The following is a 70733-nucleotide window of genomic DNA, read 5'->3' as shown; positions in this document are numbered from 1 at the left end:
TGTTTATATTTGTTATATGACTTGTAATGTATTCGTTTATGCTTATTGGTCTGTATCGGAACATGACACCCCGAGTTTTGATTATAATGAAAATACATTTCTTTTATGAAATGCTTCGGTAAACAATGTTTTATCATGTTTTGTTTTTGGGAACAAATTCCGCAACTCTTTCAAATCAAAAGGATTTACTCTGAAAATATTTAAAAGCATAAATGAAAATCGGTCTTTTCTAGCCGAGATTCTTGATAAGAGCTCTTCTCTCTCTGTCTTGGTCGGATCCTTCATCCAAAGATTCAAATTCCTCATTGTTAATCACTTCCATATCTTCAGGTTCATGCCCACCTTCCACATCACTTTCAACATTGAGAGTGAAATCTCCCATGTCCACATCCACATCCTGTATATTGTTGTCAACATCCATTATGTCATCCATATGATCTTCATCTTCTATTTGTCTCTCATCTTCTTCATACTCTGGATCACTATTTTCAGATTCATCATACTCTTCAAAATTTGGATCGCTTTCTTGAGATTCATCATCCTCTTCATACTCTTGATTACCCTCTTCAGATTCTCCATCCCCTTCATACTCTGCATTATCATCATCACTCCCAATCAAATTTTCCATAAGGTTATCAAATAACTCATTCAATTGTTCATCAGCATTATTAACAGGGGGGTGTTGTAGCCTTCTTCATCAAAAGTTGATGCCTCTTGAACAACATTTGCAGCCTCCCTAACACCATCCATCTCATCAATATGAACACAAGTTGCTGCCTCCTGAACATTAGTTGAACCATCCAGATCATCATTCTTTTCCTTTGAAATGTGAACAACCTCATCAATATAATCTAAATTAAGCCTATTGCTACAAGAACTTTCACCTATTTTGGAATTCCCAACCCTACCCCTTCTATACTCTGGTGAGAAACTATCATTCTTACTCCCAAAAAGAATCAGAGACATGAACTCACCAATAGGCTCACCATTACCATGGTTCACATTTTTCATTGGAGAATCTGCATGAACTTGACCCTCAACTTCAGCCCCTTGATCATCATTTTCTGGTAATTCCTCAATGACAACTTTACCCTTTGCATTTGGTGACATGAAGTAAGTCAATAAATTTGTCTTTCCATGCTCTGTGTACACCTCAATCAGCTTGTTATGTGCAATATATTTAGAAAGGTTGATCACATCCTGATCATTCCCTAAAGCTCTAAGACCAAATTGAAAGTCACCATTGGGTATCCTAAAATGGTAGTATATAACTGGGGATTCATCAGCGAATTCATAATTCCGTGGGTCTGGGTAACCTAGGTCAAGCATTATGGCATCAAGTTCATGCACAGAAAACTCATCAATGTCCACATAATCAACATAACGCACTTCACCTCCAATGTACTTTATATCAGGTAATTTAGTAAATTTCCCACCGTGATGAAGCTTAATACTAAACCATGTGGGTGCACCAGCTAAAAATCAAAATTATACATATTAACAAAGTTAAAATTTTGCATTTTTTTGTTCTAAATCAATAAGAAAATGCAAAGTATAAAAGTTAAAGAAAACAGAGCAGCTTACCATATACAGTTGATACATCAACAACTTCGTGTTTTGGTCTGATATGCCACATTACGAACACCATTTCCTATTAAACGTATGCCCTTATATGTGTAGTGTCGATTATCTTGTTTAGATAAGCAACGAGGGTTTTTTGCAGGTTCAATGGAGCAGAAGCAAGAAGGAGGGAGTTGGGGAGTTGACGAGTGTTGGGGAAAGTAAATGAGGGGTAAATGTCAATTAATCCAAAAAACCGTTTATGCAAAAATGGTCCCTGACATGAAATGACGAAATTACCCTCACGTGTGAGGCACGTGAGGGGGCTTAACAGTTCCAACTTAACGGGAGTTAAGTCCAGAGACCAAAACCACATAGAAACCACTCCAAAAGGACTATGGTTCCAAAAAACTCGTGGTTTGGACTAAAACCCCAAAATTTTGCATACCACAGGGACCATTTTTGCAATTTAGTCAAGGAAAATAACATTTAGAATTCAAATAATAAAGTTTTAAGGGGAAACTTGTATATATTTAGTAGTTGCATGCTTAAACTGACAATACCATAATTATTTGTGGTTCAAAGCTGTAAATCTACCGGTCGCGTTAAAAAGACTTTCTCACTGGAATTCTCCGCCTACTCTTTCGTTTACTCGTGCCCACGAAGCAAAACGAAATCCCCACGAAAAGATCAAACCCCAATTCCTTTTTTCAGGTTCCCTCCTTCTCTCTATCTCTTTCGCTGATTTCGGCAATTTATGAAAAAATTTCTGGCATACAAGTTCAATCATCATCTATTTCCTTAATTTATTTGCTACGATTATCTAGATCGATTGATTCATTGCCTCTTAGACTTGGAATTCATCGATCGTAAGAGTTCATCCGCAAATTCCTCATCTTAGGGTTTAATTATATCTCTCGTGATTTCTGTGAGGTAGGTTTCAGCGAGGGTTAATTGAGATACCCTTAGTGGTGTTTCTTATGTGTTTATCTTGTAGATCATCTAATCACGATCAATCCATCACCGATTAATCGTAAAATGCAGAAGCGACTTGAGATGGGCTTTGCGTTCCTCTGTTTTTTTTTATCTCTGCATAAAGTTGTTTGAGAAATTTGAGGCTTTTATATTCTATTTTCAGGATCAACCCCCTCGTAGGGCGAATTTGGTGAGAAACGATTGATTTGAAGTGATTGGAATCCAAAGATGAGTCAGAAAGGATTGATTTATAGCTTTGTTGCGAAAGGGACCGTTGTATTGGCTGAACACACGGCCTACTCAGGAAACGTCAGCACGGTTGCTGTTCAATGCTTACAGAAGTTGCCTTCGGGTAGCAGTAAATACACATATTCATGCGACGGCTACACCTTCAACTTCTTGCTTGATAGTGGCTTCGGTATGTGCAAACTTATAAACATTTGCTAATACTATTTTGTACTACTGTTTCTGTCAATTTAGCGTTCATAGATCATAACATGGGTGATTTTGTCATCCATTCGATGCAGTTTTTCTTGTTGTTGCTGATGAATCAGCAGGGAGGAGTGTGCCATTTGTGTTTCTGGAGAGAGTGAAAGACGACTTCACAAAACGTTATGGAGCAAGTATTGGAAATGATCACCCTCTTGCTGACGACAGTGATGATGATCTATTTGAAGATCGGTTTAGTATTGCTTATAATCTTGATAGGGAGTTTGGGTATGTTGATCTCATACTATTCTTGGAGTTTTTGTAATAGTTTTCTTTTATCATAATTATTCTTTGCTGTTATTAATAGGCCAAAGATAAAGGAACACATGGAGTATTGTTTAAACCATCCAGATGAAATGAGTAAGCTGTCTAAACTGAAGGCTCAGATTACAGAGGTTAAAGGGATTATGATGGACAACATTGAGAAGGTAAACTGTAAACATCTTTCTTCTTTTTTTCTCGATTGATTTGTATAACTAAACACAAATGCATTTAGTGCTAGTAAATCAACATTTGTGTTTGTAATAAAGGTTTTGGATCGTGGTGAGAAGATCGAATTACTAGTGGATAAAACAGAAAACCTTCAATTCCAGGTATAACTTTTACGTTTCTTTTAAAAATTGTATTTTTTTTTTATTTGGGGTGAAGTAATAAAAGGGAGTTCTTGAAGGTTTATAATTGTTGTGAAACTGGTGTTACATACAGGCAGATAGCTTTCAAAGGCAGGGAAGGCAACTAAGAAGGAAGATGTGGTTGCAGAATCTTCAGATGAAGCTCATGGTTGGAGGAGCTATTGCAGTTTTTATCATCATAGTCTGGCTCATGGCTTGTAGGGGTTTCAAATGTTGAAACTCTTATTTCTAGGGTTTGTCGTGAACTCTAATAGATGTTTTTTTTTTCTTTTTTGATTATTGGTTTTGATGTATAAATCACGTATCACTATCCGCTTTCAGTTTGCTGTTCTTGTATATGCACTATCTATAATTCTGCATAAATGAAAGATGATGAGTGAAGTTAAACATGATATATGCAACCGTTTATTGTCACTTTCTATAAAACACATGCGACTTGATTGATCCTATTTTGTGGGAAAAATGATGCTTTTTTAGTATGTACTAGATAATAGTGATGGGGGTAAGAAACTATGATTTGTTTATATTCACTATGTATCATGTTTCCCTTTTCACGATTGGTTACTTGAGTATGTACTAGACAATAGTGATTAAGATTGAAAAAAACGTTCACACTAGATACGTCTTAAAGCGACATGATAGTATCTAACTATTACAATTTTAATAATTACATCAAGCTCAAAAGAAAAGGTATTTTGTAGAGCAATTTTGAAGCTAAAACACAAAAAGTTTGACAAATTTATCTAAAAGTTCGTTACGTTGGAAGTTGAAATCATGATTTAATATATGGTACATTTTCGACGACTTGAACAATAAGATACTGCAAAAGAATTTAATCAAATTAAGAAAAACATTTGGTCGATGAACAACAATCAGAGTGTCAACAATAATAATATATGGTTTAGAAAAGAATAGCATGTTTATCATTTTTCCCCTTTTTATGTCGTCTGCTTTTTTTGTGTTAATACATCGTTGATTTTCTTTTATGGGTAAATAAGTCAAGTATAAAAAAGTCTGGTGTTTTTTAGCAGAACGTGTCATTTTAGTGATGTTTTTTTGACAGAACATGTCATTTTAACTGTATTTTAAACAAAACATATAGCAATTAGTAAATTGTGTAGAAAAAACGACCAAACAAATAGGTAAACAGAGCATAGTAAATAATTAACCTATGAGATGAGTCATCGGAAACCGGCTACACCGACTATTGCCGGTCTGAAAATGGTGTTTATTGAACGGTTACTTCAATGGGAAACCGTGTACAAAAAAGAAAATGATCAAATATGTACATAGGAACATAATTTCATATCATATCAAGTCCTTAACCCTTATTTTTTTGACAATCCTTCCAAAGCATATACAGCAAATACAATAAAGAGGAATAAGTTTTCTTCTAGCACCTAAATTCTAAATACGTTTGTGACGTTATATTTCCTTTTTCTCCTAAAAGTCGTATTACATTTTAGTGATTTTACAAATATATACATGCTTCCTAAGCTTTAAAAACAATAGAAAATGGTTTGATGATGTTAGGAACTATATCCACCGTATATATTCACTTTTTTGTATACAATTTATCATTAAATTCGTCTTTGTGGTTCCCAACCGACCATTTATTGATTAATGCTTTATTTAGCTTCTACATGGCTATGAATGACCACGTACCAAATTGATAACTTATATACAATGTGTCTTTCCCTTTTAACCTGCTCAATTATTGCTTTAAAACTTAACGATCTAACCAAATTGAACAATGTCTGCTTCCTTGACTTTTCCAAGTCAAATACAAAGGTACAATCAAATTGTTCTTGTGATTATGGCTCACCTTCTTGAATGAGGTAAAAGTGTTGCCGGTGATAATATCGCAGGTAAAAGTGTCGCCGGTAATAACAATATTCGATTAAATATCAAAACCAATAGTGTCGACGCTAATTACAAAACAAACATCCTATTAAATATCAAACATAATAGTGTCAAACAAACATCCTATTACAAACAAACATCCAAAATACAATTAAATATCAAAAGTCATACTATCCGAGTAGCAAAACAACAAAATTTTTACAATCTACTAAGTAGCAAAACGAGACAACATATGCAAATAAAACCCATTCTTACATACCCTCATCGTCGTTCCCATCGTTTCCTTGATTATTTTGGGATTGAAAAAACGAATAAAGCTCATCCCTACATGCCGGGTCGGCGAGCATTGCACGAAGATTTTCCAACTACATAATTAATAACAATATATATAAACTTATAAGTTAGATCGTCAAACATAAACAAAAACTATCAAAATACATTGTTATTTTTAAAGTAAGATAGAAAACCAAAGTACATTGCTATATTTTGCACTTGGGACAAAAACCAAATTACCAAACTTTTTAGCAAATAACCACCACAAAACCAAAACTACCAAATCAACATGCATTTTACGATGCTAAAATAGATTGCTATTTTACCTGTGATGGTTGTGATGGTGGTTGTGATGGTTGCGAAGGCTGTGGAATCATCGGGAGACCAGAAGGTTTGCGGCCAATGCCTCTAATGTGGCCACATCGCTCTCCTAATACTTTCTCGAACATAGCTCTTTCTTGAGTTGGCGTAAACTCACTTTCACCTTGAGTTTGTTCTAGCAGCTCTTCAACTAACCGATTCTGTAACTCCCAAAAGTGAGTAACAATTAAGTATAAATAAACATTTAAATATATGATAAAATTATAATTAAATACTTACATATTGTTGTTCCGATTCAGCAGTAACAAATACACCATTCTTATCGGTATGAGCTTTGCGAAATGTTTCCACTCTCTTAAGGTTCTGTTTAAGTTTAAAAATTAGATTATATTTTAAATAAATAATTACATGTATCGTACGGTACCTTCTTATAGCAAGTACTGCTATACGAGCTCGAACCCCCACGATTCACAATTGTTTGCTTTTCACGGATTTTTTTGTTCCTTTCTGAAGCAATTTTGTGTTCGTCAGTTTGAAAATACTCAACTGTCTTCTCCCAGTTATCAACAAGCATACCATCCGGAGGATTTGCCAATGCTCTCGGGATATCTTCATACCCTCCGACCATCTTGAAATATTCTTTTGCGTCGACTTTACGCTCTCGAAAACCTCTTAACAAGGCTGCTTGAAAACTCTCTATCAATAAAGTAGCTTGTGCATCCTGGTACATTTGATTGAGATCAAACTTTGTCTACAATAAAAAAAAAAGTTAACCTAGTAAGAAACAATTATAGTTAAACCTATAAAATATATTTAAATAAATAATTACCGCTAAATGTTGTAATACAGTGTCCTTTATATCAGGGGAAACTCTTTTCCAACTCCATTTGTCGAAAGGGACCATCTGCCACATTGTTTTCCCAACTTCTCGGGAAAACATGTCTCCCGCCTCTCCTACGGGATTAAATGTGATATCCCTATCAAATTGCATGGCTATTGGTTTCCCCTGGTTCTGCAAGATTGCTTTTTCAAGCTTTATATTTTTTGCTTTTCCTCGAGCTTTCCTTCGGGCACGTCCCTCAACTACAAATGTAATTAAAAATTATTAGAAACGACATTTAATTTATGATAATTGAACAAAAATAGTAAATAAAAATTCATGATAAGACTTACCGTCCTGCTCGTGCTGGCCAGGACCTCTACCACCTGGGAAAGGTGGGTCCTCAGCTCCGTCTCCCCCATGTCCACGACCCATGACAGCAGCCATGGTAAACATAAACAACAGCCACACTCTCATCATTTCCTGAAAAATTATAAGATATACAAATACAATTTTTATTATAGATACACATTACATAGAAATAAACATTTAGATAGGAATAAACATTTAGATAGGAATAAACATTTCCATTTAAACTAGAAATCCAAATACAGTTCATATTACAAACACATATTACAAATACATATTACATAAGAACTATTCTAATCAGAATCTTCCTCATATCCTTCAGTGTCTTCTTCGGTATCATAGTCAGAACCGGTGTCATCGTAATCAGTATCGCAATCAGAAACATCATTGACTCTACCAGTTGGCGGAGGAACTTCAGATGCACTTTCTACATCAACAATGACTCTAGGAATGTTTTGAAAGTACATTCTGAAATCGATAAAAAGTGGAGCATCGGATGAAGAGATATTTTGAAGTACATCGACATCGTCTACATTTTCGTGTGAGACATTGTCAACATTTTGAACAAGGTCATCGTTCGATGGTAGATCCCAAATACTTCGATGATTAACATGCTCGACAACACACCGATGGTTATTGTTTGGCTCTCTGATGTAGAACACTTGTTTGGCTTGTGACGCATATATGAGTTGATCATCTTTGTATGCTTCGCGTCGTGTGTCGATACTGGTGAAACTATCACTAGAAATAACTCATGTTCGAGTATCAAACCACTTGCAACGAAATAGTACAGTTGAATAATCATGTGTATACCTCAACTCTATAATCTCTTCTAACTGGCCATAATACTTCTCGCTTTTCTCACCCACCGCTAAAACCCCAGAGTTTTGTGTTGTACGTTGTGTGTCACGACTAAGTACAGTCGGGTACTTGAAGTAACGGTTATCACATTTTTCACACGCACATCTGATCTTACCATTACTATCAAGGTGCAACTTCGACTTCTCAATAAAAGCTTTGAGTCCTACTTGGAACTCGGGATGGTTTCGATATGGATTAGTAGTCCAGCTTTTATCAATAGACATGATGTTGCTGAAACATAATTTTGGGTTTAGAGTTTAGTATACAGAATTAGCATTGTTTTTTTTCAATCCACATTTTTTTACATCTAAAATAATACAAAAATTAAGTAATAAAGAAATGAAAAAAATAAATTAAAAATTTTTATTTATGCATTTTTTTAATTAATTTTAATTAAAATTACTTGTAAGTTAGCTTGGGTAAAAACTAGAAGCTTTCTAGTTTTTGTATATAAGTTTTTAAACAATTTTATAGTTTTTTTTTGTGTTTTTTTTTCAATTTATAAAAATAATGTATTTTTATTTTTTTTTCAATTATAGCATCCTACTTATAAGAAAACCACATACTTTTACATACGTATTATGTTGTTGTGTTGTTTTTTTTACCGTCGAGATTAAAATGTATATAAGTTTTTAAAGAATTTTATAATTTTTTTTGTGTTTTTTTTTTCCAATTATAAGTTAACTATATAACTTATTGGTTAATTAATTTGGAGTTAGCTTGGGTAAAAACTAGAAGCTTTCTAGTTTTTGTATATAAGTTTTTAAACAATTTTATAGTTTTTTTTTGTGTTTTTTTTTTCAATTTATAAAAATAATGTATTTTTTTTTTTTTTCAATTATAGCATCCTACTTATAAGAAAACCACATACTTTTACATACGTATTATGTTGTTGTGTTGTTTTTTTTTACCGTCGAAATTAAAATGTATATAAGTTTTTAAAGAATTTTATAATTTTTTTTGTGTTTTTTTTTCCAATTATAAGTTAACTATATAACTTATTGGTTAATTAATCTGGAGTTAGCTTGGGTAAAAACTAGAAGCTTTCTAGTTTTTGTATATAAGTTTTTAAACGATTTTATAGTTTTTTTTTGTGTTTTTTTTTTCAATTTATAAAAATAATGTATTTTTATTTTTTTTTTCAATTATAGCATCCTACTTATAAGAAAACCACATACTTTTACATACGTATTATGTTGTTGTGTTGTTTTTTTTACCGTCGAGATTAAAATGTATATGTTTTTAAAGAATTTTATAATTTTTTTTGTGTTTTTTTTCCAATTATAAGTTAACTATATAACTTATTGGTTAATTAATTTGGAGTTAGCTTGGGTAAAAACTAGAAGCTTTCTAGTTTTTGTATATAAGTTTTTAAACAATTTTATAGTTTTTTTTTGTGTTTTTTTTTTCAATTTATAAAAATAACGTATTTTTATTTTTTTTTTCAATTATAGCATCCTACTTATAAGAAAACCACATACTTTTACATACGTATTATGTTGTTGTGTTGTTTTTTTTTACCGTCGAGATTAAAATGTATATAAGTTTTTAAAGAATTTTATAATTTTTTTTGTGTTTTTTTTTCCAATTATAAGTTAACTATATAACTTATTGGTTAATTAATTTGGAGTTAGCTTGGGTAAAAACTAGAAGCTTTCTAGTTTTTGTATATAAGTTTTTAAAAAATTTTATAGTTTTTTTTTGTGTTTTTTTTTTCAATTTATAAAAATAATGTATTTTTTTTTTTCAATTATAGCATCCTACTTATAAGAAAACCACATACTTTTACATACGTATTATGTAGTTGTGTTGTTTTTTTTACCGTCGAGATTAAAATGTATATAAGTTTTTAAAGAATTTTATAATTTTTTTTGTGTTTTTTTTCCAATTATAAGTTAACTATATAACTTATTGGTTAATTAATTTGGAGTTAGCTTGGGTAAAAACTAGAAGCTTTTTAGTTTTTGTATATAAGTTTTTAAACAATTTTATAGTTTTTTTTGTGTTCTTTTTTCAAATTATAAAAATAATGTATTTTTTTTTTTATTTCAATTATAGCATCCTACTTATACCAAAACCACATAGTTTTACATAATACATAAGAAGGTGAAATTCACATACTTTTACATACATATACCACATATACACCAAATACAAATACACACAAAATAACATCCTATTTAAACCAAATACACATAATTTCACATATATACATAATAACATCCTATTTATACTTAATACAAAAGTTTCACAATCATATATCACATTTACAACAAACATACATACATTCACATACACACAATAACATTCTACTTATAACAAATACATATAATTTCTACTAATATACCACATATACATCAAACACACATACATTGGAATATATATACCAAATTCACATATATTCAAACAAATACAAAATATACAATCCAATTTTCACATATGACATTTATCACATAATTTCACATATAAATACAACTTGAAGCTATACAACTAATTGCAATTAAATAACCACAAACAAAAAATTGAATAACTTGCTTCTAATCCAAAACAATACCACCAAAAACAAGAATATGAAGAATTTATTATCATTCAATCACTACATAAAGCTACAAATCGAAATTCATACAAAATAAAAATGAAATCATCAAAAAAAAACTTACCTTTCTTCAAGAAATGGAGGTACCTAGAAATTGATCCCAAAGCTTTAACCACTTGCTTGGAACAATGCTTCTAATCCAAAACAACACCACCAAAAATAAAGAATATGAGCAATTTATTATCATTCAATCACTACATAAAGCTACAAATCGAAATTCATACAACATAAAAATGAAATCATCAAAATAAAACTTACCTTTCTTCAAGAAATGGAGGTAGAAATTGATCCCAAAGCTTTAACCACACCTAGAGACACTTGCTTGGAACAATGAGGGCAGAAATTTGTTTGAAAGAAGCAGATTGAAGAAGAAATCAGCGATATGGTGAAGGAAATTGGAAGCAAACAGAAAGGAATATGAAGAAGGGAGGTTATATGCGTGCGTTTTTTTTTTTTATCTGTGATGACCAATAGCGGCGACGCTAGGGGCAATACCGGCGACAATCAGTAGTAGCGGCGACAAACTGGAGGGAAGGGTACCGCGTCATTTTTAGCAGACTATTAGCGGCGACTTTTTTGGAGTTTTAGCGGCGACATCTGTGTCGCCGGTATTAGGTTAGACCGGATAAGGCACCCCACTCGTTGGATTGGATATCTCATCGAACGGTTGAGATGCAATAGAGGGGGAAAGTGCGGATTCGGGTGACAACCCTTTAGCGGCGACACTATTAGCGGCGACAAGGGGCTTTACCGGCGACTCTAGCTTGAGTCGCCGGTAAAGCCCCTTGTCGCCGCTAAAGGGTATATTTCTTATAGTGATATTAAATTAAAGAATCCAATGAAAAACAAATATTATTTTTATGAATGGGTGGATCCAGATATTCAAAAGGAGTGGTATCATGACACACTAGTTGATCAAATAACAAGGTAAAATCGAAGAAAAATAATGATAAAAAGCTTGTAAATTTGCACTGAAAGTAGTTGCATTGGAAAATGAGATGAACAATTACAAGACTAAGACAAAGATGGATTAGGAGGAAGCTTTGGGTGTTGGACAAGAACTGGACCAGATGAAAAGTTGTTAACTCACAAATGTGTACTGGTTGTGTTACTAGGTATGTTTAAGCTTAGTTTAATGGAGATATATGAATCACATGTATAGCATTTTGCTTATTGACCTTTTTATTGTAACGTTGTTTCTAATTTATTTTTGATTTGCATAACAATAATCGTTTTCTGTAATGTTGTTTAGTGGACATATATGAAACAAGAAAAACGTCATTTGCATATATCAAAAGTTGTCCAAAGTGGTATCATTTGAACATGTCATAAACATAAAAAACAAAAGACTACTTGTTTATCTTAACTGTCAAGTTCACTGGTTTGTCTTAAATGTTTTCATTTCTATCTTTTACTACCATTTGATGAAACCAAGGTTTTGAAAACCAAACCGGCCATCGAACTGTGGGGGCCGGTTCGATTGGTCAACCGGTCGGACCAGTCCAAAAAACCGGATGACATCATTATTGTATTTAAAATTATAAAATATTCAAAAAAATATTTATATAAAAATAAACTACACAACAAAAATACCAATACACATAAGTCTTCACCGTTGAATAAAAATATCAAACATACAAACTATCATGAAAATAATTTACCATACTTTAACTCTAGTCTTCAAAAAAACAAAGTTCACAAAATCAACATCAAAATACCATAAAATGTATCAAAATCCAAACAATATAACATTTTAATCTTCATTTAAAGGAATCTATGTCAATGTTTTCTAACATAACTCCATCATCATCTTCAATATTAAATAGAAATTTAATTTTGAGAAAACTTAAATTGAAATAGAAGAATAACAATAATATTGATAGAATTACATAAAATCTAACCTAAATCTAACCTTGAGAAGCTTGGGATTCAAAAATTGTTGATTCATTGTAGTTTGGTGGTTCTTCTTCAACCATATTCTAATTCGTTATAACTTAGTTCACTTTTCGGTATTTCATCAACCACCCAAAAACCGATTTTATCAATGCTTTCATAATCAATCAGATCATAAGAATTTTTGTTATCCTTAAGCCTAGAAAAAAAATGTTAATATACTTTTAAACATAAATAAACAAAAGTGAAAAAAAATTGAAAGTATAAGTTTCCTATTTTGTAGACGCAAATTATAATGAGCATAACAAGGTCATGAAGCCTTTCATGCTCCAACCGATTCTTTTTTTTTTTTAATGTGGATTCTCTCGAAGACACTTCAATTCTGATCGCCCAGAAGAAGAAACAGTTTGACTTAAAATTCGAATTGCAAATTTTTGCAATAGCGAAGCATCTCCACCATATAATTTCCACCGTTCATCTAATGGAAAAATAACAAAATAATATTATAATCTTTATAATATAACTCTCAATTAATAAAAATCTGAAAAACGTTACCTAGACGAGTTGTATTGCCAGAAAGAAACAAGTGTTCTACCAAAACTACCTTCATTCTCACAAAAGAAGTTTAATTAGCCCAAGAGAGTTAGACCATTGGCAGTAAAGTAACGTAACGCTCAATCATTCATATCAATAACCCCTACAACCACCTCTAGTTTCTTACAAAACTTTTTCTTGATCGTATTGAAAGACCATAAACAACATGAAGACTCATTATTTGTACGAGTGACACTCATTTTGGTAGTGCATTTATCGCATTGAAGAGTTTGTGTGATCATAAACATGATTTGCAAGTTATTGTCACCTCCCCGAATTATTAAAAAAAAAATGATTAGATTGGAAAAAACAAAAGAAATTAAGCTTGTCATATTGAATGAAAGCTTTTGGATTTATTGTGCTATCACAGGAAAGGTGATGACTCCAATGTTAGGACTTTTATGGATTTATGATTCCGGTGAGAAACTGCTTAAAATAATATTTTTTTTTTATATTCTTTAATGATGTTTAAAAATATATTATCAGTTTTATTATTTTTAATGATGTTTTCCTTTCTTTTTTATGTTATGTATACGAAGGTATGTATAGGGGGAAATGATTTAAGAAACTCTTGCGCAACAACAAAGGGTTGCACGACCCTTATACTAGCATCATTAAAAATCGTTGGGATAGGATGTTGCGTAAGAGTCTTCATGCTGCTACTTATTGGTTGAATTCAGATTTTCAATACGATCAAGAAAGTTTTTGTAAGAAACCAAAGGTGGTTGTAGGGTTTATTGATATGATTGAGTGTTACGATACTGTTTGTACTATAAGTGGTCTAACTCTCATAGGCCAACTAAACTTGTTTCGTGAGAATGAAGATAGTTTTAGTAGAACACTTGTTTTCGCTTCTCAAATACTACTCATCCAGGTAACATTTTTCACTTTTTTATTAATGGTGAATTATAGTAAAAAGATTATAATATTATTTTGTTATTTTCCATTAGATGAATGATGGAAATTACATGGTGGAGATGCTTCGGAATTGCAAAAATTTGTAATTCAAATTTTAAACCAAATTGCTTCTTCTTTCGGGTGTGAGCGGAAGTGTAGTATTTTCAAGAAAATCTACACTAAAAGAAAGAATTGGTTGGAGCATCAAAGGCTTAACAACCTTGTTTATGTTCATTATAATTTGTGTCTATAAAATAGGTAACTTATACTTTCAAACTTTTTTTTTCACTCTCTTTATTTATATTTAAGAGCATTTTAATATTCGTTTCTAGGTTAAAGGATAACAAAAAGTCTTATGATACGCTCAATTACAAAAGCATTGATAAAATCGATTTTTGGGTGGTTGATGAAATACCAGTAGGTGAACTAAGTTATAATGAATTTGAGAATATTGGTGAAGAATAACCACCAAACTACAATGATATTATTGTTATTCTTCTATTTTAGTTTAAGTTTTGCTAAAATTAAATTTCTATTTGATATTGAAGATGATGATAGAGTTGTTTTAAAAGACATTGTCATAGATTCTTTTAGATGATAATTAGAATGTGATGAAGTTTGGATTTTCATACATTTCATGGTATTTTGATGTTTATGTTGTGAACTTTGTTTTTTTTAAGACTAGAATCAAGATGTGGTGAATTATTTTCATGATAATTTGTATGTTTGATATTTGAGTAAATTACACAAATCATCCCTCGTGCAAGTGTCTTGCATGTTAGGTCCCTATTTTCAAAAATTAACTCGGATCATCCTCGTTTGGTTAAAAGTTGCACGTTTCATCCCCGGTTAGTTTAAATTTGCATGCTTCCTCCCTTGTGAGACATAAAATGACTAAAATGCCTTTTGCTATTTATTTTTCATTTATTTTTGACATTTCTGATTATATTTAATTATTAAAAAGTATTTTAATTACATTTTTTAAACTTTAAACATAATATCTATATATATTTCTCTCGTTCTTCCTCTTTTGTTGAAGAACACCTAACGAACATCACTGAAAATATACACCTCCACCATAAATCTACACAACCATCATAGGAAATTTACCTCATCCCACCCCACCCCACTCCCAGTTTCAAAGCTCAAAACCACTACCTCCTTCACCGTTGCCACCCTCATTTTATCATTTTTGTTTCACGTGCAATCCTACATTCAATAGATAAGAATCACATCGTACACCTAGTGATGAGAGGTTTCTTGATTGACATTTGCTTCGAAAAGACAAGAGAAGTTGTTGAAAGAAATGGAGGAGTTATTGGAGCATTACAATAGTTTCTCAATGTAGAAAGCATAGGAGAAGAATGGGACTTTGTGATGATGACGGAAGGGATAAGTCCCTTAGATCTAAAAACAGAAGCAGAGAAAGAAGAGATGGAGCGGAGTTGTAGCAATACAACCACTTTTATTGTTAACACTACCACCGGTTGACATTACTACCGTTGACTACCAGTACACCACCGAAACAATCATCCACCATCTCCGCCATCAACATCATCACCCCCGACAACCACCACCGAAAAACCCACCTGCGAGCAATTTAAACACCAGTTGCTCACCTCGATTTCTTCATCTCACTGTTCATGATCTTACATAGATTTAAGGTTCAAGATTTCATCATATCGATTTCTTTTTGAGGTCGATTACAATATTTAAGGTTCTTAACATAGATATAGGGAAAGAGGTTGGGGTTTGATTTTGGTTTATAGATTGGGTGAAGGTGAAGGCGGGAGTGGATGAAAAAGAGGGAGATGAAATGTAGAGGAAGTTGGGTAAATGGAAAGAGGAGGATGGAGAAGTAGGGATATATATATTTTATTTTCTTATTTTTTTTAACTTTTAAATGATAAACAAATAAACAATTTTTTTTTATTGGTATTTTTAGTCAATAGTGAAGACTTATGTTTATTTGTATTTTTGTTTTGTAGTTTATTTTCGTATATTTTTTTTCTCGAATATTTTCTAACAAACTTTCACCAAAAAAAATAACTAATCAATCAACATCCATAAGATATAAACTGAAAACAGATAAAGAGAAACAATGATAAACAGAATTGCAACTCACCTGTGGAGTGTGGTCGAAAAATTGCAGCTCCACCAGCTCACCTGTGGAGTTCGCCGGTAGTGTACAAGAAATCGATTAAGTGTGGGCCAGTGGCTTCGAGAATGGAGTGATGAAGATGAAGGCGTCGAACACAGGTTTAGCATTTAGCCAAGGAGATGGAACTGGAAAAAGCAAAAGGAAAAGCAGTCGACTTCATTAGGTTTTGACTTTAGCGTTTGCGATTTGGGATTGGGTATTGTATTGTCGATATCAAAAATTTCCAAAAAACGGTTCTATAGGCGGTTAAACTGGTACGGTCGAGCCACGGTTCACAGAAAATCACCGGTTTTTTACGGTTTGACATACATACTAGCGGTTTTCGGAGGCTAAAAAACTGAAAACCTTACCGGTTCCCGGTTCGACTGGCCGGTCCGGTTTTCAAAACAGTGGATGAAACAAAACTTTGATTGTTCATAAACATATACAAAAGAACATCCCCAAAATACTTATTTCCGCCCAAAGGGGGAATGTTATGGTGTTTTTTTCAGAGTTTTTTTTTCACAGAGGAACTGCGCAGTTTGAAAATTAGCAAAGAGAAACAAAAACAATTCAAGAAAAAGAAATCAAACACAATATTTGATCTTTCATCTTTGATGATGAGTTAGTCTTCAGTGATCCACACATTGTTTTTGCAACTAAAGAACATGAAAATCAAACATAAAAACTAACAGTTTTGTCAAAACAATTTAATAAACAAATCAAAACATTTTCCATGTATGGTGGAATAGAAACTGAAGGCAAAGATTATCATGGAAACGACAAGGATTTAGGGTTATGAATGGATGTTTTCTCTTAAGCTAAAAAGTGGACAGCTTCTCTAAATGTTTTATCTACAGCTAAAAGATGGAAAGCTTCATAGTAATTGATGTTTGCATATTATACCATGATCCAAAACGATGACATCTAATATGCATCCAATGCGTTATAGTCTCAGTTGACATCTAATATGCAGCCATTCAAATTAAGGGACAGAATCACACAATAACATTAATGACTCCCAATGAGTCGTTTGCAACAAATTGCTGTATCACACGAACAAGATGATGATGTACAACATCTCTATCGAATACTCACACAGCTCAATGATGCCCTATGAGAGTTAACAAAATGAATTCTTGAATATGGACTATGCCAACGTAACAAAGAACCATAAAATTCGCGCATTTGCAAACTTGGAAGCAATGCGTTTAACAATTTAAAAGAGTATAGAGCAAGCTGAAGCCAAAGCAAACAATATTTAAGAATTTAACAGCAAATAACAATCATAGATTTCATGGAAGATATGCAATTGATAACAAGGAGGCAAGCTCCCCAATTGTGTTCATCCATCACAATACTCATCTTAATCAACAATGATAAATTCGATTTCCATGTGATAATCCCATCTATGGAACAACAGCAGGAATAAACAAAAAATACTTTGTTATAATGGAAATAAAAATCCTCACAAATTATATCATTCGAAACCACTAATTAAGCAGAAAAACCTGACCGATCAAATTAGGGCTTAGTGCGGGGCGGCGGAAGATGGAGTGCCGAGCAGGCTAGCCTGTTGGAGCTCCAGCTCGTTCAATTGAGCCTCTCGGTCCATTTCAATGATGAGGGGAACAACGAGGATCAAAAAAGTTGTTCCGGCAATCCAGGCTGCCTTGCCTGTGCTCCTGAGGAGCTTCTTGACGACGAAACCCGCATCTGAAGCTGCGCGCTTGCCTTTGTAGACGATTGGAGATTCGGATACTGTTGATGAAACCCTAGATAGAACGCCTTCGCTGTTGGACTTCTTCGCCGCCATTACTGGCTGAACTAGTAGGCGTCAAGGTTTCGTGATTTTCTCTTTCGAGCTGCTGGTTTGAAGCTTTACTCAATTTAGGGATCATTAGGGTTATTTTGGTTTTGAAACATTGGTATTTTTATCGGCTTAAAAGGGGTAATAAATTATTGGATTCTTATATATTTGATAACTGACATTTTCTTTATCATATTTACCTCTTCAATTTGTTAAACCGTACATATTCAGTCCTTATGACTGGTTATTCAGGTTAGCCGAGAAAAATGATTTAATATGGTAATATATTTCTCATTTTGTACACATTTAGTCTTTAATATTTTTGTACATATTTAGTCCTTAATATTTTTTTGTTTCAAAATAAGTCATTTTTGTTTTTGTACTCGTTCAGTAATTATGAATGATTTCTATAGATTTTTCTCACGACATCTTACATGGGACAATCATTAATGAAATGTGTGGGGCTATTGATGTTTATGTGTAACGTCTCATTTTCACAACCAAAAAAACTTCATTTTTAAATAAGGCAAAACTCTCTAATTATAAATCTATTATTAATAAAAAAACATTTATTCCAAAATACATCGATCGAAAATCAGAGTAATATAGGAAACGCGATATCCTCAATACTGTTGATGAGTGTATACAGTCTTGCCTTCGCCTTCTCATGATCAACGATAGAACCTGAAAACATAAACAACTGGGTAAGCACAAAGTTTAACGAGTTTCCCCCAAAATATCCGATACAACAAACTTATTATCATGCATAACGGGCCCACACTCATTGGATTGGAATACATTGGCCCAATCAGTCATCGAACTGGAATGCCAACATACAACAAATCTAATCAGTCATTAGACTGGAATACCCAGGGTTTGTTGGTCTGTCGCCTTAACCCAACCACTCTTCTCGAGCCTCCGTGTCTACGGCTTACAGCCGGCCCACACCAGGTATCTTGGCCTACAACATATAGCACGACCGTCTCAACCTATCCCACCACCATATGGCTATCTCACGTAAGATGTCGTGAGAAAAACTTAAGAAATCATTCATAAGTATTGAATGAGTATAAAAACAAAAATGACTTATTTTGCAACAAAAAAATATTAAGGACTAAATGTGTACAAAAATAATAAGGACTAAATGTATACAAAAGGAGAAATATATTACCCTATTTAGTTATTTTTACCGGCTAACTTGATGTAGCCGGTCATAAGGACTAAATGTGTACAGTTTAACAAGTTAAAGGGGTAAATGTGGACGAAAAAACTCAGTGACCAAATGTGTACAAATCGAAAAATATATTACCCTTTTAAGTCATTATCCCTTTTATTTGGGTTATTACAATAAAAGTCAGAAGGGTTTGTAATATTTGTGTTATGTTTCACATACTAGTTAAAATTAGTTGAAAAGTAAAAACTAGCTGATAAAAAATGTTGTTTGATAAAACTAGCCGAAAAAATATAAAATGATTTAAAAGAACATTTATATAAATATGTTTCTATAATTAAAAAATGGGTACATTTGGAAAATTAAAAAATAAAATAAAAAATAAAAACTCCTAAAAAACTAATCTAAGTAGCTTTTTTAATAAAACAAACTTATAAACATTTTTTCGTTTGTCAAACATAGGCACGAGCAAATGGACCGAACCGGATGGAACCGGCTCGACCCGGACCCGAACCGGGAACCGGCTCGACCCGGACCCGAACCGGGAACCGGCTTCGGCTAAAATAAAAAACCGAACTGGCCCGACAGTTCTACCGGTTCCGGTTCCGAATCCGGTTTTTACTGGGTTTTCGATTTTGGAACCGGTTTGATTTGACACGCTTTCTTGCGGGGCTTGTAACTCATTCAATTTTTAACCTGATCAAGTGTTTTTATAGTCTAAACTTAAATACAAAACCTAAACTACGTGTAGGGAAAAGATTCACGTAAAAAAAAAACTTAAATTGAGTGAGTTATGTACATGTTAACAACAAAGTCAGATTACGTTTAATTGTTGTAAGATGAAAAAATTTTGATTTGACACTCTTCCTTGCGGGGCTTGTAACTCATTTACTTTTTAACCAAATCAAGCGTTTTTATAGTCTAAACTTAACTAAAAATCGTAATCTACATGTAGGAAAAAGATTCAGTTCAAAAAAGTTAAATTGGGTGAGTTATGCACATTTGAACAACAAAGTCAGATTACATTTAATTGCAGAAACATAAAAAAAAATTATGATTTGACACCCTTCCTTGCGGGGCTTGTAAATCATTCAATTTTTAACAAAATCAAGCGTTTTTATGGTGTAAACTTAACTACAAATCCTAATCTACATGTAGGAAAAAAATTCAGGTAAAAAAAAAGCTAAATTGAGTTAGTTATGTACATTTGAACAACAAAGTCAGATTACATTTAATTGCGGAAACATAAAAAAAAAAATTGATTTGATACCCTTCCTTACGGGGCTTGTAACTCATTCAATCCTTAACCAAATCAAGTGTTTTTATAGTCTAAAGTTAACTAAAAATTATAATCTACATGTAGGAAAAAGCTTCACACCAAAAAAAGTTAAATTGAGTGAGTTATGCAACTTTCAAAATTTGAGTGAGTTATCCGGTCCGGTTCCCGGTTCCAACGACCAGTTCTTACCGGGTCCCGGGTCCAAAAATTGACGAGATTATAGTACCGATCCTAGCCCAACTGTTTCCATCGGATTCCGGTACCGGTTCCGAGACCAGTTCCGGCCGATTCCCTGGTCCATATGCCCGTCCTTAGTCAAACATGACAACTTAATAAAACTCGAAAAATAAGTTAGCTTATCAGCCTGCTGTAGTGCGCCAAACACAGCCTTAGATTCTCATTCGACCTAAGTTTATTTTTTTGTTTCTAATTAGCCTAAATAACTGAGATGATGTTACCTTTCTAGTTCAGTGTATTTCAACTTCAAAATGGAAGTTTTTTGCATGCAACAATGATGTTAGAAACCTTTTTCAAACCATTCTTCTGCGCAATATCATCTACATGAAAAACCTTTTTGATGCAAACGTTTCTTCTAAAAGATGATGTTAGGAGTGTACGAACATATTTTGGAAAATTTTGAATAGTATAAGAGAGTGGTGACCGACTAAGAAGCTTAACCTGTTGTTAACCCACGTTTCAAAATCTTGTCAACAAGCTGGTTAACAACAAGCTAAGCTCCTTAGTCGGTCACCATTCACTTATATTATTCGATCTTTTCCAAAAATACATTTGTACATTCCTAACATCACCTTTAAAAAAACATTTGCATCAAAAAGGGTTTTCATGTAGTTGATCTTGGAGATAATAAGGGTTTGAAAAGGGTTTCTGACATCATTGTTTCATGCAAAAAGCTTCCATTTTGAAGTTAAAATACACCGAACTAGAAAGGTACGTCGATGCCAATGAGAAATCGATGTGTATGTGTGTTGTCATCTTCCATAATCGAGTTCCATAGTGTCACTAACAACTTTGATTTTTCATATTGAATAGATGATTTCATCATCTGTTGCAACATCATGTTTTGGGGGCTAGAAGTTTTGGGCATTTTAGTAAAAATAAAAAGTTTCTTTAATTTAAAATAAAGTAAATTGAAATAAATAAATAAATAAATGTAAATTATTTTGATTGATAACCATAATAAACATTATTGATAAATCATAAATAAAATTTGATAGTGTTTGACCGTCAAATGAAAACTTTTAAAGTTTAGGGACCAAAAGTGTCAAGTTGGAGAAACTTGTGTTTCACCAGAGGATTTGACCAAATGAACATCTAAGATCGATTTTGTATAAGTTAAGATGTGGAAGGACCATTTTTTAGCTAATGTGAGTTTGTAATGAGCATTGAGACCATTTCTGAAAGGATTTTTGGACGAAGGACCAAAACTGTCAATTTGTCGATTTTAAGGGGGAGCATGACGCACTTTTGTTGTTGAACAGTTTATATCAACGTTGTTATGTTGTTATCTTCCCATTTTCACCCATCTTTCTCCCTCTCGTAGTTTTTGCTCCCAATTCATCCTTGAACGAAATTTCGATCTCATAAGGTTTTGAAACTTGAGACTTCTAGATGAATCATTGCTCAAACCTCTTCAACATTTTCATCAAAAGGTAATTTTCTTCCTCTTTTTCCCTAATTTTGAATTAGGGTTTCAATAAGATGATAAATATGAATTTCATTCTTTATTGGTCGTGTTTATATGAAATTAATGTTGTAGTTTCTGTCTTTAATCCATCTCCAAGCTCCAACCAACAAATGGTTGTGAGATTGGAGCTGTTTTGATGAGTTTTTTAACCATCAATGGTGAAATCCGAATTTATGTTTCAATTGGGTGATTATCTTGAAAACTGTTGATGTGGTTTAACTCCTTGATCTATCTACAAACTCCAATTAACAAATAGTTAGAAGATTTGTGAGTTTGGATGTGATTTGGTGGGTTTCTAGAACCCTGGATCTTCAAATCCGAATTTGAAGCTTCAAGCAATGATATGAGCTTAATTTTATGGTTAGATGGTACAATCTCTTCAAGCAATTATCCATTTGTCAACCTTTTGGCTTATGATGAGATTCCATGATGTTTGAATCAAGTTCTAGTTCTAATGGTGGTAATTTGGGTATTTTCATATCTAGAGTTCATTGATTCAAACTATTGATTGCAAGCAGTGATGTGAGCTCGGATTTGTGATCAGGTTGTTTATGTTCCTTCAAATACATGACCCATTTGTTAATTCCTAACTAATGGTGAGAATTGTAGAGTTTGATTCAAGTTTAACTTCCATATTATGATTTCGGTATTTTCTAGCCCTAAGTGTTTTAGATCAAGTTTCATAGTTCCAAACAATGATATGAGTTTGGTGGTATGCCTAGAATATGTATTCCATTCTAATCTATGATCCAATTGGCATCCTTGTCTCAAGGTGATATTATGAAATTTTGAATAAAACTTTACTTTAACTTAGGGATTTCAACTTTGTTGATTAAAGATCCATGTTCCAAGCTTGAATTCCCACCTTAAACGCATCCTCTTGTCTAGTTTTGGTATTCAAGAATTCTTTGAGGAATTGGGAATTATTAAGCTTATTTGGTGTCATATATGGGATTCAAATGGTTTGTGAAATTTCTAAAGATGCGGAACTTGGAATTTAGTTATATACCAAGGTTTACTTTTTTATAACATCCTTATTCCCTTGTGAAGTGGTTTTAGTGTGTTTATTGTAAGCATGGAGTCAAAGGAACTGTCATTTTAAAGCAATTCCTTTAACTTTTGAGTTTTTATCCTCTTTAACGATTAAGATTATTTTTTATAAAAATGTAGACGTTTTAAGGTTATTTCAAGGATATGAACCAATTGATGTTCATTTCTTAAGATATTGGAAGTATTTTAACCTATTTTTGATGTCCTTGAATCATTTGAATTGTTTTGGAGTTTTATTGGAAGTTGGTTGGCATCCTAAATCCACCTTAGATCACTTTAGAGTATTTTGAGCTTAGAATGTTAAGTTGACGTCAATCTCTATTTCCTCCAACACTTCTAGGTTTGGGTTTTCCAATATTGAAAGGTGATCAACTGCCACATTTTTCATTCCCTTTTTGTCCCCAAATTCTTGTAATAGAAGCACCCATCGAATCAGTCCAGAATGGTAAGTAAAAACAATTGTATTGGACAAAATTAAGTAAGGACGACTTTTATCAAAAGCATCTACGACAACCAACAATTCCTTTGTTGTCATGGTGTAGTTCTCTTAAGTCGGGTTGAGTGTTCTGCTAGCATAGAAAATTGGTTGACAACGTTTTTCAACCCTGTGTCCTATAATGACTCCTAAGGCGTAGAAAATGGCAAAATCCAATTCGCGGATATCATGATCGAGGTGGTGTCCAAGGCTTCTTTTAAAATATTGAAAGCGTTTAAACAATCATTAGAATTATTAAAGTTAGAATCTTTCAAAAGCAATTGAGTTAAATGTCGTGATTTTTTTGAAAAAAACTTAATAAACCGGCAGTAAAATTTCATGTGACCTAAAAAAACTTTGCACCCCCTTTCACATTTGTTAGAGGTGACAATTTGGCAATTGTATCAACTTTTGTCTGGTCCACCTATATCCCCGCTTTGGAAACTTTGTGTCCGAACACAATGTCTTCTTTGACCATGAAGAGGCATTTTTCCCAATTTAAAACCAAGTTGGTTTCCTCACACCTATCAACTTATCAAGCATCAAATTGAGGTTAGAAAACAATTATCAAAAGATGAACCAAAAATTGTAAAGTCGTCCATGAAGACTTCCATAAACTTCTCCACCATATTGTGAAATATGGCGATCTTGCATCTCTGAAAAGTGGTCGGTGCATTGAATAACCGAAAAGGCATGCGCCGGTAGGCAATCATACCGTAAGGGCATGTAAACGTGGTCTTCTCTTGATCTCTTAGATCTATCGGTATTTGGAAGTAATCTGAAAAATCATTTAAGAAACAATAGAAAAGGTGAGTCGATAATCGCTCAAGCATTTGATCAATAAAAGTAAGGGAAATGGTCTTTTCAAATGGCATCATTTAACTTGCATTAATCGTTGCACACCCGCCAACTGGTTACCATTCTTGTCGGGATCAACTTGTTCTTCTTGTTTGTAACCATCTTTATCCCCCCCCCTCTTTGTCACTACATGTATTTGGCTCAACCATGGGCTATCGGAAATTGTGTAAATAATTCACGTGTCCATTAACTTCACCACTTCTTCTTTCACCACCTCTTGCATCTTTAGGTATAGTCTTATTTGGAGTTTCACAACCAACTTTGCGTTTTCTTCCATGATGAACTTGTGTGAGAAATAAGAGGGATATTCCCTTGATGTCGGTGTGTAACACCCGGAGTCTAGAAGGTTAATTGTGGAAATATTGCCAATTTCAAGTCGAACTCGGCGAGTTGAAGATGATGAATCGCGAAATTTAAGGGGTCTACTCGACGAGTAGAGGTTGTTTTGGTCGCGAGATTAATGAGGCAACTCGACGAGTTGGACGCTGTTTGAGAAACCCTAATTTCGGGATTTTGCACCCTATTTAAACACCTTTTAAGTCCCATGTGTTGGCTAAGTTTTCAAAGCGTCTAAAAAGCCTTCATTTTCTCAGGGGGGATTCATGCACCTTCTCAGGGGGAGCTTAAGTTTGCAGTTGAAAGAAAGTTTTCTCCCGAAGATACTTTAAATGTTTTGACATCATGAGATAGGGGGGATATTCTAAGGTCACACCTTATGATATGATGAGTCAAACATCATTCACACAATGTCCACAAGTGTCGGCGTCAATGCCAATGTCTACATAGTATCAACGACAACGTGATATTTTGTATAATGGTTTGATACTTTTGTATATGTGACATGCCCAAAATCACGGTCAGAAAAGACCGATTTTGTTTATGCTTTATAAAAATCAGAGTACTTCATTTTATAAAAAGTTTGCGGAATTTGTTCCCAGAAAAACATGGTAAATACGTTATTAAAACATTTTCGAGGAAACATATTTATTTCATTTTAAAACGTTTGGGATGTCATCGTTAATACCGAAACATAAGCATAAACAGAACTTACAATGATTTACACTAGTGATCTACATTTCTTTAAATCTCTCAGTGTAATGCCACTTCACTTCGTCACCTGTGATATACATAAACTGAGTGGGTCAGGTTGGGAAATCTGGTGAGTACATTGGGTTTTCAACCCACAATAATATAATTGTTATGTTCAATCATCAAACAATTAACCCAATTACCCATCGCCGTTATCTTCTTTACTCTTAAGGATTTAACCTAAGAGTCATCTATCCTGCATTCGTTTATTCCGAAGTCCCTTACTTCCAGGGTTATAGGACTGGCACTAAATCCATAGCTGCCGATATTCGTTCGTAAAGCACTAATTCCATAGCTGCTATATCCTACTCATCGGGTACTAAATCCATAGCTACCAGTGTTCAACAGGTACTAAGTCCATAGCTACCAACTCCTAACAGGTACTAAATCCATAGCTACCAGCGTCTGACTAATAGGTACTAAGTCCATAGCTACCAATTCCTAACAGGTACTAAATCCATAGCTACCAACGTCTAACAGGTACTAAGTCCATAGCTACCGGTGTTTGTCCCAAAGGCACTAAGTTTATAGCTGCCAATGTATACTCACATCATCTTCTATCTCTCATCATTCATCTCCCATCATCATACCCAACATATTCGTATAGGAATGGGATATAGAGTGTACTACCAAAGGCACCGGATCTGTGCGCAACCCAAGTAAGAATCCTTGGGGTACCAGGAATCGAGTAGGAATGGGATATAGAGTGTGCGTACACTCGAACGAGTCTCTGATATTTTGTGTTGTATTTCAGAGAGAGACATCATGGTTGGGACACGCCACACACCTGAGAACAGTGGTGTTAGCGATGAGGAGGTCTGCAGATTGATTCACGAGGAGGTGGCTGCTGCCATCCGAGCTAAGATACCATTGATGTTTGGGTCTATCTAGACCACCCTGATCGAGACTTTTGACGAGCGTTACGCTGCTCTTACTGATGTAGTTGTTGTTGTGGCCACCGCAGTCGTTGCTGCTGCGAGGCCACAGGGGGGTGACTCGTTGTTGTGCCGAGAGTTTAGCAACACGAAGCCACCAGAGTTTGATGGGACGCAGGATCCAATCGCTGCTATGAGATGGATTTCTGATATTGAGGGATGCTTCTATACGTGTTCTTGTCCGGAGCATCTGAGAGTTCGGTTCGCGTTGAACCATCTCCGCTTGGGGGCGAAGGACTGCTGGAAGTTTGTGACAACACACTATTCTTCTACAGAGCTTGCCGCGGTGACCTGGGAGAGGTTCACCGCTATGTTTCGTGATGAGTACGTTCCCCCGGTGGAAAGGGAACATTTGGCCCAGGAGTTCTTGACCCTCAAGCATGGTACTGAGTCTGTTACAGTGATCACCAGGCGACCAGGATGTTTCATGAGAGGGCAATGTTCTGCCCTGAGGACGTGTCTTCCGAGCAGGCACGCATGAGTAGATACTTGAGCATTTTGAGGAGAGACATCCGCGAGTTCGTGGCGAACTCGACGTACCGGACTTTTGTTGAGCTTCAGGCGAATGCCTGGAAGAGGGAGATTGAGCTCGAGACTCAGGCCAGGGAGGAGGCGGAGTCTCAGGGGAGGGATCGGTGACCGACACAGTCCCAACCGGCTGCCAAGCGGGCTAAGCCCGCCGATTTGAGATCAGGGAACCAGAAGGTCCGCACTTGTGGCAAGTGCGGGAAGAGTCATGAGGGTTGTGTAGGGCAGGGTCTTGCTACAAGTGTGGCAAGGAGGGGCACATGGCCAAGGATTGCCCCAAGGGGTTTGCAGTCTGTTTTCACTGCAACCAGACCGGACACCGGATGGCCGAGTGTCTGCAATTGCGAGGGTCAGCTCAGGGAGCTTCACAGGGATCTGCCCCTGCTATCATACGAGCTACGAAGAGTCGGTCGGTGAAGGCCGAGGCGCCGAAGGCTCGCGGGAGAGCCTTCCAGTTGACAACGGAGGAGGTCCACGCAACACCCGATGTTTGGCTGGTATGTATTCTTTCATCTGTTTATTTTGTGTTTGTAGAGTTATGCTTATATTATGATATGCGTAGGTACATTTCTTGTGAGTTATGTACCTTCTTTGGTGTTATTTGACTCGGGTTCGAGTCGGTCTTTTGTGTCGTTAGCATTTAGTCAGCACATCAGTATTCGTCGAGAGGCGTTGAGTCAACCTCTGCGAGTTTCTATAGCTGACAAGAGAGCAGTGTATGCCACTGATGTGATTCGAGGATGTGTACTCGCGATCTTTGGTGTTGAGTTTTCGATTGATTTGGTCCCGATTGCTATAGGAGATGTCTGTGTCATCGTGGGCATGGAATGGTTGACCAGATTTGGAGCGGTTATAGACTGCGAGTGACAGCTGGTGACCATACGAGACCCTAGTGGGGGAGTTCTTTTGGTTTATGGCGAGGGTACCCGTTCTGGGTCAGCATTTTGTTCAGCCGCTAGAGCGAGGTAGAGTCTACAGCAGGGCTGTTATGGGTTTGTGGCTTATGTGGTGGATACGAGAGTAGGTGCAGAGATACTGAGGTCGGTCGATGAGGTCCCGATAGTGTGTGCATTCCCAGATGTTTTCCCCGAGGAGTTGCCGGGTGTGCCTCCCGAGAGGCCGGTGGAGTTCCGTATTGATTTGGTTCCGGGGGCAACGCCTATCACCAAGCGGCCCTATCGCCTTGCGCCTCCAGAGATGCAGGAGTTATCCTTGCAGCTTTAAGAGCTGCTGGGAAAGGGGTTTATACGGCCAAGTAGCTCGTCGTGGGGTGCACTGATCCTTTTTGTCAAGACGAACGATGGTTCACACCGGATGTGCATTGATTACCGGGAGTTGAACAAACTGACGGTCAAGAACCGTTACCCCTTATCGAGGATCGACGATTTGTTAGATCAGTTGCAGGGAGCGTCTTGGTTCTCCGAGATTGATTTGAGGTCTGGATATCATCAGATGAGGGTGCGTGATGAGGATATCCAGAAGACAACGTTCAGGACTCGTTACGGGCATTACGAGTTCGTGGTGATGCCTTTCGGGCTCACCAATGCACCGGCGGCGTTCATGGATCTCATGAACAGGGTGTGCAGGCTGATGTTGGATCGTTCGGTGATCCTGTTCATTGATGATATATTGGTGTATTTGAGATACAAAGAGCAGCATGAAGAGCACTTGAGGGAGATCCTCGGAGTTCTGAGACCGGAGAGGCTTTACGCCAAATTCTCCAAGTGCGATTTCTGGTTACGAGAGGTCTAGTTTCTAGGACATCTCGTCAACCATAATGGGATATTGGTCGATCCGGCCAAGATTGAGGCAGTGATGAGTTGGGAGGTGTCGAGATCCCCTTCAGAGATCAGGAGTTTCCTGGGGTTGGCTGGTTATTATCGAAGATTCATCCAGGATTTCTCCACGATTGATGTTCCTCTCACCAAACTGACCCGGAAGGGCGTGGCTTTCAATTGGGGCCGGAGCAGCATGCCTCATTCGAGACACTTTGCCAGAGATTGTGCGAAGCCCCAGTGTTAGCCCTTCCGGATGGAATGGAGGACTTTGTGGTATATTGTGACGCATCGATATCGGGACTGGGTGCGGTGCTGATGCAGAGAGGGCATGTGATAGCATACGTATTGAGGCAGCTGAAGCCTCATGAGACGAGGTATCCTACTCACGATCTGGAGTTGGGGGTTATGGTGTTCCCCCTCAAGATATGGCATCACTATTTATATGGGGTTCGGTGTACCGTATACACGGATCACAAGAGTTTGAAGTATCTGATGGATCAGCCCAACCTGAACATGCGCCAGAGGAGATGGTTGGACGTGGTAAAGGATTATGAGTGTGAGATCCTGTACCTCCCGGGGAAGGCTAACGTGGTAGCCGATGCCTTGAGTCGTAGGGCAGAGAGTGCCCCGATACGGGATGTTTGTATGAGGTTGACAGTGATGACTCCGATGTTGGACACCATTCGGGAGGCCCAGGTAGAGGCCATGAGACCAGAGAACTGCAAGCAAGAGCGGGTGATCGGACAGATATCTGAGTTCATTGTCGATAGATGGGGGCTTATGACCTTCCAGGGCAGGATTTGGGTGCCATTTGAGGTCGGGGCACGTGCCATTTTGATGGAGGATGCACACAGGTCGAGGTTTTCGATCCATCCCGAGGCCACTAAGATGTATTTGGACCTGAAAAGAGACTGTTGGTGGCTCTGTATGAAGAGGGATGTGGTGTGGTTTGTAGATAGGTGCTTGACATGTCGCAGGGTTAAGGCCGAGCACCAGTGTCCACATGGCAAGTTTCGGCCACTTGAGGTTCCCCAGTGGAAGTGGGAACAGATTTTCATGGATTTTATCACCAAATTGCCGAGGACTGCGAGAGGTGTCGATGTAATTTGGGTGATCGTTGACTGGCTGAAAAAGAGCGCTCATTTTCATGCTATCGGTGAGAGCTCTTCCACAGAGAGGCGGGAAGAGGTGTATGTGAGAGAGGTGGTATCGCGGCATGGTGTACCGATCTCGATTGTGTCAGATCGAGATGTGCGTTTCACTTCCAGGTTTTGGAAGAAGTTCCATGAGGAGTTGGGTACTAGGTTGCATTTCAGTACCGCTTACCACCTACAGACGGACGGACAGAGTGAGTGGACGATTCAAACGCTCGAGGACATGCTTCGGGCATGTGTATTGGACTTCGGAGGGAGTTGGGACACGTATTTGCCATTGGCTAAGTTTTCCTATAACAACAGTCACCATTCGAGCATTGGTATGCCTCCCTTTAAGCTGTTGTATGGGAGGAGGTGTCGGACTCCCATCTGCTAGGGAGAAGTAGGGCAGCGAGTGATGGGCAGCACTAAGATAGTGCTTCAGACGACAGAGCAGATACAACAGGTCAGAAAAAGGTTGTTGATGACCCAGAGTCGTCAGAAGAGCTACGCGGATAGACAACGATCCGAGTTCGAGTTTCAGGTTGGAGATTTTGTACTCCTGAAGGTAACTCCTTGGAAATGAGTGATCCGATTCTGGAAAAGGGGCAAGTTACGCCCCCGTTACATTTGACCGTTTAGGGTGATCGCAAGGGTGGGCAGGTAGCATATCGTTTGGAGCTACCTGCGGAGTTGAGCCTGATTCATGATACCTTCCACATGTCTCAGCTGAGGAAGTGTATAGCCGACGAGTCGGCAGTGGTGCCGTTGGAGGATATCCAGGTGGACGCGAGTCTAAATTATGTTGAGAGACCGATCGCGATCTTGGACCAGAAGGTCAAGGTTCTGAGGAATAAGGAGGTGCCTCTGGTTCAGGTCCAGTGGCAGCATCGGAGGGGGTCCGAGCTGACTTGGGAGTCAGAGTCAGAGATGCGGGAGCAGCATCCGGAGTTGTTTTCGGCATGATATTTCGAGGGCGAAGTCTAGTTCTAATGGAGGAGAATTGTAACATCCTGAAATTCAGGTAAAGTTATTTAACCCTTCCCTTTTATCAAGTTGTCAACATTAGTCCCTTGAGTGAATTTTTGTAGCAAATGAGTACGCTGGGCGTACTGGGAGTACGCTCCGTGTACTCATGCGCTTAATTTGGACGCGGACTCGCCTAGGTACGTTGGGTGTACCCAGGGTTACACTGGGCGTAGCGGGCCCATATGCAAAACCTAATATTTGGCTTGTGCACTATATAAGGGATGCTAAGGCTCATTTCTCAGCCTCCATATCTGAGAGTGAAACCCTAAGAGAGCCTTCCATCGTCCTTATCTTGTTTGTGAGTGTTTTGAGCTAAAAGTGCCTTGGTGTGTTAGTGAAGAAGAAGGAGATGAGCTTGTGGAGGCTAGGGCTTGAAGTGTAAGTTTGGATATGAGATCTTCGGAGGAAGGAGCTTCATCTAGAGGTATAAAGTTCAAAACTTTCCTCTTTATTTGGTTTGATGTTGCATGGACCATTTCTAGGGTTAAAAGTCCCAAAGGTGGAGACTTTATGCGTGTAATGGACTCCATGGACCTAGATATGTCCCATTTCAGTGATATTGGTGTTATAGATCCATAAAAATCCCAACTTGGTCGTTGTTATGGGGTCATGCTTGAGTTATGAGATTTTCTAGGGTTGGAAATGGAATGTTATGGGTGTTAGTGACTTGTCCAACCATGCAAAGGATTAAAGTCACCAACTTTATGGATTAAGAGACTTAGAAATGGTCAGATCTAGAAGTTGGACGTATGGCTTAACTGTTTAAGACCCCAAAAGCTTAGGAGTCTGAAACTGGGAGTTATGGGGCGTAATCCCAGTACGCGCGGCGTAAGGGGTCGCGTACCCCGTTTCTGTGAGGTCGCCGGGTACGCCCACCGTAACCCGTAGGGTTGACTTTTGTTGACTTTTAGGGTTTAGTCAACTCTAGGGTCCTTAAGCCATGAGAGGGGTAAAATGGTCTTTTACCCTTCTAAGAGTACTAAGAGAGGGAATAGTCTAGCCTTGAGAGTGGTATTGATTAAGAGTGTTTATTTCATATGATTAGGCGGAGGCTAGACCGGATTTTTACCGAGCTTGAGATTACCGAGTTACCCGAGGTGAGTATTCTCACTATACTTTACCAAAGAGTGGTAATTAGAGTTACATGACAGAGTATCTTGTATGCTTTTGTATGATGTGATTTCTATGTAATTGTGTTATGTATGATTCAGAGTTTACAGAGTTAGGACCGACAGGTCCACGGAGTTAGGACCAGAGGGTCCCACTGAGACACACTGACCAGAGGGTCAAACAGAGTTATAGCCTCGAGTGGCTAATATGTGTTGTATGTGGTATTTTGGGGAACCCGCTAAGCATTTATGCTTATAGTGTTGTGTTATGTGTTTCAGGTACCAATGACAATCGCGGGAAGGCGCCGACATGATCAGTACACACATGAGGAGTTTTTACACATTATGATCCTGGGTTGTGTTTTTATGAAGTGAGATGTGATACAATGACATTTTATAATATTTGTGAATGAAAGTGTGTTGTTAATTTGTGAAAAATTGTTTGAAAATTTTGGGTGTTACAAGAATTATGATTTAGACTCTCACTTATTACCCTAAATAGTGATTAAGGTTGGTTTGAATGTGTTTAGTGTGAGGAGTCGTGGTAGCAGCAGCCAGAGAGTGTGATTTGTGCATCTTCAGATTGAGGTGAGTTTCCTCACTATATTTGTGGGTAAAAGGCACCAATTTCGACCTATTGGATTATGTTGTAGGATGGTAGTGATCTCCGTGACACTTATTGATATGCCTATATGTGTTTGTTATCTTTGTGACTCTTGCTAGTATGAATGTATGTTTAGCTGTCTGGGGTGAAATAAAATCGTCCCAGTTGAAAGATACCGAAAGAGTCAGAAAGGACTCACAAATTCGGAAGGGACTCAGGGGTGAAATAGACCCGTTGTATGATATATATATATATATATATATATATATATATATATATATATATATATATATGATGTATAGTATGTGGTATTTAGGGAAATCACTAAGCTTCGTGCTTACGCCTTAAGTTTATGTTTCAAGTACTTATGTTTCGAAATGGATAGGCCCGACCTGATTGTAGCGAACCCACATATGTTTTCGCAATTTTTATGATTTTGGGATTTGTACTTTGATAACTATTTTTACACTGACATACTTTGATGGTTGTTTGATATATTTGATGAATTTTGGTTGATTTAAAAATGAAATTTTTACTTATGATTTTTGGGATGTTTCACCTACGTTGAGCGTAGGTGGGAATGTTGGACGAGGTTTTAGTGACCTACACTAAGTGTAGGTTAGGCTACGATCAGCGTAGCCGTTTTGGATCAAAACCCTAAATCTAAGGTTGTAAACCATATTTAAAGGCTCTAACTCCTTGAGACCATCCCCATGCTCAACCTCTACCCTCCCAAAACGTCCCCTTGAAACCATACCCACCATTTGTGAGTCTTGAGCCTTTGGAGTGACTTGTGTGATCTTTTGAAGAAAGAAGATGTGTGTAGAACCACTTTGGAGCTTCAAGTTGTGTGGATTTGGGATTTGCAAGCCAACATCTATCCCTAGGAGGTATAAATCTTTCATCTTGATGTTTATTCATGGCAGACCTAATGTGGTTATGTGATTTTATGCATTTTTCCCCATAATCTCGGTCAACGTATGGACTACTCCAGACCATTTGAGTGTCATTTCTTATGTTTTTGAGGTTATAGAATCATAAAAAGGAGAGCTTGGACACTCTCAACCTTCCATGCATGAGTTCTTGAGCAAAAAGATGACTTTATGGACTTAGGGATTGGTTTTGTGCTCCTTATAGCCATGCAAATGGATAAAGTCAGAGACTTTATCCTTTAAGATGTTCATTTAGATCAAATTTGAAAGATTAAGGAATTAACATTCTATATTAAGAGATCAATAGAGTTATTGGGCATCAAGGGTGCTATGTTGAGTGTAGCCTTCTATACGCTGAGCATAGAGCAGTGTGTTACGTTGAGCGTAGCGTCAGATCGTTGACTTTTTGACAAGTTTGACTTTTGGCCAAATTATGATAGAACTGAGTGTTTAGCTAAGAACAAGTTTAGGTTTAGCATTAGGTAGCTTGTGTTAGCAATTCTATTCCTGAGGTTTGCTGTTGAGCTTCTACTCGTTAGTTAAGGTGAGTTTTCTCTCTATACTTTTTACTGGAGTATGTGTCCTTGTATGTAGGATGTTGTTATGTTGTAGTGATTTGTTAAACCTGTAAATCTGCTATGATTACATGTGCTTGCTTGTTATGGTTTTGGTTCATATTTCAACATATTGTGGTTGAGTTAAGGTGGTATTGCTTTGTGTTGTAGGCCAACATACCTAGGAGCGGTCCAACTATTTGTTGTAGGCTCAGGAGCGATCCAACTTTATGTTGTAGGCTTCAGGGGCAGTCTAGCCTTGCGTTGTAGGCCTGATGTGTATGTATTGTATGTGTATTGTTGTATGTGGTATTTTGGGAAATTCACTAAGCTTTGGCTTACAAGTGTGGATTCAAATTTTTTTCAGATACTTATCGTATTGCGAAGGTGGGACTGTACATATGCACATCAACGATTTTATTATTCGAGATTACGTATTGTTTTCCTTATAACTATGATTTTGAATTATGCTTTATGAACAAATGCTTTGACTTTGATGTAACTTTATAAAAATTGGTGTTTATTCTATTTTAAAAATGAAAAATTTTATTCTGTAATTTGGGGCGTCACAGGCAGGTTGATCCATAAACCCAAAATACCTACCCGAGCATGAATCGTTTATTTGGCGGGTTAGATATGTCAATTCAAACTCGTTTACTTTCGTGTCTGGTTCATATCATGTTAAAAATTGGCACACCTACTTTCCGTCATCCAATTTTGGAGTGTGATACGTCCAATGATAACCCTTGTTACATAGAATACAACGAAAAATAAGCCAAAATGGGCTTTATATGAAAAAAATTCTGAATGTTCAAAGTTAGAGGAAAATAAACTAGATTTTTGTAAGCTAAACTGCAAAAATTTAGATATTTTCATAGTCAACGAAACTTTTTCACAATCAGTAGCGACAAAACGGAGTGGTTTTGCTAAAGAAAAGAAAAAAAAGCATGGCTGTCTATGTGAAAATCATAGCTATTTGGAACTTTTTTTAGTTTTATGACTATTTTATCGTAATTGTTTTTAGAAAAATAAATATTGTAATTATTTTCTTTGATATTTTATTATGGTTGCATTATCCTTTACTTACTTTTGCCATGGTTTGCTTTATAACTTGGATAAGGTAGGATATTGGTTCATAATTGGACTGCTGTGAATCCATAAATCCATCATGGATGGCCTTTTTCGAAGGTATACCTAATTTCTTGCTAACTTTTGAAAACGATAACTTGATTTTACCGTCGGGCAATAAAAAACAATTTTATTATTTGTAAAAATATTAAACCTAACCAAATCGAGATTTAAACTCACATTCAAATCTCCAATCAATTAAAACTCAGATTCAATAAAATTGTGTCCTTGGACGTGGTTATCGGTACCGATATCATATAATTCAAGAAAGAAGAGCGAGTAATAATTTGGGGTTAAGGAGGTTTTCACAAAGTAGCATGAGAAGGAGATAATCATGGAAATATGTTGAGTGACGACAAGAGGGATGTCCCTAGTAGGAAAGGGTGCGGGGTTATTTCCACGGAAATGAGAAATATAAGATTATGCGTTTTATGTTTTTAAAATTAACCAAATAAAGCGTTTTCTTTGTTCTTTGGAATTGTGTATCCATATAAAACGATCAAAAATTCATAATGATTGGAAGATATGAAAGTGAATAAATATATATAAAACTTAGTTCAATGGTAAATCTTAAACAAAATGGTAAGTTGAATGAAGTTTTTTTAAGAGTATTTATTGATGAATAAATATAAGTTTAATGATAAATTATAAGGAGATGTACACTAAAATTTAATATTTTAAACAACTTGAAAAAAAAGTTTTAAACTTTATTTTTGTTGATAGTAAAGTCCTAACTACCGGCAGTTTTTGATACACTTACCGTTTTTTGTAACTTAGCCGATAATTAGGACTTTACTATCAAAGAAATAAAATTTATGACTTTCTTGTCAAATTCTTGAAAATATTGGGATTTTAGTGTATAGTCTTGGTTTCCTTGGAAACAAATAATTTTATTGGGATTTTAGTGTATAGTCTTGGTTTCTTTGGAAACAAATAATTTTATCAGCTTCGTGAGACCATTGATCTAAGTTTTAGTATATAGTCTTGGTTTCCTCATAAACAATTCGTAGCCCAAGAACTTTTAATTGTGATTATCGTCGCAACACAACTGTTTTTCTTATTATCGTCATCTTTACTCTGTTACAATCATGATCAGGGTAAACAAATGCAAAAGAGAGAGCGAGAGAGGGTGAGAAGACTTGTAAAGTTTTCTTCTTAGTTCACTGCTAAATCTTGAACTGAAAAGAGGGGACATACTGTACAAACACAAACATACACGCCTTGTCAAAAGGGTATTAATGTGGAGAAGGGGTAAGAATGACAATTTCGTCTATTCCGATTTCTTTGTTCTTCATTTTTATGATTGTAAAAAGCCAACACAACTCTGATTTTTTCTTTCTTTCTTGATTATCTTCATTTTTTTTTTCAATGTCGGTTTGTTGAGATTAAAAAAAACTATTTAACAAGAAACAAACATTAAGAATTTCAATAAATAACTCTTATGCTTAAAGACTATCATACCATTAAATTTCTAATAAAAAAGTATATATACACTAAAATCCTAAATATTTTCAACGATATGTTCACAAAGTCTTAAAATTTATTTATTTTTTAACTGTAAAGTCCTAATTCACGATTTGACAATAAAGTCATAAACTTTTTTTTACAATAAAATCCTAATTACTGTCTAACCGACAAAAATTGATAAGCGTGTCAAAAACTGTTGGTAGCTAAGACTTTACTGTTAAAAAAATAAAGTTTAGGACTTTTTGTAAAATCATTGAAAATATTAAAACTTTAGTGTACGTATCCCTAAGTTGTATATAAAAACAACTATATATATATATATATATATATATATATATATATATATATATATATATATATATATAAATGATAATTCAGTACCTTATAAAGTTGTTGACCGTTAAAGAACACCATAAGTTAAGTTATATTTCATTCAATAAAAACTAGTGTAGGATCCCATGCGCTGCATGGGTTAGATGGGTGTTTGTTTTTCTGTTGAATGTATATGTTTAAATGAATTGAAAGGACAAAATGGACGGTAAGATTTGAAAGCTTAGGAGACATAGTATTCAAATGTTCATTATGTTTGATGGGTCAGGTGTAGGTGTTTGTAGCTTTTGTAAATTGGTTGGGAAATTGTTTGATACAAGATTTATAGACATATGCTTTTTGTTTAGGCCATTAGTGAGTACGTTATTTTATTTAATATTGCGTGGACAGACACTGCATTACGTACATCAACACTACATCAAAAGAACATGGATTTTTAGTTGGGAGGGTGAGTTGCCATTGTCCTCTTGTACTTGCCAATCCTTTTATGGATTGAGGCGAGCATGAACGATATGTTGTCCGCCATGGAGACATCTTCGACCTCCGCTTCTTGCGGAATGCTTTTTATGGTGTTGTAGTTGTTGTCATTTGTGTCTATTGGCATGGTGTCGTCATTGGTATTGGGCATGTCGAATCCTTCTTCAAGCTTTGTCTGTGCAGCTTCTATAATATCAACTATCTCTCGAATGTGCTCGATAAGTGCCTTGAGTATGGTGTGAACGTCTTCATTCTTCATGTTTTTGTTTTGACGGGTGGATTTTCTGTGGGTAGAATGAATATATTGTGTCGTATATAGTGTCTATGGATGCTTTGTTTGCCTTTGGGAAATGGCCAGGTGGATTTGGTAAATAGTTGTGATATAAATATGTGGCCTTGTATATTTCTGGAAGTGTGTTGGATGTTAGATTAGTAAGCCTATTTTTATGATGTACTGGCTTTTGTTAGTAACTGTGGTAATAGCCTATGATGTAGCTTTTGATAATAGGTGTATCATTCGAATAAAGTTGTGGATATTGTTTTGTTTCGTGTTATATATTTCTTATTTATTTTATGGTGTTTTTTGTTGATTTGTTTTCTTAATTTTTGTAACAAATGTTTTTGTAATGTTGTTATGTTTCGTTGTTATAGTGATTTTATTTTGGATGGAATATTGGAAAAGAAGTAGTTTTGACCATATGGGAATAATTTTTTTATTTATTTATCCTTAGATGAGGTTACTAAGCCATATGTTGTTTGTCATATATCGTGGTTTGATAACAGTTGCTATCATATGTCCTAACTGTTCAACTAACAAAACATGTATTAGTGTTATACAACAGTTTATATATGAGTTGCTTACATACTCAAAAGATAGGTAATAATATGTCTTTAGTCATGCCATAGCATATCAAAATAGGATAGCCCTGATTATGTTATTAGACAACACTGATCGCTTTCACTGCTTGCATTTACGCTTTCCTTCTTTATCATAAGGTGATTTATCTGTTATAAAATAGGAACATGTCAGTGTTGCTTAATCTTTCTACTGTGCTAAAGAAAAATCATTCATATATACCTTCAAAGGACAGATTTCTTGCAACCATTGTGCTGTGAGATGAGGATGACAGTGGAATGTCGGTATGACCTTTGGGAACTGTCAGTTGTTTGAAGGGCAAAGGAGTTGCTGGTATTGCGGATTGACTTATGGAGCTTCCATCTTCGATACCAATGATTATGAACCGAATGTTGTTCTTGGTGGAGGACCTTGTCATCTGAACATACATGTGTCTGAGTTTCCCTTCGCATTATTTGATGATAAGAGGTAAGGTTTTTTTATCCTTGTCAGAAGTATCTGTTATTATTTTATCAGGACCAACACCGAATAGTTTATGTGTTGTGTTATCAGATAAGGTCGTTGGTATAGATCATGTGGGATCGGTTATGGTTACATTCAGTTTATACCTACATATAAAATAGTTTTCATTGTTATTAGTTGTTAATGGTGTAATTTAATAGTTTAAACTTTAAAGTGTGAGTTCTTACTGAAAGATTGGGGAGTCTATTATTCCATGTCCTATACAAAACCATTTGTCGCCCTGTTCACATATCGGATCCTTACAGTTGGTACATACAACCTGGTACCAATAATCCTTAAATGTAATTTTTGATATTGTTCCTATAACAGAAAAAGTTTTCCCCTGTCAACATCGATAGGCTTGTGTTTATGATGTATGTCGTACCATTAGATCATCATGACACTTGTTCATAATGTCTTTTAACATTGACGGGATTGCAGAAGTTGTAGTTGGACGTTGTGAGGATCCAGTAAAGCTATAAAAGGAGAGAAAGTGTGTATGAGGGTAATGCTGTCCAATATAGTATCAATTTTTTTAGGCATTATATGCCTTTGTCTGAGAACTGTTGCTTCTGTAATTTGGGGGTTGACATAAACGTGGGTTATGCTTGAAGAACCATATCGGTAAACACCTATGACATTCGTGATGAAAAGTGATTATGAGTAAGGATGTGCAAAAATGTAAAAATTATATTCATCGCTATATGTGTGTGTGTTTTATCTCTAGTACCGCCAAAAGAAGATGGTTTTAAGTTGGTAACAACAACAATTGTTGTTGTAAGAGGTGGTGCAAGTTCTTCAAGATTAAATTTTTCAGGCTCATCGATGCATTCCTTCCAAAGATTAATTGCAAGTTCATCACCACTGATATGTGTTCAAAATATAAAAATCAATGAGAATAAGAAGCGAACAGACAAAAAAATTACGCTTATATAATGTTAACCTTGCATCAGTAAGGACCAAGACAACAAAGGATTCCCCATCACGCTTCTTGCATTCTCTGAGTCTTGATAATAAGCCAATGAAGTCTGCAGTTTACATAGTAACATATCAATGAACAGGCATGTGATATGTACTAATGAGTTCATATTCGTACCTCGAAGGTATGGAGGATTTTCAGCAAAGTCATTTAAAGCAGTCTTGGAGACAAACCGAAACCACATTCTTGGTATTGTAACTGTATGCGGAATACGTTCGATTGCAGAAGCGAGGCCAACATCTACATAGATGTTATTTTCTAGAATTTTTTGATATTCATCAAGAGTTGGACAGTTGTAGCGGGATAATGTATAGCAGTTAGAGACGGTGAAGATTGATTTTATGTAACTCTGGTTTGTTCTCTGTCCCAAAATTTGAATAGCATCTCTCTGTCATATGATATTTCAATAAGAAGATGGTATGTACTCTTAATGCATACAAATTTTAATGCTAAAAATATGCATACATTTTTGTCTACTCCAAGAAACCGGGTTTCGTGACGGCAGAATTGTGGCTTCCATTACCATAGAATCCAAATTTGCAAAGGATTTCCAGCATATCTGTACGTCAAGTCAGAGATGGTATTCATATGTTCTAAGTGTTCCTGTTAAAAGTGATTTGTAAGGAACTGTGATGGCAGATACGTAAATAGTAAATATTTTTTTGGTAACCGTGTACACATAGAATATGAACATCAATTTGAAAACAGAGACAACAAAGTGAGAGACATATGAAAAAAAGCAACATAAATGTCAAATAAATGTTTAATTAACTTCATTACTGTCAACTACATGCAACAAATCTTTAAAAACAACATTTTTGTCAGATTTTCAGACTTGGTCATACTACTGTTTATCAGAACTTTCAGTGAGGAAAGAGATGTTGCCCTGGACAGTGCAACCTAAAGTTGACCATGTGTAAATACTGGCTGAGACAAATATACACCAATTCTTTTCAAAGACTGCCCTTGGCTCTTGTTTATAGTTATAACATAACAGACTTTGATCGGAAATTGTTTTCGCGAGAAAGCAAAAGGTAAATCAGCAGGATTGTGGATAAACTTTATCCATGGAATATACACACGTTTCCCAATAGATGTCACAGTTATTATTGTCGCTTCAATTATGTTTGGAAGTAGTTGAGAAACAATCAATCGCGTTCCGTTGCATAGACCTTCTCTTTGATTGATGTTCCTCAATAACATAATCGGCGTGTTTAGTTTGAGTGTAAGTGCATGGGCTGGAATGCCTGAGAAATTCAGCCCATTCAAAAACTCAATAGGATACAGACCTTCCAATTCTAAGGTATGCTTACCATTCGGCTGCATAGCATCTGTGCTTCTATAAGTGACCTCATCACCGTCTTTCATTTGTAAAATTAAAGTGTTGATTTTGTCCGCAACATCATTTGTAGGACAGACTATAGCTCTGACAGAGAGATCGTTGGCAGAAGGATCAGCTAATATTTTTTTGTCATAAACAAATGATATAAGGTGTTGCAAGGAGTTATCTCCAGAAGGTATTAGAAGAGAATCTGGTATTGTAACCCAGTTCGTGCTCTGTGGGTCATCCGTGTCCGGTACTCCTATGATTCCGTTTCCAACATCAAGCAACCACTTGGCGAAATCAACAGTTGGCGTGCTTCCACCATAATCAATATCGTTCGTAAGCAACCTCATATTTCGATGAAGTTTGAAAACGCGAAAAGCAGGCCATAAGTAGGAATTTGGTAGGGACAGTGAAATGATGCCCGCACGCGTACTTTTCGGAGAAACTGGTAACGTTTGACGAAAGTCACCTCCAAGTAGAACAAACATCCCACCAAACAAGTTGTCATCAAATTCTAGTATGTCTTTAAGTGAGCGATCAAGATATTCAAAACATCTCCTATCACTCATAGGTGCTTCGTCCCATATAATCAGTGATGTTTGTCTTAGAAGATCTGCCAGCAATGTTTTTTTCTTTATATCATATGACGTCTTCGAAGAAAGGTCAATTGGAATGTTGAATCTTGAGTGAGCAGTCCTACCGGAGGGAAGCAATGGAGATGCTATTCCAGATGCAGCCACAGCCAAAACAATCTTTCCAAGTGATCTGAAATAGGCAACTATTACAGTCCACATGAATGTCTTTCCAGTCTTCTCAAATGCGAAAATCATGTACAAATGTGTGATGCGCTGGTACACCGCCGACTCATTCCCCTTAGATGAAGAGGTACCTGAAACCAAAACTAAAAATCGTAAGCACAAAACTTAGTGAGTTCCCCTATCATACCCATACCAAATAATGCATAATCCTCGGTATCTTTCAACCGGTAACTGTCAGGCATAGCCGGGAGCTGGACACCCCCTCGGTATCTTTCAACCGGTAACTGGGAACTAACTTCCCCTTCGGTATCTTTCAACCGGTAACTGGGAGCTAACCTCCCATTCGGCATCTTTCAACCGGTAACCAGGGACTATTTCACCCCTACTACTGTTAACACATATTAAGCATAATAATCATATCAAGCACATTAATCATATCAAACGCAGTAAGCATATCACATATCAACCCTAGATAATTATCACAAAGATAATCATCTACCCAACACTCTCACTTGTGGGTCGGCATTGTGGTCGTTGACCCATCCCTACTAGAAGGAAACTTACCTCAAAATCGTGTAGTGTCTGCAATGATCTCGGTATGAAACCAACTCCCCTCGATTCCTCAATCCATACACAACAACCTTTCTGACTTAGCAATTCATACTTGTGACCCTTACAATGGTCAACTCAAATCTGGGTCAAAGTCAATTTTGGTCAAAGACAACCTCTAGTTGACTCGACTCGTTGAGTTGGTCCACCAACTCATCGAGTCCTTATTCTTTCAAAATGATACAACCCCTGACTCTACTCGTTGATTCTAGCAAGAACTCGACGGGTTCTCCTTCAACCATAATATCAGGACTATCTTCAATAGACTCGCCGAGTTCCTCCTTGAACTCGTCGAGTTCATCTTCATCATATGAACTTGTCCAGTCTATGACTCACAGAGATTTATAAACAACTCGTCGAGTCCGTCTTCATAGGTTAGGAGATTGCCTTGGACTCGCCGAGTTTGCTCATACACTCGCCGAGTCCCAAGATTCCCAGGTCCATAATCACGTCCATCTTTGTTGAGTCCCCTTCTAGACTTAAACATATTCCTCAAAACAAAAAAGGATGGGGAACCAATACCCAACTCGTCGAGTCCCAATAATGACTCGTCGAGTCTTTCTATGTCCAAAACTATACAATCGATTATAATGGGTCTTAACGCGTCAACACCATAGATCTGGCCTCCTAGGGTCCATTTTATACGTAAAGCTTCAAACTTAATGTACACGCATGGGGCCTTTGGCTCAAAAAGCCATAAAAGGAGGTCTATAAGATGCATGGGTCTCCCATGGCCATAAAGTTGGCACCTTTATGCCATGAGAACCCTCAATGGTTCCAAATCTGAAGCACAAACCCACTTCTACACCCAATCCCGAAAATAACCTCACTAACACTTAGAAAAATGTAGAAAATAGCCCCAAATCAAGATCTAAGTAATGAATAGCCAAGGTTTTAGCTTTATACCTCAAATAAGCTGGAAATGTGTCCAAAACTCGAGATCTTCTTGCTTCCTCTTGATCTCCCAAGCTTCTTTCTCCTTCTTAAACTTCAATCACACAAAAATGGCACCACAGAGCTCAAGAACACTCAATAATGGCTAGGGTTTCGAGTTAGGGTTTTCTTTGGGTTAGGAGGGATGATGGGGGCTGGGTTGGGGTGTTATAAGGTGTTTAAATATGGTGCAAACCCAAATATTAAGGTTTCATCCAGACAGTCCTACTCGTCGAGTCGGTCTTCCGACTCGTCGAGTAGGTCACTTAAACCCCCGATCAAAAGTCGAGTCTACTCGACGAGTTGGGCCTCCAACTCGCCGAGTCCTAGAGTAAATTGCAACATTTCTTGAATTTAAATACGTACCAGGAATCGGGTGTTACAGAACGTCTAAATCCGACTTCGTATGAGGAAGTTATGACTTTTCTAAGATTCGACATAACAGTACACAACCCAAAACACGAAATAAAGATCGACTAATTTTTAGCCAATACAACTTAAACGAGAATCGAAGGTCTCGTTAATAGTAGTACAACAGTAAAAAGACATACGAAAACGGACGTCGGATGAAGAAGTTATGAATTTTTAACGTACTTTTCCTGTCCCGGCCTGTTAAAAATATAATGAAGTCAAAATTAGCCGACCGAGTCTAAGTGAAAGTTGTAGAGTCTAATCTCACCTACGCGTGGATATAAAGAACGTCAAAAAGGAAGCTCATATGCGAAAGATATGAAGTTTATGGCACAAACTACGAGGCTGGAGCGGAGAAGTACGCCCAACGTACTACGAAGACACATATCATCCACCTAGCGCCTTCGCATGATGGACGTGTGTCCTAACTCAACCACGTTCGAGGCTCGGGTTCCAATCAGAAGCCACGTCTCACCTACGCGCAACGTACGAAGGCACACCCAACATACCGAGGTATGCCCAACGTACCAAAGTACGTCCGGCGTAATGCGAGCCCTCGGACCACTATAAAAGGAAGCGAAGATTACCGAATTTTGTTTACAAATTTTACTCTCTTGCACCCTCGATTCTCTCTCAATTTAACCTAACACCCCCCAAAGCCTAGGAAACATCCCCGACACCCAAAGCAAGTCCCGACGCACCGAAGACCCGAGAAAATAATCTTTTCAAGTTGAAACTCTGCCCACGCAACGCCCGGTTTTCAACAAAAATCCCCGGTTTCGTCAAAGAAAGTCATTTTTTAGAGATGAAGTGCTGCCCAAATTATCATTTTATCATTCGGTTATTTCACGGTGAGTTCAATATAGGGACAATTGTATGTTATGTATTATATGTTCAATGTGCTTTCATGTGTTATTCTGGTTTTATACCTTTAGCTATGTATAACATAACTCGTATCACTTTTGGTATTGGCTTTGAGCCTTTGGCCATGTAGAGCATGTCTCGTATTATTCTGGTATCAGATATATGCCTTTGGCCATTTGAGCATGACTCGTATAACTTCTGGTATTGGCTTTGTGCCTTTGGCCATGTAGAGCATGACTCGTATAACTTCTGGTATTGACATAGGGCTATGTAGGGCTGAAAGCCTATATATTCAAGCAAAAATGATAATTCGAAATTGTATTTTCTGTGCCACTTGGGCGGAAGTCTTAATTATGTATATCATGTTGAAATTGTTGCATCTTATTGATTGTAAATCTTTGAATCAGATCATTTGTTGATATGGAAAGTCTGTCATATGATACAATTATGCCTTTGTTGTTCTTTATCCTTGTAACGACGTGAAAATTTAAAACAATTTTATATTTTTCAAACATAACATATCTCATATAAATCATCTCAAAACTCAAGTGTATCAAATGTTATCACTGTAAAACATATCCCAGACTCTTAAATACAAAATCCTCCGGCAGTGTGTACAAATCATGCCGACGCCTTCCCACGATCCTCGCCAGTACCTGAAACACATATCACATAACACGGTAAGCATAAATTCTTAGTGAGTTTCCCAAAATACTACATACAACACATAAGCCACTCGAGACTATAGCTCTATGAGACCTTCCGGTCAATGTGTCTCAGGGGCCTTCCGGGCCCACAATCTGAGTAAACCTTCCGGTTCTACTCTGTCGACCTTCCGGTCCATACCATATTGACCTTCCGATCCATCCACTGCCGACCTTCCGGTCCATACCCCGTTGACCTTCCGGTCCATACCATACTACTCATAACATACATAACATATACATATCACATAGAAACATATATCACATACTCGTCATAGCACATAAGACCTTCCGATCACACATAATTATCATTCTAGGTAAGGTATAGTGAGAAGACTCACTTCGTATGATGTCTAGTACTCACGTGCTCGATATCCCCGAACTTGAAACAATAACCTATCCCTCGCCTAATTACATAAAGCAATTATCTCAAATCAATAACGGCTCTCAATGCTAGAACAATCTCTTCCTATGTTCTCTCAGAAAGCTAAAAGACCATTTTACCCCTCTAATGGTCCAAAAGTCCACACGTTGACCAAACCTTAAAAGTCAATGAAAGTCAACTGTAGGGAGTTACGCTGTGCGTACCAGATCTGTACGCGGGGCGTACTCCGTGGTCATCCAGAATCGGGGTACTCGACCCCCTATGCGGCGTGTACTGGGATTACGCCCAACGTAATTCCCAGTTTCATACTTTCATGATTTTTGGTCAGAATAGATTAAGACATAAGCTCATATCTCAGATCCATGCACTCTACTATCCCTTAAGCCATAAAGTCGAAACCTTTAAGCCTTTACATTGCTGTAAAGGTCACCAATCACTTCAAACACATATCCTCTTTCCCCATTAAGCCTTAATCTCATGCATGACATAATCTTAACGTCCAGGATTGGATTTTTATAGGTCTACAACACAAAATACACTGAAATGGGGTAGATCAAGGTCCATGGAGTTCCTTTGCTAAAAAAGTCTCCACCTTTGGGACTTAAACCCTAAAAATGCTCCTATATGATTTCATAAAAAAGAGTGGTAAAGTTTGAAGCTTTTTACCTTTGTGAGAAGCTCCCCACTCAGTTTAGCTCAGATCTAGAAGCTTGGACTCCAATCTTTCCTCTTCAAGGCCCTCTCTTCTTCTTCACAAGCAAGTAAAGACACTTTCAAACTCAAAAACACACACACAAGTTTAGAACGAAGTTTTAGCTCTTATAGGGTTTCACTCACGGGAAATGGTGGCTGGGATGGAGGCCATAACATTCCTTTTATAGTGCCCAAGTCTCATTTAGGGTTTCATGACTGAGCCCAGTACGCGCAACGTACTCTTTAGTACGCCCAACGTACTCATTTGCTACAATTTTCCTTCCATGGGCTAGTTTTGACAACTTGGAAAAGAAGAGGGTTTAAATAGTTATACTTGATTTCTGGATGTTACAGTCCTCCTTTGCTTCTATCATATATATATATATATATATATATATATATATATATATATATATATATATATATATATGACATAACGTTATATTGTAATTGTTATTGAATTCACCAAGCGTCACCGCTTATCCCTCTCGAAGTTTAATTATTGCAAGTGATAAGCATCCAATATAGTTATGTATAGTTAGAAGATGTAGAATAGATAATATTATAGTTTTGTATTTAGTGTATAAATTCCTGAGAAGTTATGTAATATATAAAACTATGTAAAAACGCGTTAGTCGGTTTGTATGAAAGACAATTTGATTTTATACTGTATGAAAGACAATTTGTTTATAAAGTTCGTACATTGTGAAGTGTCCGCTAACAAACCTTTGAGATCTTTTAGTAGGTTTTAAGAAAAACTTAAATTAAAGAAAAATCTTTGTTTAGCCGTACAAAATATTACTTTTTATTTTAATCTAAAAATAATAATTCAAAAGCTATTTCAAATAGCATATGAGTCGTAAGAACTTTTAGCTTTTAGTTTTTAGTTTTTTTGTAATTATTTTATGAGTTGTAAGAACTTTTAGATTTTAGTTTTTTTTGTAACTGTTTCAGCTAGTTTCTGAATTCTTTTTATATAAATAAAATTACATTTTACAACAAGTTTTATAAACACTTTCAGTTGAACTTTGATCATACTCGACATTAATTTCAAAACTAAGTTATATATGTTGGACAAAACCATTGTCTTGATTTTAAATTAGATTGTTATCTAAAGGCTAAAGTACAATACTCTTATTTTTTATTAGTAGTGTTAATTATTTTTAATATATTTTTTATTTTTATTTTTTAAATAGCTATATTTCATACTATAATTCAATAGTTGAATATCTAAATTATTTTTAGAACCGTCACACTCACACTATTTACAGTTAGAGAAATTAAATATTTTCCTATATTTTATCGTTATTTATTCTTCTATCATATCAAATATTGACATGTGTCATATTTAATGAAGTTGATAATATTTTAATCCACATATCACTATTTAATGTGGATAGAATGATAGTAGAAAAATAATATAAAAAAATATCTAATTTCTCCTACAATTATCCTCAAGTTTGAGACATGTTTTTATATAATTATAAAGAAATATTACTTAATTGATAATGTTTCAATCTATATGTCATATTAAAATCATTTAATATGGATAAGAGAATAATAGAAAAAAATATAAAAGGATATTTAATTTCTCCTACAGTTATCCTCAAGTTTGAGCCGTGTTTTTTATATAATTACAAAGAAACATTACCTAGTGCTTATGGTAAAAGAGTCACGAAATGGTCGTTTAAAAAAACCATCCTTAGTAAATGCATGTTTGTTTGCAATACGTCAATTTCTCATATATATATATATATATATATATATATATATATATATATATAGCTAAGTTCAAATGTTTTCACTATCTATTGTGTGTATGTATGATTGATTCTGGACCAATCATTTTAGTTATTTTAAGAAAGTAATTAATGCATATTAAATGCTGAAGATGTAACTAATATACATTATATCTTCAACATGTAATATGCATTAATTACTTTATTAAAATAATTAAAATGATTGTTCCAGAATCAATTTTACATGCACACAATAGATAGTGAAAAACAAAATAACCTAACCTTATATATATATATGAAATTAAATTAGAATAAATATGTATATTCTTTATTTTAAAATTGTATATTAAAAATATTTTATGTTTATATTTTAATGTTATTTTTTTTTAAATCAATGCGTGTAATATACGGGTTTCACATGCAATACACCAAATATCTACCCTAATAAATGAAAATGACTTTGCCACATGTCCTCTTCTCGTTAATTTGGACACATGGCATTTTCTAGAAATTTTAAAATTTTCTATTTTCCACTTGTCATTTTATTGTATTTTTGATTTTATTAAATTAAAATCCACATTTAATATATATAAGGTAATATATATGTAAGGTATTTATTAGAAAATGGTTTATATATGTAATGTATACAATGCATTAAAGTCTCATTAATTTTAATAATTCAAAAAGATTCTTATTTTTCTTATAAATTTAAAGTTTTTAAATTGTTAAAATTTTATATTTAATTTTTTTTAAATAAACCCATGTAATACATGAGTCTCACACCTAATATAGAATAAAACTAAAATACAACAAATCATCCCAATACACCAAATATAAAATAAAAAAAAGTTTGGGATGATTTGTTGTATTTTAGTTTTATTCTATACTAGGTGTGAGACCCATGTATTACATGAGTTTATTTAAAAAAAATTAAATATAAAATTTTAACAATTTAAAAACTTTAAATTTATAAGAAAAATAAGAAATTTTTTGAATTATTAAAATTAATGAGACTTTAATTCATTGGATACATTACATATATAAACCAATTTCTAATAAATACCTTACATATATATTACCTTATATATATTAAATGTGGATTTTAATTTAATAAAATCAAAAATACAATAAAATGACAAGTGGAAAATAAAAAATTTTAAAATTTCTAGAAAATGGCATATGTCCAAATTAATGAGAAGATGACATGTAACAAAATCATTTTCATTTATTAGGATAGATTTTATAAGATCTAAATCACACACTTTTATAATTCTGCGAAAAAAAAACACTTTGAAATAAAAAAATAATATATATCCCAACAATATAAAATAGTTTCTATTTGGGAGAGAACTGTATAGCGAGATGCGTAAACACTGACATGTCAGAGTGGCCTTTCCATCATACCCATATGCCTCCCTCCACAAAAGGCGCCATGGAGCTTTACCCAGCTCTCAAAACCCCTTTCTTCCCCTTCTATCCTTCCCTACGCACTCCCATTCTTTCCATGTGCGTTCGTTGGCAAGAAACCTAGAGAGAATATAGTCGAAATCATTATCCACTCTAATTTTCAACTTTTCTTTCGTAAAGGAACTCTTCCAACACTGTAATTCTATCTTCCGATCTACGTTTCGCATATTATCCTCTGGTGTTTCTTGAACATGCTTCAACCACCATAAAACCCTCGCCCTTTTTTCCCCCATTTTGCTCTTACCCAGATCAATAACCGCTGTTTTAAATGGGAAATTGTTCAAAAACCCTCAAGAAAACAAACCCAGATCATAACCCTGACAAATTTTACCCAAAAATAGACAACTCTGATAAAGCATACCAGAAAACAGATAACTCCGACAAAGTTTATCGGAAAACAGATCAATCCGGTGCCACTAACCTTCTTCCGTTACCGTCAGCATTGCCGTCTCCATCGACGGCATCGTTGCCGGTTGTTAGACTGTACGGTTCACCGACTTCTCCAGCCACTTCCTACATACGTTTCGCGCTCCTTTACAAACCTGTGACTCTACTTTTCATCCCATCCGAAAAACCCGACTTCGGATTTGAAACGCCGGTGATTCAGTTAGGATCCGACGTCATATCGGGGTCTTCTGTTACCATTCTCCGTTATCTGGACGCCAAGTTTCCTAAGCCGTTGCTTCTGGGCAACTGGAACACGTACAATGAGACGACGCCGGTGGTGGTGACGGCGACGGCGCTTCAGCACAAAAGTTTGGTGTGGCATTTGGATAGAATGGTGAGGTGGGGGGAGGACTTGGCGGCTCGTGGCGGTCGGTCGAAGGGGGATCCGGTGATGGGGAGTGCACGAATGGAGGTGAAAAAATATGCGAAGAGTTATTCGCAGCTGTTGGAGGTGATGCTTGAACATGCTCAGATGGAGGAGAAGATCGTCTTTCCAATTTTGGAAAGGGAAGATCGAGGTAAGTTTTAATTTCAGTTCTTGGGAGTTTGTAGTAGTAGGAACAGATCTGATTGATTTTGACTTTCTCAAGTCAAATTGTATATATTTCTTTCAGCTAACAGTGCGAATCTCTATTATTTCATGAAAATGTGACATTTTTTTTATATCTCCATTCAGAATTTAGCATTCTTAGATTTATTAATCTTGAAATTGCACAACAAATTCATCTTAATTTGTAAATTGGAAAGCAACAGATTTGCCTTCCAAAGCTGCACAAGAAATCCATTTTACACTCAAAAGCTGAAAGTGGACCCTTTTAGTCATAATACATAATCGTCTAAGATACGTTCTTTTGATTGTTAAATCTTAAATGTATTATCAACTTGCTATAATTGTTGCTTTAAGTTGAAACATGAATGCACTTGCTTTTTAGCAATTTTAGTGATGAGGTTTCATTATGAACCATAGAAAATAATGCAAAAGCTAGAATCCACTGATGATTGCAAATTGAGTACATTGTATAACTATTAGTTAAATATCTAAAATACCCTTCAATCAGGTTTATCTAAATCTGTAAATGAGGAACACGCGAGAGACCTACCCCTGATGAATGGCATCAAAGAAGACATCAAAACCATTATAGTTCTTGATTCAGGGAGCTCATCATGTCAAGACGCTCTCTTTAGCCTAACCACTCGCCTTAAATCATTACAGGTTTGTTCTCTCTCCAATTTCAAAGCTGTTGTCATTAAAATTTATAAAGTTAACATTTTTTTTGGTGGGTAAAACAGGAGAATTGCAAAAAGCACTTTGAAGAGGAAGAACGTGGGGTTCTACCATTAATGGAGGCAACTGAGTTGACTCAAGGGCAGCAAGAGAGAGTATTGGAGCAATCATTAGATGTGATGCCTGGCACACACTCTAACCTACTAAGGTTTTTCATGGAAGGTCTTCTCCCTCATGAGGCTATGCTTTATCTTGATTTAATCACCAGATGTACGGATAAAGATCGGGCCGGGTCGATTTACCGGTTTCTAGTCGAGTAAGTCCATTTCTTGTGAATTCATCCATTTTGGGTTTCTTTTTTTTTTTTTTTTTTTTTTTTTTTTCTTTCGAGTTTTGAAGAAAATTGCAAAATGTAAATTTTGGGTTTTGTTTTGATTCAGAGAACACAGTGGAAAACGCAATGAGAGTCGACCAACCATGGGATTGTTGTTAAAGGCCAAGTCATAGGATTGATGATTGGAAATTTTTTTTTTTAAAAAAAAAAGAAAGAAAAAGAAAAAGAATTTGGGTGGTTAGGAAGTAGTGTTGTGGTGGTTGATTTGCTTGGTTATATTAGTAATTGTATGTATGCTTTTGTTACCAAATTCCATATTAACAGCAAGAACCAAGAGGGAAAAAAAATCCGTTCATATGTGGATTTGTAGCTACACATAAAAAAATTTGTATATTCATTTGGATTTGGTACATCCTAGTAGTTTTTTCGTGCATTGTTTATTAGTATTGTGGATTGATGAGTTATAGAGATTAACAAATTTGGTAAAACTAAAATATAAAAGGTTGGTTTAGTGGATTTTGTTCCTACCTTTTATAAAAAAATATAGGCATATTTTTGTTAGTTGGTATGTCTAAAGTCAGTAATTTATATAAACAATGTGTCTAATTTGTGTCCTTTTACATAACCACTTTTACTTTTGGCAAAATAAATATAATAATGTGATAACGTGGTTGATTCCAATTAGATATGAAGAGATATATTGAGGTCATGCATAATGGATTGTATTGTTTTCGGTTTTTCTACAATTGTGAATCAAGATATGAAGAGATTTTGTGAGATCATCATGCTATGATATCTAAGTTCTTCATGCTGTTTGTAGGACCAATTCTGGATGGGCATGGAGCCAATCAAGCAACTCTCTTCGCATCTGGCTTTCTGTCTTTTTTTTTTGACTTGTCTCTTGCTTTTAGGATTTCTTCATCACAAACTAAAATATTAACCTTTTTACCCATCACATTTTGAATGTTTTAATATATAATCATGCATAAAATGATGGATCAAAAGTTGAAAGAGTCCAAAATTTGCTTTTTTAACATTCCAAGTTGATTAAACTAAAGAAAAAGTGTTCAATGATAGATCGTATAACCGAAATGACTGAAAGTACATCTATTGAGTTGATACATACCAACCCATCCAGGAAAACTCAACAATAAAAAATGACAATAATTGAAAACTAGGAATGAAATTAAAACTACTAATAAATTCAGCACAAAACAGAAAATGGAATATTGGTAATTTAACACTGGAGAACTCTACATCATTTAGCAACCGAAAAGTCTAACAAAATACTAGATCTAAACCATCACCACCTGATATGACACCTCAACCGAACTGGAACAAAAAAAAGCTCGATCTAATCTTAGTATACCATAAAGAGCCACCTTTGTTGAACACTCATTCTCTCACCAACAAGACTTTGACCTAGTATTGTGAGATGACTTCTTTCCGATGGGGTTATTGAGACATATTTGGAATTTAAGAATAATTTATGAGAGTTCTTGATATCAGCATGCCCTCTCTACTCTTTAAATAATTCTCCAAATGAGTGAATCTTTTTTTTTTCCCATAAAACCAGTTAATAAAAGTTTTAAAGACCCATAATTAAAAATTATTCACTAAAATAATTATTTTTTAAAGCTGATGACCATTTTTTTAAAATATAACCAAATGACCATCAAATTGCGAAAAAAGAACCGCAATTCACGATTTTATTTTTCTGACAACAAAAAAACACTTTTTATGAGAAAACTTCGAGAATCTACCCTAATAAATAAGAATGATTTTGCCACATGTCCTTCTCTCATTCAATTTGTCACATGTCATTTTGTCATAATTTCGAGATATATTTATTTTCCACTTGTCATTTATTTTATTTTCCATTTCTAATATATTATTAATTAGTTTCCATAAATTAAACCTACCATAATGATATTAATTTTAAATTTTAAATTTTAAATTTCAATTTCAATTTCAAATAAATTTACAGTTTAAACCTTTGTGTTTAACATTTTGTTATAATTAACCTGTTTAATATACGGGTCTGATAACTAAACAATAATTTTAATTTATTTATTTTTTGCATGTTTTTTTCTCATAATTTTTATTTATTTTAAATTTCAAATTCAAATAAACTTCTCATTTAATCGTTTCTATTTAACATTTTGTTTTAATAAACTCGTATAATATACGGGTTTCACAACTAGTTAATATTTTTCGATAGTTATTCCGGTAGGCTAAATCAACTCTTGGGCCGACAAAAGCCCACTTTTTGGCATGTATCACTTCACATCTTCACGTGTGCGTTCCTCGCAACGTTTGCTTCTTTTTTCGTTCCTCCACCAAATCCCAATTGCTTCTTTATAAACATTTGCTTGTTAGTGCTTCTTCTTCGTTCCTCCATCATAGCCGTTTGCCGGTTACTGCTTCTTTCTAGTTCCTCCTCCATGGATGTTTGGTTGTTGGTAATGGTAGGTGGGGTTAGTTTTACATCGAATCCAAAGATATATTTTTTGTTGCAAGATAAAGCAAATATATAATTTTGGATGCGAGAAATCATTTTACTTTTGAGTTTTGTCGTCTTACTCTTCACCATTCTTGTTTTTGTTCTTCATCATCAATGAGTTGGAGTTTTGTTTAGCAGAGATGATGTATAGATTTTTTTTATGGAAACGAGCTTAATATATGAAAAGCATATAGTGAAGCGTGAGTAGGGGTGACAGTGGGTTAGATTTGATCATTTTCGGGTTGGCCTGTTTATTTAAATGGAACACAATCCAATCCGTTTAATTCTTTAATTAAATGAGTTGAAAATTAATAACCCAAACCAACATGTTTATTAAATTGGTTGAAATATGGTTGATTTGTTTGTTTTTCCCAACCCATCATGTTTATTTAAACGAGTTGAACCTATATTGACCCATTTAAATTTCCGACAAAACCATACAAATCCAATAATTCTTCAAATAAAAAGATATAAAACTTAAAAATTCTAATAACTATTCAAGTTTGAAAATAATACAACCATAACACAAACACAAATCAAATGTTTACAAAATATTATAAATATTTAATTTTTAAATTCTATGCAATATATGGATAATATTTCGAGATTGTGAGTTGTGCGTGAGCAAAAGAGTGTGTGAAAGTCAACTAAGGTTGTATGCAATTAGAGTTATTACTTAGTTATATCAGTTGTATTTTATTTTCTTTCCAAAGCCTTTAATTATTAAAATACTAATTACATAGTAATAATAAATATAAATTAAAATTATTTAAAATCCTTAAACGAGTTAGGAAATCATGTTAGAATTTCAACGGTAACCTATCCATGTAATTAAACATATTAGATGATCTGTTAAATTAACCGGTTAAAAATCTCAATTCAACCAGTTAGTTATTGGGTTGGGTTTGAATTGAGTTGGTGTGTTCAAGATGTGATCCTACATCTTCAAATTTGTTTGTCAAATGCTTACGCGTTAAAAAAGGTCAATGGTAAATATAAGACTTCAAAAAATGATAATTTTTGTAATAATTCAATTAATTAAATATGTTGTAATTACGGGAGTTCGTTTAAATTTTCATAAGAACTCTTGCTAGGCCAACATGACATTGGGGAAAAAAAGTTACAGAAAATTTAATGCATGGTGAGGTCGTGACTCGTGAGGATATTATACAGTGCAATGTAGATGATATTATATTATTTGTCATGTAAAAGATAGAATATATTATTTTGCTCAGGCCCAGTGTGGTATAAGAAATAGCCCATCGAATTAGGGTCGAATCGGGTGCCATTGGTCCATCTAAAAGTCTAAACTCCGAACCTACCATTCTTTAAGGCGGGAACAAGCAGGAGTCAAGACAAGGGGACGAGCTCTTGTGCCTGCGTAGAAGTCATTGACATGGAATCGGAAGCTCAAATTCCAGAATGGGCATCAACACCTTGCATGATGGGGATCGACGAAGCTGGTCGCGGCCCTGTTTTAGGTTTTCTTTCTCATTCCGACAACAACATTCAGTGTGCTCCAGACTTTTCATTGCTAATTTCAGTTTTCGTGTGTTAATTATTTATTCCAGGACCGATGGTTTATGGATGCCTTTATTGTCCGGTTTCATACAAGGAAACTCTTTCCACTTTGGAATTTGCAGGTTCATACTCGTATTTTATCGCCATTGTGTCCTCTAAATTATTTACCCTAATATCCTTGTTGTATTGATTAAACTGTTATGAACTTATGATTGTTAAATGGTGCATCGGAAGTGTATACTACTGCGTGTGGGCTGTGTCGGACCTATTTCCTCTTTGATTCGTTCTTTTAACCTAAAAAACCATCCAAGTTTATCAATGGTTTTACTACCTTTTCACAGAATAAGATTGTTATCAAATCGTTCTCTCTCCTCTCAACACATTATGGTAGATGAATTATTTCACTGATTCGTAATTTCCTTTGTACATCTACTATGTTACTTAGAGACTATACAACACATTAAATGATTAAAGGCTTCTTTTCTTCCATATGCTGTGTGATGTTGTCATACACCCTCTCTTTTCTTCTCATTTTCACCTTCAGAAGAGCCTCTTCTTTGTTTAATGCAGATTCAAAAACTTTGAAAGAAGAGAAAAGAGAGGAGCTGTTTGAAAGTTTGAAGACTGATAAAACAATTGGTTGGGCTGTTGATGTCATAGATCCTAAAGAGCTTTCGGCTAAAATGTTGCAAAAGTCAGTATACAACTTCCTCCAGTAAACAATCTTGTACCCCTTAAATAACTATCCTAATCGAGCCTGATTGCTTCTTTTAACAGAAATAAGATCAACCTCAACGAGATATCACATGAGTCTGCCATGGGCCTTGTTAAAAGGGTGCTGGACATGGGTTATCTTCTAACCGAGGTATACACTACTACATACACCTGAATTTAACTGTCAGTAAATTCCATGAAAACTAATGAATGTAATTACAGGTTTATGTTGATACAGTAGGAGATCCTGAAAAGTATACAGTTAAGCTCTCTGCAAGATTCCCATCTGTTAAATTTGTGGTTGCAAAGAAAGCTGATAGTCTGTATCCAGTTGTTAGTGGAGCAAGTATAGTTGCCAAGGTGAATGAATTTCAGATTGACCAATCATCTTATATCTTCTTGGGCAATTCTCACTGTTTTTACGATATTACCCTTTTGATGATACAGGTGACAAGGGACCGAGCATTGAGAAATTGGGTCTTTGATGAAACTGCTGAAAACATGCATAGGGAGTTTGGATCTGGGTATCCTGGAGGTGAAATAATTTGGTTTCTTTACTTTGAATTCTTTATTTTAGTGTCATTAATAGCAAGTTCATTTCTTATTACAATGAACACTATGCAGATCCTGCAACTAAAGATTGGTTAGAACATCACAAACATCCTGTTTTTGGGTTCCCTTCATTGGTTCGGTTCAGTTGGGGCACATGTAATTCCTACTTCAAAGATGGAGTTGAAGTGTTATGGTGAGTCTTCATTTGAAAAATCTACCCAATTATAACATTCTTGAGTTTAGTCCTTACAAAAAACATATAGCATATATGTATTACCAAATACGGGTCAAGTTTTGCTCGATTTTCTTCTTAAAGAATGATAGAAAAATGATTTGTGTTAAATGAAAGAAATGAAAGGAGGATGCTATAATAGACAAATAAATGAAAAGTACATTGCTATATTTTTGTTTTTACAGGGAAGCGGATAAAGAAGATGAAGATGAGTCCTCAAGTAAATCGGGAAAGCGGCAAATGAAGCTGAGTAATTTAGGTTTCACTGGAATGAAGAGGAAAAGTGAAGATATTGAGTCAAGTGGAAAAGGTCGTTGCAAGTTTTTTGAATCACGCAAACTCGAACGGGTCACTCGTTTCTAAATTCTAACAACAAACTTCATGCATTGTTCCATAACTTCACTTTATCAATTTCTTTTACCACATAAACAAATTCAGAACAGTGGATATTATTGTATGATGATGCCTTATGACAGTTTTGTAAGACAGCGTGTTGTGTAATATGGATCTTATCATTTCAAACATCATCTCTCAAAAATTGTTTTGAATCTGTGTTTATGTCGTGATTTGTGTTCTGAAACTGTAAATGCGTGACAAAAATGGGATATAAAGGTAATAATTAGTTTTAGAGGGCTAGTACTTTTGCATTGAAGAAGCTGTACTCTAGATACAACTAATGAAATGAGCTTAAACATGGGGTTGCACTTGACATAAGCATGTTGTGTGAAGTCTACTAAATTACCAAAAATCATAGTTGAAATCAAGTTGGAAAATGTTGATCATGAATCCATGTGAATTTGAACACATAAGCAACAATAGTCTGGATCATCAATTGACTTTTTGGTTTCGTTGACCAAGCTCGTTTAAGCTAAATTTGATCAAATTTGCCATTCTTGATTCTCAATTGTTTTTATGCTTCTTATGAGACAATTGTAAGTCCCTATCATGATTTGGGGGTCAAACCTCAAAAGGATAAACTATTGGAAAGTATAAACCGATTCATGTAAAGCTAGACCCAAATGATGCAACCCAGAAACATGAAAAATACAATCGGACAGTAAGATCTGAATTGGAATCATATGTTGAGAGCATGTACATTGAGGTACATGTAACACATGTTTTCTTTAAAACAAATTCATTTGACAATATTGGACGTTTGTCTAACACGTAACAACATACGCGATTGCTTACAACATATGCGATTGTTCTTTAATAAATCAAGGGCATGAAACCCACCTCGATATATTGGAAAGCTGTTATGTTTTCTAATTACATTGTATTGACTATTGAGCAACTTACAACTACTGATCATAGGCTAATCGTTAGTTGCCTAGAGAATGTATGTAGTTTGTTATTTTCTTATCCTTTTCCAATTAGAGGATAAGCTTTATAATACACACAATATTAATAAAATCATGATCAACATTCTTGTATTTCCACATTCTTAATCTACATTAGCATTAGATTTAGGAGATACATTGAAACCCTAACTCTTTTAGTTAATTTTTTTCATAATCAATCAATATTTTGTCATTTATATTGTATAATTATACTTGAATTACTCGTGTAATGGTATTTCCAAGTGTTTTTGTGAGAATATCCTTTAGTTTCAGATTTGTACTCAAAGCATCCCAAACATGTTGTCCTTTTGGCTTGCGATTACAACTTGGTTAATTTTAAGCTTCAAATGCTATGTTTCGCGCACCATATTTACATAATAAGTTATCTTATTTTTTGAACGTTTTTAGGTTGTCATGTTTGACACACAAAAAATAGTTTATAAGCTAGTATTTTAGAAAGTTACTCGGAGTAGCATTTCAACAAGTTTTTTTATTCTCTCTTGAATATACCCTTCCTTTATTAATTAAAAAAACTAAATCTTTTGCATGTTCTTTTATATAATTCATATTTTAATTATCTTACCAGATAGTTTCAACAAATGTAATTTTTTATGAACTAACTTTTCAACTAGTCCATCAAATATAATCAAAGACTTCAACATTATTTTTGAAGCACCAAACTACCATTATGAAATTATGACACCTATAAATTTTAACCCACAAACCCTCACAGATCACATCTTCCCTTTTTGTAACCCTTCAAAGTATTAACCTGCAAAACTCAATGTTTTTTCCAACACTAATTATAGTAATCCTGATAAAATCACGTTGATTGATTTTTAGGCATTCAAATATATTATTTGAGATCATATATCCACTTTTAGCTATCAAAAAACAGTTTTTTGTTTGGCTTCCTAATTTATGTTTCATGAAGAAGATGATTTGGGTTTTATTTTTAGAGTTTTGAGGAACAAAAGAAAATAAAGAACAATTAACGTTAAAATGAAGTCTAATTCAGAAACCTAGAAGTCATGGAACAAAAGAATAGGGACAAAAATATTAAAAGATTTATTTTGGACCATGTTAAAAAACATAAGATATAACCTACGCCAAGAACAAAAAGTAACCCGACCCGATATGACAGCCCGCAAAGTTATCCAAGGCCTTCAAAACCCTAGCTATAAATAAACATAGAAACAACATGCTTGAGCGCAGCTTCTTTATTTTCTGAACATCGAAACTCTAGGAGAGCTACAGATCATCAGATTCCATGGTAAGTTAACCCTCATCTAACTCTGTTGTCTATGATTCGTCGTCATTTTATTTTCACCAGAGTTTAACAATTTCATCCTATGCTGAATTTAGGCTCCCAAGAAGGAAAAGGCCCCTCCGCCGTCGTCTAAACCGGCCAAGTCTGGTGGTGGAAAGCAGAAAAAGAAGGTCAATTTTTGATTTACTATCACTGATTTTCATCGACGTTTATGTTTTCGACATATGATACTCAGCTTCGTTATTCATTTTTTTATTCTTTACTGTATTTTTCACTTTTAGATCGTGATTAGGGTTTTAGATTTTTAATCGTACATTTTATCTGGTATGAAATTAATCATGCGCTGTAGTCGGAAACCAACTCTGCCTCAACATAAACTAACATACTTTGATTGATTTTTGATGTTAACCCTGGTTTTTTACAATTGCACAGTTCATGGGAAGAACGTTTTTAGTTCTAGAACTTCTAAGATTGTTGTTAATTGAGCAGTATTTATATACAAGACAAAGTCTTGGAAAATTGTGTTGTCTTTTAAATTTCAAGTAGAGTTTTAAGATTTTTTGTGAAATGGTTTTCAGAAGTGGAGCAAGGGAAAGCAAAAGGAGAAGGTGAACAACATGGTGCTTTTTGACAAGGCAACATATGATAAGCTTCTTTCTGAAGCTCCAAAGTTCAAGCTCATCACTCCTTCCATCTTATCAGACAGATTAAGGGTACATTTACCATTATATCCTTCAAATCTTCTATGCAATGTAGTATCTTCTTCATTAAAGCTATGCTCCCATGATTCCATAATAAATAAACCTTTTGCTCAAAAATTACAAGTGAGAAAAACTTGAACTGGTTTAAACATGGTAGAAAGTCATCTGATGTTGGTTGTAATTTTTTCTGTTTAGATCAATGGATCATTGGCAAGAAAGGCAATCAAGGATTTGATGGCAAGAGGTGCAATTAGGATGGTATCTGCACATGCTAGTCAGCAAATCTACACCAGGGCCACTAATACTTGAGAGATGAAAGGACTATTAGTTTTTCTGAGACAATGTCAAGTCAAGGCATGTTTTTTGTCATTTTTCTGCCTCTAGTTTCTTGTTTATTGTAAGATTAAGTACCTTTTATGCCATGCTTTTTTCATTTTAAAATGTGCAAATGCCATATTGTGAGATTCAAATGTGCATTTATGCTGACCACAATTGAGAGAAGGTTATATTGAACAATTACTGTCTTGTTTGTGGCCATTTTCTTGCAAATTCGATGCAAAAGTTTTCGAACTACTGTGGATTTTGTTTGATGATAACTCCACAGAATCCAGAATGTTGTGGTTTGATCATTGTAGATGGGTAATTTAAATAGCGTCATTCCTAAAAAAATTCCTGTTATTTTGATGTTGGTATCAACAAGTTCCAAGTAGAGATTGAACGAAGCACTTGAATGTTTACATATCGTTTTTTGTTGATATTCGGATTAGAAGCAAAAACTTCAATGGAGAGGGTTTGAGCATAAAGAAGATATGTCCTATTGATTAAGCAATGATACCGGCTTACCCCTTCGCATTATCAGATAGTACCATTTAAACCGAAAAATTTAAGGTTTATGCCCCTGTTAAGCCAAACATTTTGAGTTCACGTTCCTTCAATACCAAAAAAAAAAAGGTACATTTTAAACAAAAACATATAAATTTGTAGGTCTCATCCTTGAAAAATAAAAATCACAAAATGTAATGACAACGAAGCAATTTTGCAAGGATTTTTTTTTGCAAAATAGACTGTCGTTTGTGATAAATATTAAAAAGACAAAACTTCAAAAATGGTCCTGTGCTTTTTGAAAACATCAAGTTTAGTCCTTAAGTTCAAAAAACCTCACAGATGGTCCCTGTGGTTTCAAAACTTTTAACATTTGATCCTTCCGGCTAACTCCGTTACCATTTAACCGTTAAGTCAGGGGCATTTTTGTCATTTCACTGCACAGGGACCATGTATGAGGTTTTCAAATACTTTTTTTTAAATAAATAAATAAATATATAATATTTAATATACAAGGGGTCCCACCCCACCCTCTCTCTCTCTCCCTCTCTCTCTCTCTCTCTCTCTCTCTCTCTCTCTCTCTTAACATCCAACCCTATCCCCATTTTTATCTCGCTATTCCCCGGAAACGACTGAATCATCTTCATCCCTCTCAAGTATTTCACAGGAGGAGTGAACTGAAGAAATTGACGGGACCTCCAGTTTCCGATCAAGGGGGTGTACCACCGATTTATGAGGTTTGTATTACTTTTTTTAAAATAAATAAATAAATAAACCCATCGGTGTGACTAACAGCTTCTGTAATTTGAGGATCATCAGGGCCAACTAGATGACCTTGAGAATCATGGTCCTCCAAATATAACGCCATGAAAGCAGGAATTTCTTCATTTTGCAAATCGAAATAATGGAGAAAAGTATCGATGCGTTCTTCAAACGGGACTGAAGCGTTATACGGGTGGACAGAAATTCAAAGGACAATCCCAAGAACCCTTTTTTACATCGAACCCAGGGCAGAAATATGTCGCCGCTTTCAGCCCTTGGTTCGCGATGGTCTCCCATATGGGTTCGCCTAACCACCATTTGGGTTCACGACTTCTCGTTGTGAAGTTATCGCCTGTAATTGGATCAGTGAATCTGTTTAATATGATTCCATGATAAGCAGGGTATAATCCGGTGGCGATTGAGTAGTGATTTGGGAAAGTTAAGGTTGGGTAAACTGGAATCAATCCGGTTTCAGCTGTTGTTCCTTGCTATGAACAAACAAAACAAAGATCAAAAACCAAAAAACGAAGATCTGAAACCAAAGCGATGACTGTGTGCGAAACCTGCAACTCCGCCTCTCCTTCATCATTTCTGAAACCTGCAACTTAACCCCCCATCATTTTGGATTTCTGTGTATGCGATTTCACAGTCTCTATGGTGCAGGTGTTTGTGATTGTGGGTATAGGATCTGATTAGTGCTTCTTTTCTAATTTGGATTTTGATAGATTTTGTGATTTATGGTAAGGGTAAATAATGAAGGAGAGAGAGAGAGAGAGAGAGAGAGAGAGAGAGAGAGAGAGAGAGAGAGAGAGAGAGAGAGAGAGAGGGTGGGGTGGGACCCCTTGTATATTAAATATTATATATTTATTTATTTATTTAAAAAAAAGTATTTGAAAACCTCATACATGGTCCCTGTGCAGTGAAATGACAAAAATGCCCCTGACTTAACGGTTAAATGGTAACGGAGTTAGCCGGAAGGATCAAATGTTAAAAGTTTTGAAACCACAGGGACCATCTGTGAGGTTTTTTGAACTTAGGGACTAAACTTGATATTTTCGAAAAGCACAGGGACCATTTTTGAAGTTTTGTCTATTAAAAAACAATAACTTGTGATATACGCTTCTATTTCAGGTCAATTTTATGATTACATATAAAAGTTGTATAATTATCTTTTACTCTTGTTATTAGCTCCCATCTTAGGCGTCATGTAATAAAAAAGTGTAAATTTAACCGTTTTAAAAATTTAGTAAAATATCAAAGGTTGTGTATGGCAATGAGTATTTTGGAGCTTTTGGTTTTAAATAAAGCGTTTGATTTATACAAAAAATTTTGTTTTATAATACTATTTTTTTTATTTTTTTATTTTTTTTTTTGAAACAGCAAGATTAACATTAATAATATAAAAAACCAGCATAGAGTTGGAAAATGCTCCAGTTGAACATAGAACCAAAAACAAACATAATACACTAGAGAAATTTCTATGATCTAACTTATAGTAGTAGCACCAAAGTAGAGTCCTAGATCATGAAGTCCAACTGAGAATAGGGCACCAAATCATTGAGTCCACACTAGAAACACGAAAGCATAGTAATTGAGATCACACTGGGTTATCAACTTGCTACAATTTTGTTGACAGTTACAACTTAGAATCCCATGAAACATCAGTGTATTTCCACAATTGTTATTGATATCGTTTTGATTCCACATTGACATCCAACCAAGATAATGAATTGCTAATGATAGATAGGATCGAGTAATATCCCTTCCATCATGAATAACTTTCAATGGATATCATATGAGAGTTTTAAAAAAAATTCTTAGAGCAACCATTTTGCCACACATGGGAATAACTAGCCATATTTCCTAAGGTGGAATTGTCCTATTTAGATCATCAATCTGTAACCACATAACTTGATTAACTCTCACCTCACCATGTTGTCCATCTAACTGTTTTGTAAACTCTCCAGATTGCTTTGAGGCTTTTGATATCACAGTGTGTGCTTCCCTGAGAATAGCCAACTATGGGGTAAAATACCAGGGATGGTTATCCCATCATCTTTTAGAGCTTGATCCGTTATGAATTGATACAACTTCATGTGTATGTCTTGAGGGACCTGCAAGGAGGGTACAAAAACCAACTCAAACTACCCGACACAACACAAGACCATCCAAAGAAACATGAAAGAAGTGCTATATCAAACAGTCTAAATCCTAAATAATGCCTACCCTTATGAATTGATACACACACCAAGACACCAAATTATTTAAAGTTTCCCACCCTCCCCTTATTGCCCCGAACCCTAGAACCTTCCCTTGAGACAAGATGCTTCCAGATTAACAAGTTGGATAGTGATATGATGTAGTCCTAGAGTAGCCGCCACCATGTTTTAAGATTATTCCAGACCTCACAAGAGGTTTTGCACCTTAGAAAAAGATGTTCTTCCATTTCTGGTTCTTGGTTGCACAATACACATAAATGGTTATTACCAACGCCTCTCTTTAGGGACAAGATTATTACAGTCCCATTTTATCCTTGATCTAGGTAAGATGGAGTTATCGATGAAGTTTCTTAGGGAAGAGACTGAGTATATCCCTGATGGTTCCAAGTTCCAAGACCATTTGTCATGTTGAGTTGTTTATGATTCTGTAAATAAGCTTCTGAAGCCTATATTTTCTTTTGAGAAAATAATTGGCAGGTTTGCAAAGTTTCCCCAACAACAACTCTTTCTTTTTGCCCTGGAAGGTGCACTGAAACCCCCGTCCCCTCCGTAGATTGCTATAATGACACTCTTCCACAGTTCTTGTTTATTCTCTTTAAAACGCCACCACCTTTTCCTTAGCAACGCGAGGTCATGAGCTTTAAGGCTTCCGATATTTAATCCACCATTTACTTGTTTCGAGAGCACTTTCTCCCAGGCAATTCATGGTATTTTTTATTTTCCTATTGATCCACCTCAAAATAAGTGTCTACTTATTTTTTCAAGCGAGTTAATGACTTTGGCTAGTGCCTTGTAGATCGAGAAAAGGAAAGTATCTAGGCTACTAAGCACTGATTTGCATAATGTTAGTCTTCCACCAAATGAGAGTGTAGAGGCTATCTATTTTGATAGCTTAGCTTGAAATTTGGATATCAAGTTGCTCTTGTGAGATGTTTTTGAGATTGTGGTGCCTACAGGAAGACCTAAGTAGACAAATGACAGGTTGCCAATAGAACATTGAATGCTCCTAACTAACAGTTCGATTTCAAGGTTGTCTATACCCAAGCCAAAAAGATTGCTTTTTGTTATATTAAGCTTAAGGCCCTAAGTGAGTTCATCACACTGTAGGATTTTGATAAGGTTCTTGGCGTTTTGCATCGACCTCTCACCGAGAAAGACCACGTCGTCTGCATATTGGAGGTGTGTCAGGATTGGACCGTTATTTGGGAGAGGAATGCCTTTAAATGTGTTGGCTCAAGGTTTCTTCCATTGCTATATCAAGTCCTGCAGCAGCTAGGATGAATAAAAATGGTGAGAGTGGGTCCCCTTGTCTAATTCCTCTTTCTAAAGCAAATTTATTAGTTGCAGATTCGTTAACTATTATTGAGGCTCTGTCTAAATCCAGTTTCGCCACTTTACCCCAAAATTCATTAGTGACTTAATAGCATCAGGTACTTCCAATTCACACAATCAAAGGTCTTTTCAAAGTCGATTTTGAAAAAAGAAGGCCTTGATTTTAGTTTTTTTAGCCCATGATAGTGACTTCATTAACAATCAATGACCTGTCTAGTATATTCTGATTTTTTATGAAGGCTATTTGGGTTGGGCTAATGACAAAATCAATAACTAACTTCAACCTTTCGACTAGCACCTTTGAGATGATCTTATAAAGGCATCCGATTAAGCCTATTGGTCTGTAATACTTTTAGCTTTTAGTTTAAGCAAAACTTTCCAAATTTAAAAGCTATTTAATGTAATGTTTAAGAAAAAACTATTTCGCTTTTACAATCACTTTTCATAATTGTCTTTAAAAATATATTTACATATTTACTTTTTTTAAACAATTATCATTTTATGTAATTTTACATGTTTTAAAAGCTTTTAACTACTTTTACCAAACATCAGAGGCGTCTCGTTGATTTTGGGGCCCCGTGTGAAAAATAAAATTGGGCTCTTAATCATATTTTTTTAGTACTCTCTCCGTCCCAAAATTATTGTCGACAAACAAAAAACACACAGATTAAGAAAAACAATAATTAGTTTTGTCTTTTTGAGTAAAATGACAATTTTGTCGTTTTCTAAAAGCAATGAGGAATATGCATTTATAATTATTCAAAGTTTACTTTATTAAATGTTAGGGGTAGTATGGTAAAAATATATATCTACTTTTGATAGTGGACAATAATTTTGGGACAAACTAAAGTAGTAAGGTAAACAATAAAATTGGGACGGAGGGAGTATAAATAAAATTCCTTAATACTATGATAAGTCGATAATTGTTAGAAAAATAAAGTACGATAATATATAATATAACCTTACATAGTTACACTAATCGCAATGTTATCATAACATTCTTAGAAACAAAGTTGTTCACCAACTCTTCATAATAATGCTCCCTAATATATTGTTCTCAATATTGATCAAATATATTGTTTTCAATATCTATCATTTCCAAATCAATAAGTATTTCTTGTGAAATTATGGACCGTAATAGAACTTTAACAACTTTAATTTTAAGAAACTTGTTTCTACAGATGCAACAATTACTAAAATAGTCAGCAAGACTCTATATGCATTAATTGCATCAAGAAAACAATTGACTTTTTCATATATTTTGAAACATCGGTGGGGTTAGTGGTTTCATTCGGTAATAACTCGCTGACCAGATTTAACTCTAAATAGAGTTCAAGGACGTCAATATTTGATCGTTCACATATTTAAGTGCAACTTTAAGATGAATACAACACAACTTAATATCTTTGTCATCAAAGTCATTTGATGTTTTGGAAGCAAAAAATCAGAATTCTTTTCATACTTATTGTATTGTTCAAATCTTTTTTTTTTTTTTTTTTTTTTTTTTTTTTTTTTTTAAAGCTGTCACTTGAAATTGAAACAATCAAACACGCAAGCCACAACATAGCTCGATCGATTCTAAAGTAAAAAAACCATAGATGATCATTGGATTTCTTAGAAAATCGTTTCTGATTTTTTGAAATTGAAACAATCACTTAATCAGTAATATGAAATTGAAGGCCAAAAGAGATTATGAAATTGAGTGATCTTATTGGATTCTTAAACTTACAATTTTGATTTCAGAATTGAGATGGTGCGTTGATTTTGAAACAATCAGTTAATCAACAATTAAACACACACACACACACACACACTCTCAACGACTTAGCGGGTTCAAGAGAAGGCGTAGCGTCGTAGCGACTTCCGATTTAGATAGGCAAGAATCAAAGGGTGAACTAACTATGTCATGATGACGATACCCTTGGATCAATTTTGTTTCCAAAATTGGATTATTAGTCTACTATGATGAATCGTTTGTAAAAATTGGGCCCCTTCCATGACATGGGTCTGTGCGGTCGTCTACCTCACACACCCTCAAAGACGCCCATGACAAATCATATCTACATATAAAGCTAGCATTTTTTCTTGAATCTCATGCATTTGAAACCCCCATTCTTTTTTCCTTTCACCACATTCATTTGAAACTCCCATGACTTTTCAATTTTCTTATAATAATAATTATAATTTGGTAATTAGGTTAAATAAATATCAAATCTAAAGTGTATTCATATATAAACTAAATTTGAATATTAAAATAATATCTTTAATTCTACTTATAAAATTATGTTTTTTTAAGTTGTAACATATTATACTTAATTTATTAGTTTTAATAAATTGTTGGATGTAAACCATTATCATTTTAAAGGTATAATTTTTGAATAATTTGTATAAAATACTTAAACTATTAATTAAAATATAACATTATAAGCTCAACTTAAATATAAATTTTATTTAACTTAAACAACCCAAATATTATTTTATAAATAGTTAAAAGTGATAAATTATAGTGTCTTTCTAATAATAATTGTAAGTTGGTTAATAAGGTTAAATAAATATCAAACCTAAAGTTTAATCATAAATAGACTAAATTTTAATTTTAAAATAATATCTTTACTTCTATTTATAAAGTTATGTCTTTAAATTTTAACATATTATACTTAATTTATTATATTTAAAATGTTGTTGCATGTAAATCATTATCAGTTTAAAGCTACAATTTTTAAACAATTTTGACAAAATACTTAAATTGTTAATTTAAATATAACATTACAGTGTCAACTTAAATATAAATTTCAGTTCCACTAAAAAAACCAAATAATATTTTGTAAATAGTTAAAAGTGATAAATTATAGTGATAAATACAAAAACTAAATTGTAATATCAGTTTAACTAAAATATTTCTTAAATATATTTATATAATCGTTAAAAATTTTCAAATAAGTAGCTTAAAATAACTTATAATAACAATAGTTAAAAATAACTCTATATAAATTATTATATTGTTACCTTTAAAATCAAAAAATAATGTTTGATGTTTTAAATAATTATAATGATAGAAATTAAAACATTAAGCAAATAAAATTTAAAAATTTAGTTAAAAATAACAACTATAAATAATATTAAACCATATATAATATTTAATTTTATTGATGTTTAACTCGCGAGTAGAAGTCATTCAAATGATTGAGATTATGACGTTATAATATATTTATATATTATCATATAATTCAAAATAATCAATATATTATATCAAATTAATATACAAATTATTATATCAAATTTAACAACAACGTTAGTGTTATATTTTAAAATATATATATATTTGTAAAGACTTTAACTATATAAGTGTTTCTGCGCATTACAATGTCAACTAAAATATAAATTTCAGTTCCATTTAAAAAAACTAAAGAATATTTTGTAAATAGTTAAAAGTGATAAATTGTAGTGATAAAAGCAAAAACTAAATTGTAGTTTCAATTTAACTAAAATATTTCTTAAATATATTTTTATAATCGTTAAAAGTTTCCAAATAAGTAGCTTAAAATAACTTACAATAACAATAGTTAAAAACAACTCTATATAAATGATTATATTGTTAGTTTTAAAATAAAAAAACAATGTTTGATGTTTTAAATAATTATAATGATAGAAATTAAAACATTAAACAAATAAATTTTAAAAAATTAATTAACAATAAAAACAACTATATATAACATCAAATCATATATTATATTTAATTTTATTCATGTGTAACTTGCGTGTAGAAGTTATTCAAATGATTAAGATTATGAAGTTATAATAAATGTATATATTATCATATAATTCAAAATAATCAATATATTATATCAATTTAGTATATACAAATTATTATATCAAATTTAACAACAACGTTATTGTTATATTTAAAAAATTATATATTTATAAATACTTCAACTATATAAGTGTTTCCGCGCAACACACGGGCATTCGCCTAATATTTATATAACCAATAAAAATTACACCTTCCAACTATCATCTACCCACTACCAGCTATAAGTTAATTTGCCAAAACACCCAAAGTGTGGGTCACATACCTAATTTGAAAAGACTATATACTAGCAACCAAAAAATGCTACATAATCCTGCCTCTCTACTTTTGCTCGTAAAGGCCTAAAGGGGAAATCCGAATGAGACGTTATATATTCTTTATTCCTAAACGTATTTACAAATTATTTATTATTGTCTACTAATAATTATTAATAAATAATATACGTGGATTTTGTCGAATGTATTTATGCTTTATACTTTTTGAGTTTTATATTTAATGGTATTATTTCGTTCGCAAAGCTACATGAAAATTAGTCATTTAGTCTTTTTAGTTTTAAGTAAGCAACGTCAATTGGTGTTTACCAATTAGATTATTTTGATACATCTATTCTTGTTCAATACTTTTTATAAACTAATGAATATGAACAAATTTGCGGATACTACAAAATACAAGTTATTTTTGAAGAAGTACATTGCATTTTTATTAAAATATGTGAAATATTGGAACAATGTTTTATTTTGTTATTAAATTATACAACAATGTTTCACTTCATATCAAAGTTTAGAAATTTTTTAAGAGATTTATCTATTTATATAAAACTTATTTAAATAAACACAATTTACTGGACCTCACGTTTTCATCAATCAAGTTATTTCAAACAAAATAATTAAATAATAATACTTTTCACAAATACACGTAAATATTGTTTTTTGGTGTACAAATTGATGGCCACGTATCTCACATGAAGCGGAGAGTATTTTCCCACAAGTAAAAGCCGAAGC

At 34.7% G+C, this 70733-nt stretch overlaps 8 protein-coding genes and 1 long non-coding RNA gene across 13 annotated transcripts in view; 5 read left to right on the top strand and 4 right to left on the bottom strand.

The window, feature by feature from the left end:
• Positions 1 to 306: 306 nt before the first annotated feature.
• Positions 307 to 1869, bottom strand: LOC145090714 (uncharacterized). Its single transcript, XM_079028818.1, has 2 exons — positions 1585 to 1869; positions 307 to 1475 (listed from the first exon to the last, which is right to left on the bottom strand). Exons 1-2 carry the CDS (start codon positions 1646 to 1648, stop codon positions 649 to 651), a joined length of 891 nt encoding a protein of 296 aa, XP_078884944.1. The 5' UTR covers positions 1649 to 1869; the 3' UTR covers positions 307 to 648.
• Positions 1870 to 2137: 268 nt separating this feature from the next.
• VAMP727 (vesicle-associated membrane protein 727) lies at positions 2138 to 4050 on the top strand. Of its 3 annotated transcripts, XM_079026326.1 has the most exons (7): positions 2258 to 2274; positions 2388 to 2493; positions 2699 to 2953; positions 3063 to 3252; positions 3332 to 3452; positions 3555 to 3617; positions 3730 to 4050. In XM_079026326.1, the coding sequence occupies exons 3-7, from the start codon at positions 2764 to 2766 to the stop codon at positions 3871 to 3873; spliced, it is 708 nt and encodes a 235-aa protein (XP_078882452.1). In that variant the 5' UTR covers positions 2258 to 2274; positions 2388 to 2493; positions 2699 to 2763; the 3' UTR covers positions 3874 to 4050. The 3 variants fall into 3 exon arrangements, with proteins under 3 accessions (XP_078882450.1, XP_078882452.1, XP_078882451.1); XM_079026324.1 differs by lacking the exon at positions 2388 to 2493 and having other exon boundaries at positions 2138 to 2274; XM_079026325.1 differs by lacking the exon at positions 2258 to 2274 and having other exon boundaries at positions 2283 to 2493.
• Positions 4051 to 5607: 1557 nt separating this feature from the next.
• On the bottom strand, positions 5608 to 11466 carry LOC145089952 (uncharacterized). The gene is made up of 8 exons (XM_079028328.1): positions 11018 to 11466; positions 10824 to 10893; positions 8360 to 8394; positions 6538 to 6720; positions 6393 to 6476; positions 6119 to 6313; positions 5779 to 5884; positions 5608 to 5642 (listed from the first exon to the last, which is right to left on the bottom strand). The coding sequence occupies exons 4-8, from the start codon at positions 6685 to 6687 to the stop codon at positions 5608 to 5610; spliced, it is 570 nt and encodes a 189-aa protein (XP_078884454.1). The 5' UTR covers positions 6688 to 6720; positions 8360 to 8394; positions 10824 to 10893; positions 11018 to 11466.
• Positions 11467 to 17551: 6085 nt separating this feature from the next.
• Positions 17552 to 18204, bottom strand: LOC145088110 (mitochondrial import receptor subunit TOM9-2-like). Its single transcript, XM_079026323.1, has one exon. The coding sequence runs from the start codon at positions 18097 to 18099 to the stop codon at positions 17815 to 17817; it is 285 nt and encodes a 94-aa protein (XP_078882449.1). The 5' UTR covers positions 18100 to 18204; the 3' UTR covers positions 17552 to 17814.
• Positions 18205 to 37912: 19708 nt separating this feature from the next.
• LOC145088109 (uncharacterized) lies at positions 37913 to 41729 on the bottom strand. Of its 3 annotated transcripts, none has more exons than XR_013700980.1 (4): positions 40526 to 41729; positions 39270 to 40448; positions 38803 to 39188; positions 37913 to 38729 (listed from the first exon to the last, which is right to left on the bottom strand). It is a non-coding gene; the product is annotated as an uncharacterized LOC145088109 (long non-coding RNA). The 3 variants fall into 3 exon arrangements; XR_013700979.1 differs by having other exon boundaries at positions 37914 to 38729; positions 39270 to 39945; positions 40025 to 41729; XR_013700978.1 differs by having other exon boundaries at positions 39270 to 41729.
• An 8113-nt stretch (positions 41730 to 49842) lies between these two features.
• On the top strand, positions 49843 to 52389 carry LOC145088108 (hemerythrin HHE cation-binding domain protein). The gene is made up of 4 exons (XM_079026321.1): positions 49843 to 50915; positions 51456 to 51610; positions 51688 to 51938; positions 52063 to 52389. Exons 1-4 carry the CDS (start codon positions 50219 to 50221, stop codon positions 52127 to 52129), a joined length of 1170 nt encoding a protein of 389 aa, XP_078882447.1. The 5' UTR covers positions 49843 to 50218; the 3' UTR covers positions 52130 to 52389.
• A 3391-nt stretch (positions 52390 to 55780) lies between these two features.
• On the top strand, positions 55781 to 58000 carry LOC145088107 (Polynucleotidyl transferase, ribonuclease H-like superfamily protein). The gene is made up of 8 exons (XM_079026320.1): positions 55781 to 55940; positions 56031 to 56102; positions 56551 to 56674; positions 56758 to 56845; positions 56917 to 57054; positions 57142 to 57229; positions 57319 to 57439; positions 57664 to 58000. Exons 1-8 carry the CDS (start codon positions 55856 to 55858, stop codon positions 57839 to 57841), a joined length of 894 nt encoding a protein of 297 aa, XP_078882446.1. The 5' UTR covers positions 55781 to 55855; the 3' UTR covers positions 57842 to 58000.
• Positions 58001 to 59954: 1954 nt separating this feature from the next.
• On the top strand, positions 59955 to 61305 carry LOC145088106 (small ribosomal subunit protein eS25). The gene is made up of 4 exons (XM_079026319.1): positions 59955 to 60091; positions 60184 to 60258; positions 60667 to 60801; positions 60985 to 61305. The coding sequence occupies exons 1-4, from the start codon at positions 60089 to 60091 to the stop codon at positions 61096 to 61098; spliced, it is 327 nt and encodes a 108-aa protein (XP_078882445.1). The 5' UTR covers positions 59955 to 60088; the 3' UTR covers positions 61099 to 61305.
• A 9406-nt stretch (positions 61306 to 70711) lies between these two features.
• The window catches only part of LOC145088105 (gamma-tocopherol methyltransferase, chloroplastic-like), a 2364-nt gene continuing 2342 nt past the window's right edge, over positions 70712 to 70733 (top strand). The window contains exon 1 of the mRNA XM_079026318.1: positions 70712 to 70733. This exon is cut by the window's right edge and continues 411 nt beyond it. The gene's annotated coding sequence lies outside the window, so the exon portion shown is untranslated.

Source organism: Lactuca serriola, chromosome 2 (genome assembly GCF_051521515.1).
Source record: "Lactuca serriola cultivar US96UC23 chromosome 2, Lser_US96UC23_V15, whole genome shotgun sequence".
NCBI classification, from domain to species: Eukaryota; Viridiplantae; Streptophyta; class Magnoliopsida; order Asterales; family Asteraceae; genus Lactuca; species Lactuca serriola.
The sequence above is the reverse complement of the archived record's forward strand: the minus strand, read 5'-3'. Positions and strand labels throughout refer to the sequence as shown.

Bases quoted from the DNA above. Each gene is read 5' to 3' on its own strand.
- LOC145090714 (XM_079028818.1), bottom strand. From the start codon at position 1,648: ATGGTGTTCGTAATGTGGCATATCAGACCAAAACACGAAGTTGTTGAT. The intron at 1,476-1,584 runs GTAAGCTGCTCT...TTTGATTTTTAG, and splicing joins TGATGTATCAACTGTATATG to CTGGTGCACCCACATGGTTT.
- VAMP727 (XM_079026324.1), top strand. From the start codon at position 2,764: ATGAGTCAGAAAGGATTGATTTATAGCTTTGTTGCGAAAGGGACCGTT. The intron at 2,954-3,062 runs GTATGTGCAAAC...CATTCGATGCAG, and splicing joins CTTGCTTGATAGTGGCTTCG to TTTTTCTTGTTGTTGCTGAT. The intron at 3,618-3,729 runs GTATAACTTTTA...TGTTACATACAG, and splicing joins CAGAAAACCTTCAATTCCAG to GCAGATAGCTTTCAAAGGCA.
- LOC145089952 (XM_079028328.1), bottom strand. From the start codon at position 6,687: ATGCTTGTTGATAACTGGGAGAAGACAGTTGAGTATTTTCAAACTGAC. The intron at 6,477-6,537 runs GTACCGTACGAT...AAACTTAAACAG, and splicing joins GCAGTACTTGCTATAAGAAG to AACCTTAAGAGAGTGGAAAC. The intron at 6,314-6,392 runs GTAAGTATTTAA...TGGGAGTTACAG, and splicing joins CTGAATCGGAACAACAATAT to AATCGGTTAGTTGAAGAGCT.
- LOC145088110 (XM_079026323.1), bottom strand. From the start codon at position 18,099: ATGGCGGCGAAGAAGTCCAACAGCGAAGGCGTTCTATCTAGGGTTTCA.
- LOC145088108 (XM_079026321.1), top strand. From the start codon at position 50,219: ATGGGAAATTGTTCAAAAACCCTCAAGAAAACAAACCCAGATCATAAC. The intron at 50,916-51,455 runs GTAAGTTTTAAT...CCCTTCAATCAG, and splicing joins TTTGGAAAGGGAAGATCGAG to GTTTATCTAAATCTGTAAAT. The intron at 51,939-52,062 runs GTAAGTCCATTT...GTTTTGATTCAG, and splicing joins ATTTACCGGTTTCTAGTCGA to AGAACACAGTGGAAAACGCA.
- LOC145088107 (XM_079026320.1), top strand. From the start codon at position 55,856: ATGGAATCGGAAGCTCAAATTCCAGAATGGGCATCAACACCTTGCATG. The intron at 55,941-56,030 runs GTTTTCTTTCTC...TATTTATTCCAG, and splicing joins TGGTCGCGGCCCTGTTTTAG to GACCGATGGTTTATGGATGC. The intron at 57,055-57,141 runs GTGAATGAATTT...TTGATGATACAG, and splicing joins GAGCAAGTATAGTTGCCAAG to GTGACAAGGGACCGAGCATT.
- LOC145088106 (XM_079026319.1), top strand. The intron at 60,259-60,666 runs GTCAATTTTTGA...AATGGTTTTCAG, and splicing joins GTGGAAAGCAGAAAAAGAAG to AAGTGGAGCAAGGGAAAGCA. The intron at 60,802-60,984 runs GTACATTTACCA...TTTTCTGTTTAG, and splicing joins TCTTATCAGACAGATTAAGG to ATCAATGGATCATTGGCAAG.